This window comes from Vigna radiata, chromosome 7 (genome assembly GCF_000741045.1).
Source record: "Vigna radiata var. radiata cultivar VC1973A chromosome 7, Vradiata_ver6, whole genome shotgun sequence".
In the NCBI taxonomy this organism is placed as follows: domain Eukaryota; kingdom Viridiplantae; phylum Streptophyta; class Magnoliopsida; order Fabales; family Fabaceae; genus Vigna; species Vigna radiata.
Window position 1 is genome coordinate 44,084,964 of NC_028357.1, and position 52,692 is coordinate 44,137,655.

General features: G+C 31.5%; 7 protein-coding genes and 1 non-coding gene across 10 annotated transcripts; 4 read left to right on the forward strand and 4 right to left on the reverse strand.

Moving 5' to 3' along the window:
• The first annotated feature begins 805 nt into the window (after positions 1-805).
• LOC106766485 (serine carboxypeptidase 24) lies at positions 806-4,294 on the forward strand. The gene is made up of 10 exons (XM_014651208.2): positions 806-883; positions 974-983; positions 1,212-1,319; positions 1,491-1,586; positions 1,686-1,778; positions 1,855-1,937; positions 2,042-2,433; positions 2,573-2,668; positions 3,706-3,811; positions 3,911-4,294. The coding sequence occupies exons 1-10, from the start codon at positions 806-808 to the stop codon at positions 4,052-4,054; spliced, it is 1,206 nt and encodes a 401-aa protein (XP_014506694.2). The 3' UTR covers positions 4,055-4,294.
• Positions 4,295-4,607: 313 nt separating this feature from the next.
• TRNAK-CUU lies at positions 4,608-4,680 on the reverse strand. The gene has a single exon. It is a non-coding gene; the product is annotated as a tRNA-Lys (tRNA).
• Positions 4,681-6,398: 1,718 nt separating this feature from the next.
• LOC106769520 lies at positions 6,399-9,671 on the forward strand. Its single transcript, XM_014655170.2, has 4 exons — positions 6,399-7,317; positions 8,409-8,479; positions 8,581-8,980; positions 9,079-9,671. The coding sequence occupies exons 1-4, from the start codon at positions 6,787-6,789 to the stop codon at positions 9,271-9,273; spliced, it is 1,197 nt and encodes a 398-aa protein (XP_014510656.1). The 5' UTR covers positions 6,399-6,786; the 3' UTR covers positions 9,274-9,671.
• Positions 9,672-15,279: 5,608 nt separating this feature from the next.
• Positions 15,280-18,121, reverse strand: LOC106767960. 2 transcript variants are annotated; one of them, XM_014652928.2, is made up of 4 exons: positions 17,906-18,121; positions 17,393-17,793; positions 15,908-16,193; positions 15,280-15,823 (listed from the first exon to the last, which is right to left on the reverse strand). In XM_014652928.2, the coding sequence occupies exons 1-4, from the start codon at positions 18,015-18,017 to the stop codon at positions 15,480-15,482; spliced, it is 1,143 nt and encodes a 380-aa protein (XP_014508414.1). In that variant the 5' UTR covers positions 18,018-18,121; the 3' UTR covers positions 15,280-15,479. The 2 variants fall into 2 exon arrangements, with proteins under 2 accessions (XP_014508414.1, XP_014508415.1); XM_014652929.2 differs by having other exon boundaries at positions 15,908-16,190; positions 17,906-18,118.
• A 3,885-nt stretch (positions 18,122-22,006) lies between these two features.
• On the forward strand, positions 22,007-22,612 carry LOC106767175 (UPF0057 membrane protein At4g30660). The gene is made up of 2 exons (XM_014652015.2): positions 22,007-22,193; positions 22,275-22,612. Exons 1-2 carry the CDS (start codon positions 22,104-22,106, stop codon positions 22,410-22,412), a joined length of 228 nt encoding a protein of 75 aa, XP_014507501.1. The 5' UTR covers positions 22,007-22,103; the 3' UTR covers positions 22,413-22,612.
• A 4,795-nt stretch (positions 22,613-27,407) lies between these two features.
• LOC106766848 (F-box protein SKIP1) lies at positions 27,408-29,015 on the forward strand. Its single transcript, XM_014651617.2, has 2 exons — positions 27,408-27,824; positions 28,133-29,015. The coding sequence occupies exons 1-2, from the start codon at positions 27,478-27,480 to the stop codon at positions 28,704-28,706; spliced, it is 921 nt and encodes a 306-aa protein (XP_014507103.1). The 5' UTR covers positions 27,408-27,477; the 3' UTR covers positions 28,707-29,015.
• Positions 29,016-29,662: 647 nt separating this feature from the next.
• LOC106766486 (protein MULTIPOLAR SPINDLE 1) lies at positions 29,663-32,921 on the reverse strand. 2 transcript variants are annotated; one of them, XM_022783844.1, is made up of 10 exons: positions 32,750-32,921; positions 32,616-32,673; positions 32,393-32,539; positions 32,244-32,309; positions 31,966-32,045; positions 31,542-31,596; positions 30,968-31,081; positions 30,558-30,750; positions 30,354-30,424; positions 29,663-30,138 (listed from the first exon to the last, which is right to left on the reverse strand). In XM_022783844.1, exons 1-10 carry the CDS (start codon positions 32,900-32,902, stop codon positions 29,954-29,956), a joined length of 1,122 nt encoding a protein of 373 aa, XP_022639565.1. In that variant the 5' UTR covers positions 32,903-32,921; the 3' UTR covers positions 29,663-29,953. The 2 variants fall into 2 exon arrangements, with proteins under 2 accessions (XP_022639565.1, XP_022639566.1); XM_022783845.1 differs by having other exon boundaries at positions 32,616-32,698.
• Positions 32,922-40,362: 7,441 nt separating this feature from the next.
• On the reverse strand, positions 40,363-46,524 carry LOC106768456 (eukaryotic translation initiation factor). Its single transcript, XM_014653631.2, has 9 exons — positions 46,017-46,524; positions 44,751-44,822; positions 44,198-44,293; positions 43,690-43,881; positions 43,383-43,480; positions 42,683-42,770; positions 42,260-42,610; positions 41,921-42,166; positions 40,363-41,785 (listed from the first exon to the last, which is right to left on the reverse strand). The coding sequence occupies exons 1-9, from the start codon at positions 46,197-46,199 to the stop codon at positions 40,754-40,756; spliced, it is 2,358 nt and encodes a 785-aa protein (XP_014509117.1). The 5' UTR covers positions 46,200-46,524; the 3' UTR covers positions 40,363-40,753.
• Between the last annotated feature and the right edge of the window lie 6,168 nt (positions 46,525-52,692).

Here is a 52,692-nt window from a genome sequence, read left to right on the forward strand (position 1 = left end):
ACCTCGTGATCCAACTCTGTCTGTATCTTTTTTGTGCCATTTCTGACATATATTCCCTGTTTGGAAGAACCTATTCCATGCTTTACCCAAGAAAAAACAAAACCTTTTTGTTCCCTCTTTGTATTTTAGGTAGAAAAACAAACAGAAACAACAGCAACTCAACACGCACAGTGAACTCTAACCTTTCCATTTTGTACCTTCAAAAGATGCTTATTTTCTCATTAATTATCCCTTTTTGGGTACCTGTCTCTCTCAATTTTTTTAGGGCATTTCTTATTTTTCTTTCAATCACACTATTCAACCAGAGTTCTTTTCTTTGACTTTTTCATTCATTTTCTACGTTTCAAATTATACGTTTTCAGAATTTAATTGGAGTTCAGTTTAAACTTTACCTCAATTCACGTATAAGATTATCTCCAATTATTTAACACAGTAAAAGTATTTACCATATAAAACTATATTCATGTTTCACATTTTAATTCATTTTATATTATAAATAAATCGTTATATCTAGTATAAATTAAACTAAACTTTTTTAATATATAATTTATTATTTTAAAAAACATCTACTTAAATATTTTTAAAATTTACATTTTACTTGTGTTTGCAAACTAATATACATGTCATACCTGAATTACTAATATATATATATATGACTTATTTATTTTTTAATAGTATCTTTAAGGTGTGGTTGCAATTTTTCAAAACAAAAACCTTAAGTAATCAAAAGGTATTATTAGTATAATCATTAATAAAACCCCATCTAAAAAAGACAAAAATTTCAAAAGAAAGTCAAGACTTGGTAATGCTGCAAAATGCCACTGTGGTCCCGTCCCATCCAAATTCTGGGACCAGAAAGTGCATTAGACAACAGACCAAAAAGGTATAATGGTTGAAATGTAAGGCTGAAAACTTTATGGCTTAATTAGAGAATGTGGTAGGTATTATAAGGATTTCCACACTCCATAACTAGGATGATGCAAGTTTGTGTAGTAATTTTCTTAGTGTATGTCTGTTAAGTATTGCTGAATCATAATCTTGTAAGGATATAAAACCTTAAAGCTTCAAGTAAAACATGGCAATCAAACATCAGTTTCCTCAATACACAAAAGGGCATCTGCATATATAATTGCGTACAATATTTGAAAGAGAGATAAAACTTGCATGTGTGAAATCACAATGAACTGATAACTTTTGCATTTCTGGTTCAGGACCTGGATGCTCATCGGTAGCATACGGTGCATCAGAGGAAATTGGGCCATTCCGTGTAAACAAAACTGGATCTTCTCTATATCTCAACCCAGATGCATGGAACAAAGGTAATGGCCATTGAATCAACTCTCATTAGTAAACATAGGATTTGTAATTCACATCGTTTACCACATGTTTTTATTAAGATTTCTCTTCTCATTCATGCTAGCTACCACCTTTCAGGATGACAATATATAATGAAAACACAATTTTCTTTCTTTTTTCAAATTGGTTTTCAGAAGCAAATATTCTTTTTCTTGAATCTCCTGCGGGTGTTGGCTTCTCATACACAAATACCAGCTCTGATCTCAAAACTTCAGGGGACAAAAGAACAGGTATAAGTAAATCTGAAGTGCTGTTGAATTTAAGTGAGTTTGTCACCATTTTCATAACCACTTTTAATCTATCCTAAGAATTTCAAATTTGTAACACAGCTCAGGATGCACTGATTTTCCTAATCAGATGGATGTCAAGGTTTCCACAGTATAAATATAGGGAGTTTTACATTGCTGGGGAGAGCTATGCAGGTACTTGAACTAGCAACTTTAAATTATTGTCTGAAATTTTTTATCTGACATTTGGTGTTAATATTTTATGCTTTAGGGCACTACGTCCCCCAGTTGGCTAAGAAAATCCATGACTATAACAAAAAGAATCCCCAAATTATTAATCTCAAAGGGTTCATTGTAAGTCCGTTCTTTTTCACTCAATATACAAGCTAAGGATCAAAATTACATCTTTCGTTTAGTAATATAGACAATGCACTTTGCTTGTGATATGAAAACTGCAGGTGGGAAATGCTGTGACTGATAGCTACAATGATGGGATTGGAACCATCACATATTGGTGGAGTCATTCTATGATATCTGATCAGTCCTACAAATCCATCCTCAAGTACTGCAATTTCACTTCAGAAGAAACCTCTAAAAAATGTGATGATGCTTATAGTTATGCAGTTAACTATGAATTTGGAAAAATAGATCAGTACAGCATCTATACCCCAACGTGCCCAACATCACAGAACAATACTGTCAAACACATACGATTCAAGAATCTTCATATGATTTCAGGATATGATCCGTGTACTGAAAATTATGCAGAGAAATACTATAACCTTCCAGAAGTGCAGAAAGCAATGCATGCAAATGTTACCGACATTCCTTACAAATGGACTGCATGCAGGTTTGGTTTTTTTTACTGCGTTTTACTGTTATAGCAGAAACTAAATATTTTGCTTTTAATAAATTGAAATCAAAACTCAGTTCATCTAAATTGTATGAAATTTACAAGTTTCAAAATATGCCTTTGGTTTGTTGCACAGTGAAGTGCTCCTAAAGAATTGGAAGGATTCTGAAATTTCTGTGCTGCCTATATACAAAGAGTTAACTGCTGCAGGATTGAAAATATGGGTATTCAGGTATGGTTTTAAATCGTTTCTTTACATGCAAATATAGTCATAATCGTTAAATAAAAAATAGTTTCAATTATTTCATATATATCTTTTATGAACGCATTTATCTTCTTCTCATTCACCACCTATTCAAAGTTTGACATCCTTTGAAATTCTGTAGAAAACTTCAAATGTTTTAATACCATATTTTTTATTCGATATATATATATATATATATATATATATATATATATATATATATATATATATATATATATATATATAAAACTCATTATTATTATTTTAACTTTAAAATGGTTTATTATAAATACTTCTTTTATGACTATAGGAGGAGGACAAGTCTCCCAAACAAACTAAGGATAAATACTTTAATTATTTCCCCTTACTTTCAAATACATATATACTTTGGCCCTATATTGATTTGGAAAAACATGTTTAATTTTTTATGATAATTAAAAAAATATAACGTTTTAAGTTTATTTATTATTTCAAGTGACTGTGATTTTTAAAATGAAAAATAAAAATAATGTGATACTTTGTTTGCTCATTACAGTCTCTGATTTTAATTTTTCTTAAAAAACATCATACTAGTTCATAAAATGTACCAAAAATACCACTCTATGAAAAAATTATTGCATAAAAAATACATTATTATGTCCTTAAAATATAAAATACAATACAAAAGAAATAAGAAAATATTGAGATTTAGAATTATTCTTTGAAAAAAAATTGTGTGATAATTACAATTTAATAACCTACTTGAGAGATAAAATAGTCATAACAAAAACGAATTTTTATATTTGTAAAAAAAAAATTATATAGAAAAATTGTTGGATGTGAAAATTTCATTTTCCTTCATCTTTACTTTTTAGTATAGAAATTTGTCTGAAAACCTAGACCCTACATGCATAACCTAAACTCCTTCTTATCAGCATAATAAGAAGCAAGAAGCTTTGAAATATTGTATGACTATGCAGAAATACTTGAGATATCTGCATAATGTAGAAACTCATAAACACTGTTTTGGTTTTGCTATAACACAGCGGGGACACAGATTCTGTGGTTCCAGTGACTGCCACGAGGTTTTCTCTGAACCACCTTAACCTAAGCATCAAAACTCGTTGGTATCCATGGTACTCTGGTGGACAGGTATTACAGTTAATTAACTAAATTTGAAGACCATAAAACATGCATATTACAAGTACCATGTTTGACACTGAGGTTATAATACATGTGGTTGCTTATTAGGTTGGTGGATGGACAGAGGTGTATAATGGTCTAACATTTGCAACAGTAAGAGGAGCTGGCCATGAAGTTCCTTTGTTTCAGCCAAAACGAGCTTACACCCTTTTTAAGTCCTTTTTGGCAGGAAAAGAACTACCAAAACATTGACATGCACTGTAACACCTTCTTCATTCATGTTAAACCAATGCACCATTCATTAGTTTCTTGCTTCCACAATTACACTGATTCTACTATAATAACTTGATCCTTTTTTCACAAGATAAAATCTACTTTCCACTAGTGATTAAAGTCTCTGTTCATTCACTCAGTGAGAAATGTTGTAATAGAGAAATTAGAGATCTTGTATACAATAATGCCATCATAAGTAATTTGTTATTGTGTATACTATTTAAGAAGACTTTCATATTTATTTGAAAGGTCACACTCCATTAAAAGAGTAACTTTGTGAAAAAGAAGAAGAAGAAACTCCATAGCTAAAGATTTTTCCTTTTCAAAATGCATATCCATACATTTTGAGGAAACAATTGGCGAGTTAGTGTGATGTGTTTTTTAAAAAAAGGTAATTAGTACTAATATCAATATTGATTATAATCATTAAGTCAACTACTTATTAATTTCGTATCAAAATATCATTGACTCTAAATATTATTATCTCTGCCCATAAAATCACAGGAAAAAAAGCTTGCTCTTGCAAAAACATCGCCCACCGTGGGGCTCGAACCCACGACCACAAGGTTAAGAGCCTTGCGCTCTACCAACTGAGCTAGACGGGCTTCTGATGAGAGACTTTGTAAATGATAAGATTAGATGAATATCGTTCGTCAAACTCCATAAAATATGATAAAGTGAAAAAGGTTTGAAACTTTATTGAACTTAGGAGCAACGCGAAGGAAAATGAATGAAGGCAATGGTTTTTGCTTGGAGGGTGAAAGGTGGAAGCGAGTACATAATGGAGATGCTTTGGTTGAATGAATGAATTGGACAAAGAGACTGAAAACTCGGTTTGTACTTGTGTTTAAGATTAGTCATAGATTGGACCAATCGTAAGGTAACAAACAAGTGATCCCTTCGAATTGCTTTCGTTGTCGCATGCCATGTGTTTCTCACTTGTTACTGTCAAATTTACACCTCATCAAATAGGTCACTCTTCCTTTTCCTCTCAATGATTTCAAAGAAGGTGAATATAAATGTGCCCTTAATTTCAACTTCCGAACTTCAGTTTTACGTCACAAACCTGAATAGAAGATGCTTAGAAAGAACTGTAAAAACTGTAGATTTATGTTTCATATATCCATCCATATGAAGCCAGATATAACTAAATTTTTGTTTTTTTAACATGTTTGGTGATTTTTTTTTTTACCGACATGAATTTTTACTAATTAACCGGTTAAAAGCTCGGTACTTTTTTCATTAACATATATGTTAGATAACAGGGAATATGAGAAAGCTAAAGGGGTGATTGACGAGACTCACAGGTAGCAGTGGTGAAATATTGACCGACAAAAACGTTAACAGGTGCACTAAACGAAACCCCAACATGAACAGACACCAGCAGCTTTATTTTACCCCAAGTTCTGTTCACTGCTCACCTTTCAGAATCTTGGTGGTGTAAGGAGAGTCTCTGCAATGCGTGTGCTAGTTTTGAATTTCTTACCATGGTTTCTGTGGATGCTGAGTAGTGGGTGGGTTCACCTTTTGTACAACCAAAACTACCCCTATCAGCACACAGAATAACTACATTGCCCCCATTACAAGTTTTCCACCAAACATAACATGCACTTTAGTTGCAGTACACTTGAAAATAATTATAACCAAACTTTTGAATTTATGTGCAAAATGAGTGAAAAGAAAGGGAGGTGCGGAGATGGTGAGAAGAAGAGATGAGATCTGAAAATGTGGGAGATAAAGGAAAAGAAAGAAATGGTGATGGAGCTTTCAATGAAGAGAATTAGTGGCTATTAAGTAGGTAGGTTGGTGTGACTCACAAAAGTCTGAAAGTAGGTGCTGGTGGGATCTTCGTAATTCCATTCATGAAGATGGAGGAAACATTAAATATAAAGATAGGGATTGAGTTGGGAGTGTGTAGAAGACAAAGTACCCAATCAACCCTTCTCTCCTATGGTAAAGGTATAGAGTGAGTGATGTAATCCATGGGAAAATAATGTGGCAATTTGGCAAATGGTTCATGATGAAAAAACAAAGGATGTTGGGTTTTCTCTTTTCTCCACCCAGGACAAGGGTGAAAAGCAGAAAAAGAAGCATGAAAATGAATGAGAAGGGTAGACAGGTAAATGCAGAGCAATTGACTTTTGTTTGAATTAAAATAAAATTAAAAAAAAAATAAAAAATAGAAAAATGGTTGGAAGAGGGATGATGGATGGATCTGTATGATTCCTAAAAGCCACCATGGCACGATGAGGGAGGTGGGATTGAGAAGGGCAACAAAAACCAAACTACTGAAAGCCAAAAGAAAAGCAAAGCCTAAAAATAAGGTTGGAACCAACAACTGCTACAGCGTAGCAGAGAGAAACAGCGTCATCCCATCATCTCATTTATCTATCCCTTTGCCTTTTTTCCAGCCCCTAATCTATGTATCTATCTATCTATCCATATCTATTATCTTCAATACCCTCTTTCTCTCTCTGACCCATTCGCATTACCAATTTCTCTCTCTACACAGACACAACACAACACACAAGGAAAGAAGAAACATGGAAACTCCACGCATCCATCCTACCATCAAAACCAAAGAGTCCACACCATCCAACCCAACCCCTCTATCTGTCTTTCTCTCTCATCAATGGCCCAGCTGGACCAAAATTTATGTAGAAGAAAGAAAAACAAAAAACAAAGAATGGGAAACAAAAGAGAGAAGTTAGATGTGTTCAAATGTCCTCCAACCAAACCCACCATACATCTCTCTCTCTATTTCACTCTTTCTCTCTCATCACAACTATGTTCCCCGAATTGCCCTTCTGCAAGCCCCCAAAAAATCCCATCTTCATCACTGCTCTTTCAAAACAACAATATTTTTCACCGAGTTATGTGGGCTTTTTGGGTTTCTTTGTCTCGGTCAGAGTTTCTCACAGAGAAAACAGGAAAGCGAGAACCTTCTTACCCCTTCACCTCTTCTCTCTTTCTTGGGCCTCTCTTTTCCTATTTCTTTCACTCACGTTTTGTTCCATCACCCCACCCACCCACCCAACCACCCACCTTCTTCTTTCTCTCTTTCTGCCTTTCCCCTTTACTTTTGCTTTGCTCTTCCCTTCTCGCTTCACTTTTTTCTCTCTGATCTCATGAAGAAGATGAAAGCCGTTGTCTCCATCGACCCTCCTTATGACCTCTATCAGGATCAGAGGACTAGGCTCAGGCACCACAGTCTCTTGCAGGATTATCAAGACTTGCACAAGGTAACGCCTTCGTCTTCCCCTCTTCTCTATTTTCCTCCAAGATTCAAATTTTCGCTTCTGGGTTTCTCTGGATCTGATTTTTCACTTTATGTATTCCGGGCTTTTCCTTGATTTGGGGCTATGATGCTTCTTTGTTCTTAAAATTAAGGGTTTTCTTTTTTGGAGGAATCAATAAAGGGATCGTGTGTTTTGTTTTGTATGTATGAATATTTGTTTGCACTAACGGGTCTGTGATGGTTGATTGTTGTGAAAATTGAAGGTTTTTATTTGGGGGGAAACAATGAAGGGATCTTGTGTTTCGATTAATATGCTTGTTTGATAGTTTGTCTGGATTTGATCCGTGTTTATGTTCCGATCTGATGGATAATGGATTTGTTCTCATTTCTCTCTTTATGTTATCTGTTTTCATCTCTCATATTTCTTTCTTCGTCTGTTTATTCCCTCACATATCAATTTTTTGGACTCCAACCAAATTTTTTTTTCTTATATGCCCAATTCTTGGGTATTTAATAACACAGCACAGTAGCAAGTTGGACCTTATTTTTGTTATTGTGATGTGAGTTCCCTTATATTTGTTTTTTCTTTCTTATATACTTTTAATAAAGCTCTTCTCGGAACCTTTCCTCTGCACAGTTTTCAGCTTCAACCTCTTTGTTTTTCTGCTAATTACTTCTTTATTTTGTTGTTTCTTTTGGTTTTTGGATTTGTAAATCAAATTTGAACTAGTTATATTATGAAGAACTGAATCATACTTGATCATTACTAGGCCTTCTTTTTTCTGGTTGCTAACTTTATACATGCCATTCCCTTGGCCTTTTATCCTAATTAGCTTTCTGTGTTTGTGTTTCATGACATTTATTTTCCGCTGGGCTTTCCACTTTATCTTATCCTGAACTCAATAATTAAATAATACTTATTGTTAGACAGTCGTCTTTTTCATGGTATCTCACTTTCGTTTTGTCAAGATAATTTCGTTTAGCTAGTGTGTTTATGCGTTTATTTTCCTCACCAAGTCTTTGCTACAAAGGTTTTTTGCCAACATAATTACGCAAAAGCTGTTCTCATCAAATTTATATTTCTAACATGTTCAGGAAACAGAAGTCATGAGAAGGAAATTGCAGGATACTGAGCATAAAAGGTTGATACTGGAAGATGAAGTTAGGTAATGATTCATGCCTCAAAGTAGATTGTGGATCTTCATAGTTTGGAGTTTATTGTTATACTTAGTGCTTATCCACATCACTGTCACTCTTATGGCTGCAGATTTTTGAGGCAACGATATAAATACTTGCTAAAACATCCTATTCCAAAGCCTCAACCAAAGAAAGAAGTTGTAAAGTCCCAGAAGGTCAAAATTCAAGCTCCCATCATCTCGAAGGGAAAGAATTACAGTAGAAAGGATCATACTTCACGATCTCACTCTTCATCTCATTTGAACCCTAATGGAAAGATATCCAATGTGGCTGAAGTGCCATTGCAAAAAACTAGCCATCTGTTTGATTTAAACCAGAATGCTAGGAATTTTAGCTCTAGTAAAAAAGACAGTACTATTCACGGTTCTGCTTCACCAGCACTAGACTTGAATCACAAAGAAAGAATTCACAGCAGCAAAGAAGCCACAAAGAAGAGTGTAACTCCATTTTTTGACTTGAACCAGATATCGGTAATTAATGGCACATGCTGTTTACATCGGAAGTCATTGTTTATGTTTAGTTGAAGTAATGCTCATAGTTTTCTCCTGTTTTGGGTGGTGTAATGCAGAGAGAAGAAGAAGAGTTGCAAGGCAACAGTGAGCCCATGAGGGTTGAAGAACCAAAGAGAAGTACACCGAGAGTTGGAAGTGATGAGCAGCACAACGACATCAAGCTCTCAGCTTGTAGAAGTGTTGGCGATGGAGCAAATAGGGCAGGGAAGAGGAAGATTTCATGGCAAGACCAGGTTGCATTGAGGGTTTGATCTTTAAAAGTACAGTAGGCTGATTCCAATGCAACATATTTTTAACCTTCCATTCTAGTTTTATGTTTTCCTTTGTAAAGATAAAACATACATTATAGAATCATATGTTCAATATATATATATTATATATATACATATGTATATGAGATGAAATGGAGAATTATGTTCTCCTAATTCATCATATCTTTCTCCTCCTCATGAGTTGTTTGATTTATCTTTTTCCATGGAAAAAGTTCACCAAAATTGGTTTTAAAGTCCTTGGCTAAGTTGGGTGATCTTAGTTTCTTGTGCTTTGTGGCTGGATTTACTATGTCTTTTTGTTAGTTCACTTGGCAGAGATTTGCTTTGTTCATTTTTGTATTGAAATTACGGAACATAAGATTCTTGGTTGTGTACTACCTAACTTATCAACCATAATTAGAAATGTAAGCATAAAAGAATATTGTCTATTCTATTTTACCAGAATTTAGGCGAAGATGTTGGGACCTTGCTGCAAAAACAGAATAGTAGTTGAATGTCTACTATGCAGAAGTTGTTAAGAAATCTTGAAACATGTGTCTTTTACCAGAATTATTTATATTTTATTGTTTTGGTTGGATGTTAACGCCATCAATTACCAACCAGAACAAAGTCTCTGATTTTGTCCTTGTAATTAAGTTTATTGTAATTTAGATGAAGCTTAATTTTGGAAGAAAATGAGTGATGGCACTTTTCTCATTGAGTTCTACCATGATTCGTCTATCTTTTTCTCCTGTCTTTAATAAAGTTTTTACTTTTGTTTTAGTTTACATGTGTAATATATTTTTAATATTTTGCTAGTCTTTAATAAAGTCTCTTTTGTCATATTGGTCTTTTAAAGAACTTCTATCGTTTTGTATTTTGTAGTTCATTGACAATTGTTTCGGTAGTGTTTGTATTTTTTTAATGTTTTTAAACTTTTATCTTGTCTTAATTTGAAAATAACTTTTAAATTGAAGAAAATTGTGCTAAACAAGAAAATCAATAAATATATTGTAATATGTTTATTTATAAGAATTTATAATTCGATATCTCTGTATTGTATAAATATGATATGCTCTTTTTTATTTTTCTATTGAATATATTTTAAAATTATAACATTTTAAATTTCAAAATTATCATCCAGTTAAATGCAACACTAAAACTAGAGATAAATTATCTATGAACAACGAATAATATATTACTACATAATACAATTATGCTTTTTTATTTCTTGTTATATTGTTTCTCAAATAGTTTCATTTAAACGAGAGATTAAAAATCAAAATATAAAATAATAATAATAATTATATACTTTCATATGTAGAGATGTTATATTATATGTATTCCGTTAACACTATAAACAAAATTAAAAATAAAACGAAATGTTAGGTATAATATTGAAAAATTGACATGATTAACATTAAAGTTATGATAAATATAATCACTCTTAGTATAATAATTCAATTATTTTATAGGGTGGGATAGTTAGTTTGTGGTTGGTCCATGAAAAGTGCTATAAAAAACTTTGTTTAAAAAAAATTAAAAAAAAAAGAAAATAGAAGAAGAAAGAGAGAGGTTATAGTCCTAATCCTAAAATTTCAGTGCACTTCTTCGTGAATGTGGTGTATATTTTTGCGTTGTTCATAACCCACACATATCTAATTCCTATATATTTAACTGTATTAAAACAAGGTTTTGCTGAATGAGTTACCACATAAATTATGAAATGTAGATATGTATTCTTAAATTAAAAGAAAATTATACATGAATTATAAGTAAGAATTTAAAATTTATTTGATAAATTATGATTTTTTGCATGTATAAATTACATTATTTGGAAACATATTTTCTTATATTAAAAACGTTATTGGGCAATATATTGCAATATTCAAAATTAAAATAACTGAAGAAATAAATTTAGATATTAATTAATAAAATTTCAATGATAATTGAGAAAAAAAAATATAGATTGAGAAAAACTGAATTTTTAGTTAAAAATTATATTTGGAATAAAGGTGTTTTATTAAATTTTATTAAATAGTTGTATTAAAATAGAGATTTACATAAGTTTGAAAAATAACATACTTTTATAAATATTTTAAAAATAAATCCAATTGGGTTGAATATGCATTCTCATTTTAGATAGATATATTATTTTTATCTTATTTTTATCTTTTATCTTTAATTAGTTTGTTATTACTCCTTATTAGTATTTTGGACTTAATCCATATTTCTTCTATTATAATATAGTATTATGCATATTTAACACAAAAAAAAAGATTAATCTCATACATAGTTGTTATTATATTAGACACCTTAGATTATGTTAATATAGAAACTCTGGCCATTAAGAAAGGACACAAACTTTGAGGGTGAGAGTGAGAGTTTGGTTGAGTGAAGGTAGGAGCTCAAGGTGTTATTGAAGGGCATTGTTTATTGTAGAAAAAAGTCTTAGCGAAAAATTCAAAGGAAGCTTGCATTCTCGATTCTTGATTTTTGATTTGTTGTTTTTCTTGCTTCACTTTCTTATCTTGCCGTGGTGTTTTTATATGAAGTCGTGGTGTTGATGCATGTTGTTGGTATGTTGTCGTGCTATTTGGTATGATGTCATGTTGTTGGGTATGTTGTCGGACTATTTTGTATGATGCTATTTGGTTTGGATTTGTTGTTATGTTGTTTTTGTATGGTGCCATGTGTGTTTTGGCTGAGCTGTTTGTTGTGATTGTTGAGTTATGTGTATGTTTGGTCGAGCTGTTTATGATGATTATTGAGTTGTAGGTATTGTTGACCATGTTGTTTTGTTTTGTTGTCGAATTGTGTGGTTGCTTGTTGTGATGTTTGAATATGAATGTATTGCTTATTGTTGGTTGTATGTGTTGTTAAGATATGCTAAATATTCTATTAAAGGATATTAGACAATCAAACATTGTGTTAGTTATAATTTAGATATTATTTTAATTTGTGGAGATTTGTGCACCTGTCATTCCTTTAATAGATGAAGAATTATAGGATCCTTATATGTATATATATGGTACTCTACTCTTTGAAATAATACATTAGAATTATTCTTATGTATTTAGAGTTCATGAACTCTATTAATTCAGTTTTAAAATATTCCCCTCCATTGTCTGATCGAATAACCTTAATAGATGTGTTAAATTGTGTAACAATCATATGATAGAATGAACGAACCACATCACACACATCACTTTTATGTTTAAGCAAATATACCCAGGTTACCCGAGTACAATCATCAACAAAACTNATAAACCATTTTTTTCCATTATGTGTAGATTGCGNGNCAGGGNCCCAAACATCTGTATGAATTAATGAAAAAGGAAAATCAGTTTTGTTATTGCTTAAAGGAAACACAACACGATGATTTTTTGTCAAAACACAAGTTTCACAAAAAAAATCAGAAATATTGCATTTTTGAAATAGTGATGGAAATAATTTTTTTAAATAACCAAATGAGGGATGTCCCAACCGTTTATGCCACAACCAAATTTCTTTTTTGTTTTTATCTTATATGTGATCATTCGCAAGACAAGTCAATCCTCTTTTATGGTTTTGTCGTGAGACATTTTCCAGATAATACAGTCATTCACTCTCTCTACCACTGGCAATCTTCTCCTTGGAATGGATGTTCTGAAAAAGACAATGGGTTGGGTAAAANAAGGCAACACAAGAATGNGATTTTGTTAACTTGCTGANGGAGATAAGATTACAATTTAATGTAGGAACAAATAANACATCAGGAATTGATAAGGAGGGTGAGAGGGATATAGTACCTATACCTTCAATAGGAGATGAGACCCCATTGGCATTAATAATAACACTTTTAGAACAATTAGAGGAAAAACTAGTAAATATATGAGGATCACAAGTCATATGATTAGTAGCACCTGAATCAATTATCCAATCACTTCCTTAGTAACAACAAAAAGATTAAGAGCAGAGTTAGATAGACCTGACTTGACCACAAATCCGGCAGCAGTAGAAATATAACTCTTGAAAGCAACGGAAGTTCCAGAATTATGTTTCTCCGGTTGATTGTCATCGGAAGAAGCCATCAGAATTATTCTTTATAGGAAAATGTGTGTGAGGATAAAACATGTCATTGTGGGGTTTTTTATTGTACCTAATAAATTCAACAATGACTATTTCGGTCATGCAATGCAGGAAAGGGATCCTCTTCGATCATGTGATGGGAGAAGAGGATGGCATGAATCAATTATGATAAACAATGTGGTATGGTAGGTCTACAAGGGATTAACCACGAGTGTTTGCGATAACATATTTTTGTGTGATGTGAATGTGGTTAATTTTATGGGTTGGGGATGGATATTTGTGTATTATTGTGTGATTATTGTGTATTATATTGTATTGTTTTCTGTTAGTTCACCCTTGCATCTTGTAATTGTGGTTTCCACTTGTGATGATTGTTTTTATACGGGAGCAGATGACGTTATAGATGATGCTAGTGCCGTGTAGAGCGAGGAAACACGTGGAAAAATAGTATGAGAATTTTTGAAATGTTTTTGAGAAAATAAATAGTTTATGTTTAGATTTTTTTAACATTATAGGTTGTAATTTGATTAATTGTTATTTTCACTTTAAATTAATTGTTATTTTTACATGATTTTAATTAATTTCATAATGATGAAATAAATGTTTTGATTTTTCATTATATCATGATGGTATCAGAAGTAGTTTTTTTTAACTTAATTAATTATGTGTAGCATCCTAAAATCCTAAAATTGGGTGTTATAATTAACACAATTTTTCTCCTTTAAATCGTCTCAACAACCATAATTTTCATCATAAATAAAATTATACAATATTATAAGCATACATCATTTTCGCCACAAATCTATTTCAAACAATCGAACAAGAAAAATATAGCTAATATACAAATTAGCGCTCAATGCCAAATCATTTACAAAAAGTGGCGTTCAATGATAATTTAAATACTCAACACCATTTTTCTCACAAAAGTTGCACTCGGTGATGTCCTACCGCAGTCCAGTGTCAAGGCATTTACAAATTATGGCATTTGGCTATACAAAGTTGGGTTCAGGGGCCTAGAGCTAAAATGTTCTCAGACCTGCACAACGAGGTTGGTGTTCATCGCAAGTTTGTTACTACTTACTAGCATATCAAATTATGTGATTTAGGGGAGTCTGAACTTGTTCAATTAATCAACTTGGTATTCTCTTTTTAGTACTTTGGTTAAAAACAATTTTCAATATTAAGACACTTACCAATTGGCTTAATTGTCCAAATTCTAATCCTCTCAAAATCAACACAAAATCAACTAAAACACTCAGACAATCATGCAAAACCAAATTCTTCATAAACAATCAAATTTCATCCCTGATTACATTACAGCAACAACATGCAGATCATCCAATTTATCAAACTCGTGGATACAAAAAATAACTAGTTTCCTTTACCTGACAAAACTGCTCACAAGACCATAACCAATGAAGTTCTTTCCAACTTGCAAAATGCTCTATTTATACATAAAAAAACTAAAAGAACGATTAAAGCATATGATCACTAATTAGTAAAGACTTATATGGATGACTAAAAAGATCCATACAAGTAGAAAAAAACTCACATACATAGAAAAAAAAACACAACTTATGAATTTATTAAGACAAAATAATCAATTTCTTTAAATGATGAAATAATTCTATGAATAGTTAATATTTTTAAAACATCACATTCTATTTTTCACATTGTACTTCTCTATATTAATTTTTCACAGTACAGTTCTCTAAATTTCAAAGTTCACTCTATTATGCAATATCTTATATTTTATCTTGTTTCGAACTAAACTATGACCGTTTATAAAAATAAATGTTTAATAAGAATTTTGACAATACAATAAACATTTCCCTGAAAATATATAATCAATCTATCAAATTTAATCATTACAAAGATAAAAAATGGGTCTCAAATGAAAATTAGATAACTTAACAATAGTTTCTGAAATAGGTAAAACTTATTTTTCTCATTTGTATTCCTGCAAACAATACATTTTTAATTTAATTTCTATTTTTTCTTTTCGCTCTATTTCAGAGCAAACCAAAATGACAATGAGAATGTCTTACAACTAAAAAAGTACTAAAATAGGACATATTAATAACCCAAAGAGACAAGTCTTCATGAACCTAAGCACAAGACATGTAACATGTCTGTTACTCGGAATTTTCAGCAGCACAAACAGCATCAACAGAACTGTTTGGGTTATGTTTTTTAATATTAGCCAGATGCTTTTTTCCATTTTTATGATTCTGCATGATAATTTCTGAGTGAGTTCGAACTTGACAAAATGCACAATAAAAATTAAACTTCTTCCTTGTAGTCAATGCTTTGGTTTTCTGAACTTTTTCCTCAGTGGTCGATTCATTTTCATTATCAGTGTCACCTAAATCTTGGGTTTTCTGCACAACCAAATCCATTTTTAGGGGTTCCAGTTTACCTTTGTATGCAGGTTTCATGCCAGATTGAAGTTTTTCACCATCCTGTCGCCTTACCAATCCTGAATTCATGGTAACAATCACTTTATTAGATTTCACACAATGGTTACTTTTCTTTAACGACAAAGTTGTTATAGTGTTCTTACCTATTGTTGGAGTTCTAGATGCTTCTTTCATCTTGTGCTTTTTCCCTTGAAGATGATCATTCAAGCCTTTTTCACTTGTGGTAACAATATGACATAATGCACAACTCCAATCCTTCTTGGTTTTCTTCTCCAAGCTAGATTCAGAATGTTTGTCATCAACCCGAAAAGAAGCCTCCAGTTTTCGTTTCACAGCATTAACATCTAGCACCTCTTTGTGTTTCACACCAGAAAGAACATTCCCAAATACCTCTTTGCACTTTGGACCAGAAAGAACAAAATTTGGCTGCTACAACGTCATAAACAACATAGTATATTACAATAACTAGCCAGTTCAGAGCTTAAACTTTCATTATAAAGTTAGTGATAAAAGTACACTAGAAAGAAAAATGTAGTATGTGTGTACTACTTTGAAGATGATAGAATGCAAAGGCCAATAAACACCAGTAAAAAGAAAAGCTGAATCAGTTTATGGATAGAACACAGCAAGACTTTTTACTGTACGATGAATAAAACGAAATGAAGTCTAACGAGACCATTGCCCCGCATGGGACCTCGGAGAAGTCACTGTTGACCAACAGAAGAAAATACAAGCCACGTGACTTGGGTCACTATAAAGGATACTTTAATTATTATCTATACAAATCTGCTTTTAGTAGCTTCTTTTGGGAAAAGAATTAAAAATTATTTCCAATGCAATTGCTTTTATTACACAAAGCATTCCACCTGTGTTGAAACAAGGATGGAAACTGACAAACAAAAATATATATTCTCAAAGTAAATAAACCAGAAAAGTCCTCTTTCTTTTCATCTCCCAAACTGTTTCTAACTTATCCTGAGAAAGAAAAACCCCTTTGTACACTACTCTCCCCACTCTAAGTAATTTTGTGTTATTATTAACTTATGTGCTTGAAACAAATTTCTCTCCAACTTTCAGCATGATGATTTATATGTAGAAAATGGTAAGCAATGTCGCAAAATCAATTGTTAAGAATTTAAGAGAACTTTTCTTTGAAAGATGTAAAAATATATACTCTATACTAACATCAACTTAACTATTTTAATAAACTTTCTGACATTCAATTTCAACCCTCCATTATTCATCCAAACCTTCATGCTAAGAGAACATGCAGTGAAAAAAATAAAATAAAATAAGGTGGACTAAATTTAGTTCCTCATTATACAACCTCCACGAAGGAACTGCAGTCCAAGTTGTTAACTTTTCACTTGGATGAAGATAGATAACTCAGATTTTGAATACTTGTTTAAATCTGAACTATCAAAATAAAAAATTATTCTTCTGATATCAAGGTTTCAGAATAGATGTCACCAAATGAACCAAAAATCACAAAATATTCAAAGAAGATTCTTAAACAATGTGACAACTCCTTAAAATTATTGTTTAATATAAAAATTAAAAAAGTTTTCACAATCCAAACACCACTGTAAATATGAGATAAATCATTGAATATTAGATAAAACAGTAACCTCATTAGTCAGAGTTTCATTTGGCGTCTGCTTATAGAACTGTGTGATGTCAACTTTATGAGGAGCTAACTGGGGTTGTGGTCCACCAAATATGTTGCTGTTATGAACAGAGTTGTGCAGTCTCCTTCCTGGGATCATAGACAGCGACCCATAATTGATTCCTTCCATTCTGTGTATCGGCATTTTCAGTGCTCTTTCGGACATCAGTTCCCTCCTCACCTCCTCCTCCAATTCCATCCGCCGTGCCATTTCGTTGGCGAGAATCTCTCTCCTTATTTCATCCTTCTCCATCTCTCGCCTTATCTGCTCCCTTTCCATCTCTCGCCGGATTACTTCCTCCGGGCTGATCGGTACCGAAGTTGGGTACATTCTTGTCGTCGGGATAATACCCGGAAAACCACCTGATACAAAATGAAGAATAAGACAAGCCCATACGACAAAAAATGTTGTCTTTCAAAGAGCTAACCAAATGGGTATGGTGTAAGAAACCTGAATCATAAAGGTGAACTTTACCTCGTAATGGGTGACCGGAGACCAAAGGGACAGTGGGGAGAGCGAGAGTGCGCTGCTGCGGTAACAGTGTGCTAGTGCTTCGGTTTTCGCCATGACGAAACTTGAATTCCATTCGGAAATAAAGGAAAAGCAGAGAGAGAAATAAGGAAAGAACAGTTTCAGAGAAAAACAGACACACTATATGAGTGGGTACTAGATGTTTTGAAAGAGTGATTAAATAGAGGGAAACAGGGGTGATACACGCGCCCCTGACGCGTTTGATTCTGGCCTTTTATAAGAGAGTATGTAATCTGAGGTACAATTGATTCTGTTTATTTTTTTATTACACTGATATTCAATTTTTGATATTTCAGTTTATCAAATAATAAAAAAGATATTCTTTTATTCCAATTTTGAATGGGACCACCTTCTGCGTTACTTTTTCTCAGTCGGACTTTGATTGGAATCTCTGTCGCTCCGTAACAAATTTCACCGCATAGTTTTATTTTATGTGAATAAATATTCAATAGGTTGAAGTTTTTTATTATTCATGGTTAAAAATTATACCGTGCTGGTCAAGAAACTGTAAATAGTAAATTAAATTATTATATTTATTTTTGTAAATAATTTAAATATTTTAAAAGAGAAACATTAACTAATTAATAATATTTTATATTTTGCATTTATTTATTTTACTTATTATTGTGTTATTTATTATTTTAATTAGTTTCAGAAATTTTTTCTTTAATTAATTAACTATATTTAGGACATGTTTACTAATAAAAGACTAACGAAGAATGTTAGCATTAATTGGAAATACTGAAGTTAATTAAATTTCAATCATAAGATTGAAAAATTAAAAGGTATAAAACCTTTTGCATAATAAAAGTCACCTGGTTTTATTTATTTAATAAGGTTAGAACTTTGAAAATAGATTTAAACTCTAAAAATTCTTAAAAGTAGATCAATACAATAAAAATTGGTAACTTAAATAAATTTTAAAAAAATTTCCTTTTGTTCAAAGTCTAAATATGTATTGGTTGAATTTTAAATGTATAGGTTGGGTCACTTTTAAAAATATTATTATCTTTTACTTAAATTTAAAAAATATTATATATATATATATATATATATATATTATGTATATATTTAAAATTAAGGGTGTGTTCTTTTGAGGAAGAGGAATTGAGGGAGAGTGAGTGGATGGATTTGAGGGAATTTGAGGGTGAATTAATTGTTATTTTTTTAAGTGGATTTGGAGGTAAATGAGAGTAGATTTGAAAGTAAAGTGTGTAAGAATTAGTGTAGGATTTGATTGATTTGACAGATAAAAAAAATTTGTTTAATTGATAAAAATTGAAGATTACTAAAATACCCTTAGTAGTAAAAATAATATAAGATGATAATTATTAATGTTATATATAATTGTAAAAAATATTATAAGAAAAAAAATAAAATTTATTTTTTAAAATGTAAAAAAATTATAATTTAGTAAATAGAAATAATAATAATATCATTATTATAATTATTATTAGTTTTATTATTATTATTATTATTATTATTATTATTATATTTGCTCTTTTTCCTGTGGGCAGCACTCCTCTATTATATGTCACTGCAAAAAAGCCAACACCTTTGAACACTCACTTCGCACACACCTGAGGGCACATATGACTTTTCACTAATAATCCTTTCAAATTTCTTCCATTTCGCGAGCGATCAAAAAGCGCTCTATCCCGCAAATTCATCCTGGTAAATCGTTGCTTTTCTTTTCAAAAGAACACGAAATTCTTTTATTTCATCGCTCTGAAATCCGCTTGAACAGTATAATCTGTTAAAGCGAACACACCCTAAGATTTGTGGTGATCCACCTAAAAAATTATTTATAAAAGCTTGCATTCACATAAAACTGTATTATAATTTATTTAAATATCCTTTGCTTAAACATATTTTAATTTTTATAAATTATATTCATTTATATAAAATACATCAGTTACACTAAAAAATATATACTAATATTTTTTTGACGTAATTTATTCAATTAATTAAAATTTACATAACCAATAAAAATAAGAAAAACTGAATTTTTTATATTCAATTAGATTTCCTGATATAGTTAACTTAGAAAGTCCAAAAATAAACTTTTACTTACAACAAGTTGCACCAAACGAATATAATACAAACAATCTCACATTAGAAATTTACCAAAAAGAAAACTTCAACCTCACACTCACACAACTGATTTTTAATTTTTTTCTCAAATTCCAGTTATTATTGTGCTACAATATACCTTTTTTGGATTCCTTGATCTACATGGTGGATATTTCTTATATGATTGCTTTCATATATTATGTCATTTAGTTGATTATACATTTTCAATAAATTATATAAAAAAAATATGGTTAATTTATGTAAAATTATTAAAGTGACATAAATTTATTGCAAAACATACCCAAAAAAAAAGGCAATAAAAGGGTTTTATATCTCACAAGTATTTCTTCCCTCCAACAGAGTGGTGACAGACAAGCATTCAGTGTTCAAAAGAGTGTCCACATTATTACGAAATGGCAATTCAATTAATTTTATTCTTTGGACTATTATTTTGTTATTTTGTTAACAATTGACATTCCAACATTTATGTGCTTGGTACAAAAAGCATAACTTTACAACTTTCGTGACTGAAAATATATTCGTAAGTTTGACATTCTAGTCTTATGATAAATTTAACTAAAATAGATACCGTGATAATGAAAATTTTTCAAAATTTAAATTTAAATCTCACATAAAACTTAGACTTTAACAAAAATAATTCATGAATAATTAATAAATTTTAAAAATTAAAAGTAATTGAAATCTGTTTGATTTTGTACTGTGGTGGTTGTGTACAACAATGACACATTCATGATGCACTGATATGTGTGACGAGCAGAATTATTACTTTGGACAAATAGTAGCCAATAGAATTGTAGTCAGTGTAAGAAAAATAAATAAATAAAAGCATTACTGCTGCAAATATTATTTGAGAGGACGGGTCAAAAGTCGTGCTTCATTGATCGAGAATTCAAAATTCTTTAAATTCAAGTATCAGAATAATAATTCTATTTTTCAGTATTATTTTAACCTTGCAACAACTAAATCTCATCAAACTAATACAATGTAAAATGATATGAAACGTTAGTATAAAAATTAAATTATACTTCTCTTATTTTCAGTTTAATTTTATGTTTATTTAAAATTATATCGTCTTTCTTTATTTATATAAATGTATATTTAAAAATAAATATTTATTTTATGCATTCTGAATAATCTGATTTTAATTTATCATTTCTTGTCTCTATTTTTTATTTATTTTAGTTTCGTGTGTTTGTGTTATCTTTTATTTTGAAACTTTTATATTAAACAAAACATATTGTTGGATATGCACCATCATGGCATGATTCACCTTCTAATTCTAGAATTTGGTTATAGGTAGAAAACAAAACTCAATACCTTTGTTTAAATATTTATTAATTATCACTTTAAAATTCTTAAAATACAAGAAAATATGGTGATTTGAAAAAATAGTTAGTTGTAGTTTTATATAATTTTAAAAACATTTTGAAATTCTTGTAATATAATATCTATCACAATAAAATCAATACAAATTTATATACTCTAGTAATATAAAAATTGAAATAGTATCTCTGAAAATAAATTTGTTCGTATATTTGTTTGCATGTATGAAGAATATTGATTGATGGGCAGAGTTGGTTGGTTGGTGAGGATAAGATGGTTTAGTTGGTTCTCACAGAAGTAGTAATTAGTAGGTGTTCATTGAGATGTGTCCTAAAATGATTTTGGATATTGATTGAGTTTATGTTGGGATGGGTGATTTAAGTATCTCATCTTCCTCCTCCTTCCACCGCCGCACGTGACTGTCGGAAGCGATTTTCACCATCGTTGTTTTACTTCCACGGTGGTGCTTCGTGCTGTCGTCAACAATTTCGATAACTTGTATAGTGTCAAGAATGGAAGGACAAAGTGAAGAGTTGATGGGTGGAAGAATTGAAGGGCAAATATGGAAATGGAAGAAACAAAAAAAATCTCAACCCTCAGTTAAAGAATAATAAATATAAATCTAACGGAAGAGAATTAGTCGCCTACCAGTACACCTGTCTTGTTAATGTCAAAACTAAGATGACCACGCTGCTTCCAATCTGATACTGATTGATTTTTGAAGATGCCGTCGCGTTGTGAAATATGCTGCGAGATAATGATCGCGATCTTGCTTCCTCCAATCGGAGTTTGCTTTCGCCACGGTTGTTGCAGCGTGTGTCTCCTCTCTTTTTCTCTCTGTATTGATCTCTCTTTCTCTCTATGCGAGATCTGAGATTGTGATTTCGTTTTGCAGGTTGAATTCATCATCTGTTTGCTCCTCACAATTCTAGGTTATATTCCTGGCATCATTTATGCTCTCTATGCCATTATCTTCGTTGATCGTGACCAGTACTTTGATGAATACAGGCGTCCTCTCTATTCGCAATACTGATAGTTTAAGTTCGAATGCATTATTGATGTTCATGTCTTGCTCGTGTGCGTAACTTCTGCAAATTTAAGTTAACGTGCTTATGGTTTTGTAATCGAAATTGAATTTGCTTATGGTTTGTAGAATCTATTGTTTTCGCTCTTGAAACTTCAACAATTTTTATGCAATCAGGATTCTTGTGTGATGCCTTTTGATTTTTCGTAGATCTATGACTCAAGTAATACAGTAGCATCCACAGTCTTTAGTTTTGAGGGGTTTGGACTTTTTACATCACCACTGCGTATTTTTGGGGCCCGTGGAAGTGATTCAAACGGATAAGAGGAATATACTATTTTATTAGCTGTTTCGAACTGTGGAAGTGATAACTGATTTTGTTTGGTTCATTTCTGTTATGTCTCTCATTCTCTCTACGATTCAATTGATTGGTAGCTGTTTCAAGATCTAGTTAGCAATGAGAGAAAACCCTTCCATCTTTCATTAGTGCTTTATTTTCATCTCAGAAAAAAGGTTCTCATTCTCTGAAAGTTTCTCCTTCTCGCTTTATTTTTTTTATGGCAATAGAGCTCCTTTCCTAGGGTGCTCTGCTACTGCTGTACAAAATTCTTCATCACTGATTCTTTAGTTCTTTTTTCGCTGTTTGATTACTGGTGAATCCAAATCGGATTCTGGGACCTTCTAGCCCTTTCTACGTGGATCCAGAAGAAACCTTAGTGCATTATTGGTTTCTTCTTGGTGTGGTCATGGATAGAAAGGAAATATTTAAGCTTAAAGAAAATAAGGCAAAGGAAGAGTTCTACAAGTAGAAAACTTGCCAAGAAAAGAAATAATAGCTTTCATGTAATAGATTACTTGATTGTGTATAATACTTCCTTGTATTTGGTCACATTTATAAGAGGAGGCGTGTTTGGCTTTCTTCCCTTCCTATACGCCTCCTGAATCTACATAAGGAGTGTTTAGGCCATTTTGTAGACACTTATTATACTTTGGGTGATAAAAGTCATTTGCTTGCAAGAAGTTCACAATTTCAATCTTTTATATTTTTATATTGAAAACTAAGTCTCAATTGGCTGAGCACCTTGCTTATGGCATTGAGTTTGAGTGGGACAATCTTCTAATTCTTAGTTTCTCTTTGTCATGATCTTGGTTTACATCCGAGATAAGTTAACCTCATCTAAGTATTTACATCTTGTTCTTTTGTATTCTTTCCATTAATCTCATACACTCTTTTGCTTAATTTCTTCTTCCTATATGTTATGCATAACCACCATAGCTTTGGCCATCCATGCTCCAACCAAACACCACCTTGAAACATTCGAGAACCCATTGTGAAACTTCTTTCAATCCAAACCAAAGCATGTGCTAGAAATCTAATGCCTTAAAACAATGGATTCTCCCCTTGGAACTTGAGATAGTCGATCCACTTCTTGAAACATTAAATTCAAAGAACAAGCTGCCTTTTTGGTGATGAAAGTCTTCCTTCCAAGAGGAAGAAATTGGACCTTAGCTAGAAAATGCCAAGAGAGGCCCAATTGATTTTGAACTATTCCCAAGAGCAATTCCAATCAGTTGTCTTTTCCCGTTCCAAGGATTCGGATTGTTTTCAACCTCGATGAATTATCAAGAGAACAACTAGAAGTGATCAGTCTCAAATTAAACATTAGGCATAGAAAAGAAAAATAATTACTGAATAAAAAATTGATGAAACTAAAATGTACGCACGATTTTGGTTTGGTGATTTCCCACCTCAACAATAGGTAATTTAGTAAATCATAGTTAATCTATATTGATAATCTCATTATTTAGATATATGGCCAAAATATAATTTATAAATAATGTAAACTTTAACTTATAAAACTAGTTTTGTAAGATTGAGTTAAGTTTCAAGCTCATTTTCTAAAATGATATCAAAACTTATTAATGACATGCACGAATAAGATTAGTTAGACATATCGTATTATTCATGGTTGAGTCCATCTCTATTCCTTTTCATATTTGATTCTTTTGATTTGACATAAGAGTTTTATAAGATTGAGTTAAATTTAAAATTCATTTTTTTTATAATCTATAAATTTAAATCAATGAAGTTTGATTCATTATGATTGTCTCAAATGTCTTTGATTGTTACTTTCCTTGCTTTTAATAGTTTCTAAAACTTTTAACTTAGTTAAATTCTATTTCAGACTTATTTATATGATAATAATTTCTAGACCAATGTCATATCGTCACCTTCATCTTCGTCACCTTCATCTTTGCTCACTTAAGTAAGTATCACATCTTGCTTAAGCTATACTTTATGCTCCAAGATAAGGTGTTTTTTTGACTTCATTCATTCAAGTAGTCTTCATGTCATTCGATTAAGTGACTCTATTCACTTATTTATTACTTGCTTAGGTGTTCATTTAGCCTTGCTTAAGCATGTTATCTAGTTCCTTAAAAACCAACTTTCTTTACTTTCTCGAGTTAGTTCAATTCATTGCTTGATGTTCCCAATCATTAGACCTTTTTACTCTTCTTGCTCAACGAGCTGGAAGCCTTGCTTAAGTGAGTCTTTTATTGTTTAATAGTTGATTGTCTCCACCTACTTAAGCAAGTCATCTATCTCACTTAGAGAGATTTTTTTTTTATTTCTTAATTTGACTAGATGGGAAACACTCAAAGAAAAAAACATTAGAATGTCCAAGGATATTAATTTTTGAAATTACTATTAAAATGACTAGTTTTTCCTAACTTCTTGAGTCGTTCAAGGTCACAGGCATAAGAAATGTCTATCATATTTTCGGTACTCGTTGTATACTCTGTGATTATCAATTTGTTGCTACTAGGTATTAACATCTTTAAAATTAGTCATGTGAAGGAGTTGATGAATGTAAAACTAAGTCTTAAAGATATTGGTTAATTCAAATTTCTCCTTGGCTTTGAAATTGTCGGGTCTTAACAAGGAATCAATCTTATCAATGAGAATATGTTTTTACTAGTCTAGCCAATTTCCATATCAGCGAATTGTTTAACAAAGCTACATATATATCCAATCCAAGTGTATTTCAAAGACTACTTGAGAGAAGCTTTAATCTCACAAGTACATAGAGGTGTCAATTTGGTTCAATTCACAAAGCTTGACACTAACCCACTTTAGATGGGATCAAAAATCCCCTATTAATAAAGCCCATAAGATCAAAAGACCATAAAAGTATTGTGGGCTAAAGTATGCCCATAGGCTTTCTTTTTAAACATAAAAAATATATTATTAAACTTTCAATTTTGGTCAGTCTATTTTGACCTTCAGCAAAATTGCCTTCAACTCGGGCAGGCACATCTTTATCTTCGATCCATGCTGCTCTGTCTTAAACTTCAGCATGGTGAGCCTAAAACAACCTTCAGTCTGAGTAGGGTCAACTTAGATGAATTTGGTTGAATTTTGGTCGGGATCGACTTAGTCAAATTTGACCAAATTTTGGCAAAATTTAGCCAAGTCGGCCCTAACCAAAATTTTGAGAAATTCGTTTGAATCTACTTCGACTAAAATTCGGTCAAATTTGACCTAGTTGAATCAGACAAAAAATCGATTGAGTCTATCTCATCTCAACCTTTGGCTCATGTTGATCCGTCTCGACCTTTAGCCTGAATCAGTTAGTGTCGATCCTTAGCTTAAATCGATTCGTCTGGACAATTAACCAAGACTAGTCCAGAATATCTCATCTTAACCTTTGATCCGAGTTGGCCCATGACAATTCAACTTGATTTTTGACTCATGTTCAAAATATTATTTTAAAAATTAATTAAAGTTTGTTATTGGTGTCAAATCCATCTTAACCATTATTCTAATTCACTTTATAGGATCGAGGTTTTTTTTAGCTCTCTCATTTGAGAGCCCCTAAAGGGAAGATTTAATGAAGACTTAAATCCTTAATTGGTCCCCGTGTTAAGAGGGAATTTTCAGTTTAGTACCCGCTTTTAAAAGTGTATATATTGGATCCCCATGTTTTGCAATTTGTGTCAATTTAGTGCCTTCGAACCATCATTTTGGCTTGAAAATTGCAAGTGGACAAGTTATTTTGAGTTGCAACATGTTTATTAACTGTTTGAACTTTTGGACACCTTCCAATTGTTGTTACAAACTTGTTCGAAGTTCATTAATTCACTAAATTGGCACAAATTGCAAAACATAAGAACCTAATGTATACACTTTTAAAAGCGAGTACTAAACTGAAAATTTTCTCCTAACATAAGGATTAATTAAGGATTTAAGCCTTTAATGAAAGGTGAGCTAAACCATGCACCATTTGCCAAATAACAGCTATGCGGGTACAGGGCCAAAATATCTCATGGAGCGAATCACTTAGCCAACTTCTACAGTCTCCAACTATCCTTCATCGTCAAACAGCAATGTGGCTTCTCAGATATTGGAAGCCACTTTCCAAGCTCAGCTCCTCAACTTCAAGGATTTAGTGTTGCACTTGCAAGTATCATAGTTATTTTCTTTTTCTTGGGGTCTTCTCTTTTCTTACGGGGCTTGCTCAAGTCACTTGTGAAGCACAGTGAATTCTGTATTTACTGTGATGAGTTCAGCTGTCATCTCCTGTGACTAACCATATTTAAATAACATTTAATTATGTCTTAAAAAACAATTTATATATTACTATAACTAAAACAAACAAAAAGATATTTATATAATGTAAAGAAACTTTTAGTATATGTATACAATTGTTTTCATTTTTTTTAGTAATTATTTTTTAAAATAAAATTACTGGGAATATATGTGCTGAACGTATATGTGTTTATTTAATTTTATTCTAACAAAATTGTATTAAAATAAAAACACTATAGAGAATTTAAAAAATATACTTAGGCCAAATAAAAATAAAAATATAATTATTTTACACACACAAATAAAGCAAAACAAAACATTATAGAGAGTTAAAAAATTTACGTAGGCCAAAATTTCAGAAAAAAAAAACAAAAAAACAAAATATATCCTTTATTATATCCAGCTTAAAAACAGGGTATGAAATGGAAACACTGTAATAAACAGAGGATTGAATTGTGAGTGAAATCTGATCCCAAAGGAAGAATGAACGTGGAAACTGAACCAAAGGAATCTGAGTCAGATTGGGGCGAGTTGACTCGCGAGTTACTCATCAACATCCTCTCTCGACTCAGCGTGGAGGATCGATGGCGCGGCACCATGATGGTCTGCAAGCCATGGTTCAGCGCCTTCAAGGACCCCTCTCTTCACTCTGTTTTCGACCTCGATTCCCAATTCGACTCACCCCTCGAGTCAACTCGCTGGTGGACCCCTCAGTTCGAGGCCATGATCGATTCCATGCTTCAATCTGTCGTCAAATGGGCCCAATCCTCTCTCACCCAGATACGCATTCGCCACTGTTCCGATCGCTCTCTCGCCCTCGTCGCCCAAAGGTTCCAACTTTCTACCAAATTCCCTTACCCATTTGTTTGAGTGTTTGAATGTTAGATGAAAGTAATGAATGTTTTCTTTGTAAAATCAAATTAGGATAATTAGTATTTTTCACGTAATTTTAGATCATTTAACGTGAATCAAACATGTCATAATTCGTTATGGTAGCATTTAAGATTTCAGTAATATGTATGCTACCTTTATTCCGAAATTCCAATATTTTAATCTGTGTGTTTATATGTTCCTTCTATTTTGAATAGAACATTAGGTTGGAGCATTTAACACTTTTTAAAATATATTTGAAATTCAGATGCCCGAATATTGAGGTGCTGTCTATCAGAAGCTGCCCTCGTGTGACTGACGATTCTATGTCTAAGATAGCTTTGAGTTGTAAGAAGCTAAGGGAGTTGGATATTAGCTATTGTTATGAGATAAGCCATGAGTCATTGGTGCTGATTGGAAGAAACTGTCCCAACCTTAAGGTTCTCAAAAGAAATTTCATGAATTGGCTTGATCCTTCCCAACACCAAGGCATTGTTCCTAATGAGTATCTAAATGCTTGTCCACAAGATGGAGATGATGAGGCTGTTGCAATTGCGAATTCCATGCCTGATCTTAAGCATCTTGAGATTAGGTTCTCCAAATTATCAGCCAAGGGTCTCAATTCCATATCTCAGGGATGTCCTAACCTTGAGTTCTTGGATTTGTCTGGGTGTGCTAACCTAACTAGTCGAGACATTGCAAATGCTTCTTCTAGTTTGGTGCACTTGGAAGTAATTAAGAAGCCAAATTTCTATATCCCAAGGTCTGTCTTCCACACTGAAAGGTATGGACATTGGAGTTTATATGATGAGAGGTTTCAAACAGATATTTTCCGAATATGATCAGTGAGAGGAAGATTCATCCAAGATATAAACACTCTGAATTCATCACCTCATCTTTCTGCTGCTTTGTGATAATCTTAGTTGGATCTCTAAGGTCCTTGTCAATTTGTCACAGTCAAGTATATATTGTAGAAATTACAATCTATGTAATTATATGTTGTTTGCCTTCCATGTATTTGGAATTATTTGACTATATGTGCTGTCTTGTCTCAGGTTTCCATAATGGATTTACCTGACTATTTGGAATTATTTGACTATATGTTGTAAAAACCTGTGTTTTATATATATTGCAAAAGTTCTGTTGTCTCTCTTCATGTTAGCCAAGCTTATGTTGATCGAGCTCGAGTGGCCGAGCTTAGTTTTTAGTCGAGTCGTTGGAAGATCTTGCATTACCCAGTTATCCACATCCGCATCCACAAGAAACGCGAAGATGCTGTTTGGCTTCAGCCGCAAGATGCGGGAGATCTTCCACACGTCTTGGACTTTGGGCCAGTCTCGTTTCTTCTCCAAACTTTAGAGGTATTGTTATCAATCCAAAAGAACTTAACACACCTTGCCGAGCTCTCCCTCTCACATATCTTTGTTTTCTCTTTTCTTAATCTTTTATATTATGAGTTTATATTAACTCTTTAAAAGAGATCTTGCTAGTTCTAATATTCTCGAAAGTTTTCGAGACTTGTACCCTGAGAGATTTAGACATACACTGTGGATACATCTTTAAAGATAATGATTATTCACAACTCAGAAAATCCATTTAATGTGTTTTTATCAAATTTCCGACATGTTATGCATAGCATTATAAATTTTTAAAGTAAAGCATGAGTACAAATATAAAAATTAAAGCTGCATATGTAATGTTTTATTTTATTATATTTTTTATTATCGACTAATATAGTAAAAGACGATTTAAAAAGCTTTTAGCTCTGAAAATTAAACCGATAAAGTTTGAAGGTTGGATAATGTTTTTGGATGGCATGGTAATGGAAGCAAGATGAAGATACAGGTATAAGGAATTAGATATAGGGAACTAAAAGCGATGCCGAAACAAGATGCCCGAGTGCTGCCATGAATTGACAGCAACCTGATGAAAAAGCCGACAGCTAATGCTACTCACCATGCACTCGAGCAGGACATTTCAGCAGCGCTCGTGAGCAGGTTCTCGCTTACACAATTTCAATTACCAGCCAGCATCATATTCGCTTTTTCATTCTCATCCATAATATTTTTTTTCCAATATCCGGTCATGCTTAGCGAAAAAGGCAATTAATAATATCCGGTTTAAGCTTCAGAAACGATGAGACACCACCAAGTTGTTTTGCCAATTCACTTGCGACTCGGTCCATATAGAGCGCATATAGTCCATTTCTGCTTTCTAGAAGTTCTAATGCTTTTCTTGCCTGCACAATTGATGTCACCCAATCTTCAAGAAGCACTGAAATGTCATCGTTACCACAAGTTACAGCTCAGTTTAATTTTTTTAAACTTGGTTCATCTTTATTACAGTCAGTTAACAAGAATATACGGTATAAACGTAACAGTATAGAAAAATACTAAATGTTGGCTCACTTGTATTTGTTTTGCGTCAGAAAAATCAAGACTCGATATGTCAATTAATTAGTTAAGTTCGGTATAAAGTATGAAGCATACCGTAGTCAAAATCTTCAGCTTTTGTCCACTCTAATAAGTAATCCGCAACCAAAAACTCGATAAGCTGGATCCTGCAACGGCGTAAAAAATAGATAAGTTGTTGTCTTTAAAAACATCATTACTTTCCTCGAAACCTGTATTGAGCTATTCGTTATGATTTATGAATCTGGACATTATACTATTGCGCTTTTGCTAAGAACTTACAGTATGAACATACAATCATGCATTTCAGGAAAGTCATCGTCAAAAGGATCACAGAAAAGCAAACGTTCTGCTAGCACCATAAGTCTTTGACACACTGAAAGAATTGCCCGCTGACCAATATAAGGCTCGCTCCCAAGTTTGCGGATCAAATGCTGAACACAAAACTGAGCATTGGTGCCAGTGTATTGAGACCCTAGAAGATACGTATTTATAAGGAACGGCAAAAAAAAAAAGAGACAGTAAGTCAACAATTAGAATGATCAACAAAATAAACGGTCATAAAATGGCGAGGGCATGAAGCTACGGCTTAAAAGATCATAATGGCGACAATTTTACAGTAGTTTACCGTCTTACACATTGACCTTAAAAAGTAACCTACGATTATTCACACAATCTTAAACTATGCATACCATTTTCCGACAAGGACGTGCACATCTGCTTAATCAAACGTGTAACTAGGCTGTTGACAATTCCTTCAACAAGTTCGTGGTTCCTTCCCGTGGATAAAAGATTCTTCAACGTAACTTCAAAAAAGACATACAAATATAATCTTCAGAGTAAATAACAAGGAAATATGATCGTGGGCTACATGTGTGATGGTGATCCATAACGAAAACCTAAAAATCAAAGTTAAACTTAGTATAGCTCGAAAACTAAATTTTGAGGTAAATCGCTCATGGCTCAAATTACCACTTGATGTGAGAATGGGAAATAGGGACCGGTACTAAGTTACCTTACAGAGTTCATCATAGTCTTTAGGGGGAGAGTGGGAGATTGATCATGGTCTTGCATGTTTACAAGATAAACTACTATGAAGAGCGGTTAGTTAGAATGATAGCCAACGCCCTAAGTCTTGGGTTCACAATATTTCAATTATTTAATCAAAACCAAAAGAAGTGGAAAAGCCAAACTGTCACAAAAGCAGCATACGGAATATAAACTCAGCAGCTTGATACACCGGGTTCTCAAATAAATAGCACATACCTAATATAAAATCTACAGCTTGATGTGCTAGATTTGCAAACTTGGAATCATCCACCTGCAAACTAAATTGAATACACCACGTGAGCAAAAAAAATACATCAACAAAGCATGCCAAAAACAATTATTTGTTCATATTCTATTCAATATCACTAGTATTTATGAACTCTGCTAAGAACAGCTGATAGAGAAAGAAGAAAAAACTTAGATGGTGAATTTCTCATAAATTCATTGAACAACAAATATATAGAAAACAACAAAGATAATTATATATAGTAGCTGCAAAACAGGCTAATAGAAAAATTACTAACCGCAAAAAGATAACAAAAAACCAACAAACTGTATAATCAAAATAGCTTTATTATTCAAATGTTGTATAGATCATTTCAGTAAAATAGAATACTAAAAAACAGTGAAGCATCCTAACAGGTGATAGCGAGCTGCACAGGTCCACGAGAAAATCAACAGAGGCCCTAAGCTGTTCTGCTTCATCCTCCTTAATTAAACCTGCGGGTTTAGTTTCAAATCAGAAAACAAATTTAATACAATTCCTTAGAGTTAACATCAAATATTAGTCATGCCATCCTGAACTATTAGATAAAACACCTTTCTAATTACAAATCATGAAAGAGGCAGATAATCTGCGTGATTCACCATACAGTCTAACACTCAGTTGTTTATAACTATAAATGCCGTTCGAATTACCTAAAGAAAGCCGCTGCTTACTTGAAGAAGGAGAACCTATTTTTCTCCTCCTTTCCTTGAATCGCACTACAGAAAGCCAATTTGTCAACGGCAATTCAAAAAGCGTAGTTATGCAACAAAGTAGATAATAATGACGACTATGATTAAACCTTGTCTCAAAAATCTGCGTCGAAGGACATCACTGAATCTACTGTCGCAACCAGTTCCGTGATGCTTAGGGTTTCCTTCTCCGAAATTATCGAAGAAATAGCACTTGCAAGCTGCACTTTCCGGGAACAGATCGCAGTGCGAAGCATCTACATCCAGAAACTCGGAATGAATATGTGATTTCGAGTGAACGTGAGTTTATACGCGAGAGAAATGAGAACGAACCTTGAGCATCCTTGAGATCTTCTCTGAGCCTCAGGATTTCTTGCTTTCTTTCTTTAGCCTGAGAATCTGAAGGTGAAATAAAACTGAAGATTGGAAGGCATTAGATTGGAATGAAAACGAAGGAAGTGTCTAACCTTTCGCTTCCAACGGAGAAGAGCGTTAGATTGCGAAGGAGACAGCGCACTGGATTCGTTTGCATTTTTCAGAATCTTCGATCTGAGAAGCGATATCGCCACCGCTAGCTTTAGCGATTCATCGCTCCTTCTTGCATCTTCCTTCTCTGCCATTTACTTTAGATGATCACCAATCCAAATGAAAAAGGCGCCAAACCTGTTGGAGTTTAACATTGAAATAAATAAATTGATACGAAAAAAGTTTATATATTTGCACTCTAGTAAAAAAGAAAAAAATCAAAGACCTATGATGTATTTACACTTTTAGGTATCCTACATCTCACTAATAATTTTCTTTTTATTTTTCATCAAAATTATGTAATTTTTTCACCAAATAACCAAAATGAGTGATATATATATATATATATATATATATATATATATATATATATATATATATATATATATATAATATCGTTAGGTTGACAAATTTAGTAAAAAGGAGTGATTACTTAACTAATAAGTTTATCTTTTAAAGTGAAATGTTACTTGAATGGGCGTTTTAGCTCCTTACTTTAAAAAAAAAAAAAAAAAACTCAAGTCATAAATTAAATTTAATTTATCTAGACATATTGTTATTTATGTCATCTTTATAAAAAAAAATTATGAATTCTTTCAAGTATATTATTTTAATGAAAAAATTTTAAATTAACATCGACCCATAATATTTAATTTGTAATATTCTTAACATTGATAAAATAAAATATTATAAGATTGATAAAGAAAACAAATTGTTTGAACATATAAATATATGATATTAATATAATTATCTAAAAAAATAACCGTAATAATAATAAGGTTTAATACTATTTTTAGTCTCTATTTTTGTTGACTTTCTTTAATATAAAACTTATTTTTTTCGAATGTTCAATATGATCTCGATTTTTGTAATTTATATTTAATTTAATCATAAAAGTGTCTAAATTGTTAATAGCAAACTATATATGTGGACAATATTTAAATGAGTTGTTGGATTGTTGTTTATGTGGTCGGCTCATGGCTATGTGATGCTACTTCATTTTTTCACCACCATGAATGCAACCACCATTAGAGCCACTCTTAAAGTAGCTTTGTTCCTCCACAATTGTATATTCGTTGCCTTCGCTTCCTTATCATCATTTTCTTCCTCCTCCTCCTCCACTGTGTTACCTTTTAGGAGGAGTTGGACTAAATCGTCTTTTCCCTAGATAAAGCAATGTCCCTGCTAAAGAAACACCATTCTTATCTTCTACGTGAGGACCCCAAATCCAAACCACCCAACAAATCCCTCTCATTTGGTTCTCCTTCACACCTTTCTCCTATTCTCAAGTCCTCCTCCCTTAGGCCACCCTAGTGAGATCACCACACCTAAGACCCCTTTAATTTCTCTCAACGAGAGATTTCTACTTTGAACAAAAACCAAGATGAAAGATTTGCGTAAAATGCCATGAGAATTGCTTAAAGCTGAAATTGCAACATGGAACCAAGTCTTTTGGCAATACACCATCCTGATTTTCAAGTCTGAACAAAAAATTTATGAATCCATCTTCACCAATCGCAAACCCCAAAATCACTCTCAAAATTAGGGTTTCTATGATGGTGGTGTCGCAGTTTGTGCTTGTTATTTTCAAGTTTCTCTTTCAATTTAGGGGAATTAAGCCCACATGTATTTCTTGTTTTCATCTTTTTGGTTTTATTTGTTGGGATTTATAGGTGGCTATGTGCATGGTGAATAATATGGTGGCGCGATTTAGGTTTGATTCATCTGCAAGTTTCGCGTGAATGAAGATGGTGATGCAATTTGGGTCTTGTTTTTATGCAAGTTTTGCATGAACGAAGATGGTGATGATGGTGGCGTGATTTTGATCATATTTTCTCCAGGTTTTGCATGAACAAAGATGGTGTCGTGGTTGTTGTGTGTTAAAGAAATGGTTGAAGAAACATTCTGATTTGCGATGGTTGGTGGTGGCGCAACGACGTGAAGGAGACCATGGTAACTCCTAGTGTTTCTCGGTGTGTTGGGAAGAAGATGAGATGGCGTGGTGAACCATGTCACAAAAAATGGAACACGTCATTCATTCATTGCTCACGTGTACTCTCTCGTTAACAATTTAAACGGCGTCATGAAAAATGACTAAATTAAACATAAATTACGAAAATTGGAACCACATTGAACACTCGAAAAAATGAGTCCCACATTGAACAAAGTTGACGAAAAAAGAGACCAAAAGTGGTATTAAACCTAATAATAACATATATTTAAAGCAACTAAGAAAAACTATTAAACTACAAGAAAGAATATTCCACAATACCACCACCCTCAACCAAAGATGTTTCGACGCATACCGCTCATATGTTCATACCAATAATGTGATCATCGCAAAAAAAAAAATAAAAGCACATAAGAAACACCAATTACTCACTATAGAGACTCATACTAAACTTAATTATCAGGATAGATGATTGATATCAAACTATGGTGAGTTATTCACTTGTGGTGGCCTTTATTGCTTTGCAGAGCCATTGTCGTTAAGTTTGATCCTACCACATACAAGGTTAAATTTGTTAACATACTTGGCAAAGGTAAAGCCCCTAAACTAGGATCTTTTACTCCTCTCACCACATACCCTGTTCTTCTCTACTTGATTCTAGATAGTTATTAAAGCAACATGATAACTCTTGATATTGAATTCATATATTAATGCATACATTAATGAAACCACAACTAATCCTCTTTGGATTAGTACAAACAATTCATTCTCAGATAAACATCATAAATCAACTACCATTTTAGCATCACATAATCCTACATTAAAATAATATCAAACTCGATTAATTTTGCTCAACAAGAACATTTATTTGCTCGGCAAGTAGTACTTGAAAACCCATTCGCCCAACAACCAGATAGCTCATCCAATAAAATTATCACACATAGAAACATTACAAGAATGACCAAGACATATTGTTATGATCATTGATTTGTAAAGACTCAAATAAATGACTAAAATGACGCATACAAGTGAAAGAAATGTCACATATAACATATAATGAAAAAAAAATACTAATTAAAATTGTTGAAACTCAATTGACACAAACAAAGAAACTGACCTATCCAAAATAAAAAATTCACAATAACAATTAATCTTTACTGTTTTGATTCTTCAATCATACAAATAAAGAAAAAATTAATTTCTATATAGATAATAAATTTTAGACTAATAAAATTTCATTATAAAACTCTTTATATTAAAACATTTTAAAATTAAAATAATTGACACTATTTGTCACACCCCATTTAATACCCTCCTTAGTGGGGTACACGTGTCAGCCGTCCGGTCTTCCCTGGTAAAGTGGGAGACCAACTCTGCTAAGTTTTAATTCCCTTCCTTCGTGATCCGTGCAGTATCAGCAGAGCAGTGAAACCCCCAGAAAGTGGAAGTCAGGTGGCACGCTGGGAATGGTCCGGACGTTCTAAGTGGAGGCAGTATATAAGGTGAGAAGGGAACCTGACGCCACTTTTCCCATGCAATCTTCTTCTTCTTCCTCAAACTCAAACTTTCTGGAAACTCAAATTCTCCTCCTTCTCTCTAAAATCTTCCAACCTTCTCTCTAAATTCCTAACCAATCTACTGTTCTGATCACCATTCAGATCACACCTGAAGACTTCTGGTGGTCTCCTCTTCCATTAGAACCGTTCGGTTTCGGGTTATACCTGGTAAGTGTTCTGACCTTTGAAATCTATTTGTTCTCTTGCATGCATGCGCCTTTAAAGCTTGCATGTACTTGTGAAACCGTTCCTCTGAACCTACTTTGGTATTTGATTCTAGACTTTGGGAACCTTAGAAGAGATAGATTGCTACCAACCTACCTTAGACGTACTAGCTGGAATTAGAGGTAAGGGAAGCTTATAAAGTTTAATTATAATTTCTTTGTATGATTTGAATGTATGAATCTTTGTTGTATGATGTATGATTTAATGGTTGATAATATGTAAAATGCTGTCGTATGAATTGTATGATTTTAAAGTATGTACTTGGTATGAATGTATGAAACTTAGAGAAATCATGAATCTGAGATCGAAGGTCATTAGGACCATTCAGTCCTCCCATTACCGTTCAGTCCATTCGGACTGTTTGGTATAATAAGTTTCTCAATTTAGTTTACATCATTTAATATTATTGTTAATAATTATTTAAGGACGCTGGTCATAAACCAGGCGTTCGGCCTTACAAGTGTTCGACCTTAGGTTGACACTTAAATTATAAAATCTACAAACTTGATATTCTTTCTTTTGGAACCATTCGGTCACTTAATGATTGCATGGTCTAGTGAGCCTTTATTCATTGAAACGTCCGTTTTACTTGACTAAAGTCCTTTTTCTCCTTTAAAGAATTCCTCTTTTCTTAGTTCGTTCGGTTTGAGAAGTGTTCGGTCATAGACCAGCCTTCGAACATGATTAGTACTTGTTTATAACATTCTTTGCAAAACCGTCCGGATGACTATTACTTATAGTAAATCCTTTGGGGTACGATCTTATTTCTTGTCGGACCATTCGACCAACCATTTGATATTCTTCTGTTATTCAGTCTCACCCTTGATCAGACCGTCCGGACATCACTTGTGTTAAATCTTTGGTAGTTAGTTCTATTCGTTGTCGGGTCAGCCGGTCAACTATTGCAAATGTTCCAGGGCATCCAGTTTTAGTTCTTGTTGGACCATTCGGCCATGTATCCTTGTCTCATTCCATCTTTTATTCCATCGTTGATAATCTGATCGTTCTATTGGCACCCTTATAGGATGAAAGTAACAATGAATAGATATTGAATTTGGTTGAGTAAGGGAATTCCAATGGAGGAATGTCTCATGAATTGGTAATGATTGGTAAAATATGAACATGGTCAGACCCTGGTTTGGTCGTCCTGATCCTGATATTCCGTGAGGACGCTTTCTCAGGTAGAGAAAGGTCACTCATGTGTGGGAATGGCAGGAGGTCCGCGGTTATACGAACAGATAACCGTTTGAGGACTAACCTCGGGTGGCAGCTGATAAGTAAAGGCAGCTATTACACCACACCGGGTGCTAGGGACGTCGGGCTACATGGTTCATACCGTCCGGACAGTGTCTTAGTGGTCGGTCATAAGTTGATGAACTTAGTATGCACGTGTAGTAATTGTGTGTATAACATGTTGATTTGATTCTGTTTAATTGCTTACCTGTTGAAACGATTAATTAAATTTACATAAGCTTACCCTTATCTGTTCTGTCTTTATGTATGTTGTCGTTCGGTGTTTGACCGTTCGGTTATTCTCTTCGTGGCAATGATCATCCTTTTGGGTGTGAGCAGAGGGTACTTTGGAGGATACCTTAGAAGCTGCTTTGGAGGACACTCTGGAGGATGCCGTGGAAGCCGTGCCTGAGAGCTGTGCAGGACCTTCCGGTCTTTAGTATAGTTATTTTTGTTAGGTGGCTAGTTAACTGTTCGGTTAATAGTTTGTAAAAATCCTTCAGAATGAGGAACCTTTTGATGATTGGTCGTTAGTTCAATGAACTCTATTTAAGACCGTTCGGTCTATTTTGTAAATATTGTATTCAGTATGACTGTTGTACAGTTTTAAATTTTAATGATATATTTTCCTATCTCTTTCACCTCTATGCTTATTCACTACTGTTCTCCTTTATTATTCATGTTAACTCCTAAAATGAATTATAGCTTTGGGTTATATTTATTGGGATGTTACACTATTTACAAACAACATCACTTTTAAAATCTCATTTTCTAAATATATAATTTATTTAATTTAATATAAAGAACAATATATATATATATATATATATATATATATATATATATATATATATATATATATATATATATATATAAAATCTTATCCTAATTTCAATAATCGTTCCCGTCTTAAATTACTAAAAACATCTCCAATAATTTAATAATTTTGAATTAATTTTTCTTTAGTTATTAATTTCATAACTTATTTCTAAAATACACATTTAACGTTTTTCTAATATTATCTATATTTGATATTTATATAATTATAATTCCGTTATTAATATTTAGCATTGAAAAAAAATGTCTATTTTGTCACTAAATTTGATAATATCATATTTTTTAGCTGTGATTTTTTTAATTATTTAATTGATTTTTTACTTGACACTATGGATGGAATAATAAAATACGTACTGCACCCATCATCATCCCTGTCATGAATTAAAAAGTTAAGATAGTTATTTAGAACTAACCTACAAATAATTTAAACCTTAAAAATAATTGTCAAATTTAGAATACAAACTTATTTAAGCTAATTTATTATTTATAAAGATAAAATGCGTATTGATTTATGATATGATTATATTTGTTTTTTTATTACTAAACGATTATATATATGTTGCACCTTTTTATGGGCAACACATATTAGATACAATATTAAATTAATGGTTTTGTACAAATTTTCAGTTATGGTCTAAATCTTTTATTTTTTATATATACATTACGATTAAAATTGTAATTATTAGATAAACAATAACTTTTCTAGTATATAAGTTCGTGATCGAACATAAATTGAATGTGTTTTACAAAGTATTAAAATTTTGGACTCCGACTATTAATTTTTTATTTTTTTTCTAAAATATTCTTTATTAAAATTAGTTCTTTAATATTAAAATTAAAAAAATATAATAACAATGTATAATAAGAGATAAAAGAATCAAATTAAACCAATAAACATATCAATGTTAGAATATTAATACGAAATTTAGAGAATAAATTAAAAAGTATAATAATTTTATAACTTTCTAAGTTAATAAGTAGGAATAATATGGCAATTTCGTAAATAAAACTTAAATACATTAATGTGATTTAAATTTTTTAATCAGTCAAAAAAATCGAAGTTAACGCAATAAAATAAGTTATATCGATTATTGGTATATTTAATTTTAATTTATTTTCAGATCGATCTTATAGATCGATTGAATTGGATCACTTTATGAACAATTCCATGTCTTGAAAATATTGAATTTTTCAAAAAGCAAAAACAAGTACCAACATTTTAAGTGAGATGCCATTTTAGGTTCGAAAGGAGAATAAGCCTTAACTTTTTTTCATAAAATAATTTCATACTGAATATAATTTAATTTTGAGAGAACAAAAACTGTTTCTATTGTTTTACACAGTAAACGTCAAAGATAGAGTACCAATCTGCATCCGTCAGAACTCATACAATACACAAGACTCAAATCTGTGCCAAGTACACAACATAAATAAGCATGATATTTTTAAGATACCCTAAGTTGACAACCAAACAAAAAATATAAATTATTACCTCTTTCCACTGCAAATTATTCCTAAATGTCACTAACAAACGTATATTTCAATAAAACATTTAAATATTAATCACTTCGCTTCAAATTTAATTTCAATAAAAATCATTTTAAGATAAGATAGTTCAGATGAAAAGATGGGATTTGGCATATCGAAATTAAATATAATAATCCCCAGCGATACTGTTCCTCACTCTAAAGGAAGGAAAAAAGTGATAGCTGGACATGCACCCACACAAAGTTGAATTCAAACCTTCAAAAAATACATGCCAAAGTAACGACAATGATATTTATGAACTGACCAGTTTAACAATTACTCTGTCAAGAAAATAAAGGGAAAAAAAATGAAACTAATGAAGTACAAAAACATTTGGACCCCCGGATGGATGGGCCACTCTCTTGGCACATGATTAGCCAACTGGAAAACAAAATCCGTAGCTTTATGGTTTAACTTTTCCCTCAAAAAACACCTCTACGACATGAAAACAAAAAAAAAAAATTATACAACTCGAGAAAATACCTGATACTGGAAGCTCCCACTTTTATAACATACTGTAATACAAAGTGCTCTAAAAAGTGAGAGCTTTTATAGGGAAGGGAATTTGATGTTCGTTCAGTTACAGGGATCAATATTCTCATGCAGACTCATCTGATTCAGTTGAACAGACTCTGACAGGCCTCAATATCAGATGCTTGGGAATCCAACACGGCTTGCCCAGATGCAGAGCTAATTACCTGCAATGCAGCAGAAAATATTGCTTTCTGGAACCGGTCATCATCCACCTTCTTCAGGACGTCTCTCACCACCTTAAAATCCAAAGCCCCAGCCAAAACTAGTTTCCCTACTATCTCACCAAAATTATTTGGTGCTTTAGGTAAGTCTATGCCGATATCATCCAGCAGAGAAGCAAATAACATGCACCCAGTCCCTATGTCTCTGGCTGAAAGAATCTTCTTCACGAACAGATACTCAAGAAGTTTGCCAACAGGTTCAACACATGGCGGACTTTTATCAAGTCCAATGGAAATGGCTTCCTTCACAACCTCGGGATGATAAGCAGGAGCTTTTAGTTCCTCCACACACTGCAATGCCTCGTCCAAAAGCCGGACACTGAAATATTCTTCCAGAAGAGAACTAGTTTTACGCTGAAGTTCGTCAACATTCAATTTTGGAGCTGAAGCTTGTGGCTTCTCAGAGGGTATGGCAGAAACAGCTTTAACAGGTGAAGGCATTTGAGGTGTGGGCTCGGTACTCAAACCAACATTTGATGGACGAGCAGAAGGAGCACCACCACCTCCATGCACCAGGGCACTGCTTCTCCCACTTATAGTACCACCACTACCTTGAGGTAGTAACCTTGAGCTAACAGTTGGCGTCTTAGAAATGAAAGGAGACTGACCACGTCCTCCAGCTTGCATGCCTGACATGTCTCCTCCTCTCGGCATTGATCTTGTCCTGGGAACCTCCCAGTTGTCATTATCAATTCCAGGGATCCTCCTTGTCCCCGGCATCCCAGGCATCATACCACCCGTACCAGGTCGGGCAATTGGAAATCCTCCCTGACTAATGTTTCCTTGAACACCAGAAGTTACACGGCTATTTCTCATACTTGCAGTGGCACCTGGACGCAATCCAAGATTTTTCTCTGCCTCTGAATGAATTTCAGTGATGGTTTTGGCTTTCACCTAATTAGTAAAGAAGCAGTAGCAATTAAAAGAAAAAAAAAAAAAAAAAAAAAAAAAAAAAAAAAAAAAAAAGCAACATAAGTGCCTTCAAACTGAGTCGTAGCATATTTTCAAGAGTAAATTGAGTAAACTTACCTCTTCACGTCTAGGAATCCAGTTATTAGAACGCAAATCTAGAACATCACGAACCATAAACCGCAGCCGTGGAACAAGTTGGGGATTGGTGCTCAATTCTTTCAAACGACTGAAGTACATATCATTAATACGCCTCGATTTTTGGCTTTCATCCAGCTGCTTACCAATAGTGTTGAAAAATTGACATATTGCTTCAACATTTTCCTCAGCTGGACAGACCTTGCTGTCAGGTGGACCTAAAAGCTCCTGTATCAAGCATCAGTCAACCACAAAGGTAAGTGCAAACTCCAAAACCGACAATAAATTATATAACAATCGAGTCTCAAGTCCTGATAGAACCTGAACAATGTGATGAACAATCTTTTCGGGAACCATTTTTTGCTTCAATAGCTCACCAATTAAACGAATGTTTCCAAGGGTTCGAATCTTGACAAGTCTGTCCTTATCCCTTCGCTCCATCTCCTGCTCAGGAGCTGTCATCTGTCTCACTTCTTCCCTCAGGTTATCTGCACCTTCAAAAGCCTCCTGGCAGTTATTCAAGAGCACTCTCTTAAAAGTGATTTCCTTCCCACCAGGCTCATCAGATGGGAATGGAGGCAGCTTTTCATTAAGATCAGAACATAGCTGGGCATACATTGGGCAAAATGTTGGTTCTAGCACTGCCTTATCAAATATTAGTGAAATAACTCCCTGCATTACCAAGCAAATCAATTAAAAACGAGAATGTGATAGAAAAATACTTATTAACAGAATAAAATTAACCTTCAATATGTCGGCAGATGTAATGCCAGAATCAATCAACTGACCCTTCAAGAGATCAAATTTCTCAGGAGTCAACTTATTTAGTATTCTGCATAGAAATGATTCACAGTACTGATTATCAGTATCAGAGGGCATGTAATTCTGAAGAATCATACTAGTCACATGGGTGAAGAAGCAAATACAAAATGTTAAAAAGGAAAGTTAACTTTCATTAGTTACAATGAAAATATATAAATAAAATAATGTAGTCAAAACTCAAAAATATTGACTTGAGATTACTTTTCACAGATTCAGCTTATCTAATGTGAGTAAATATGTAAAGTGAGAAAGAAAGAACGCATCCGCTCTTGATTTAAGCCAGTTAAGTAACAAAGTTCTTCAACTCAATCAAAAAAACCCTCACCTTATCCCATACTTTATTTACCAATTAAGAGAAGCCAAGTCCATTTTTCACATATAGTATGATGCGATCCCACAAAATGATCTATATTGTTATTTTGTTGTTTTTACTAGTCGACATACCGTCTTTAATACACTCTTTAATATTTGGAGAAATCCATTCGACCACTACCTATATCAAATGGACATCACTCTCTATTAAGTGGGACACATGTGAAACTCACCAAATAATAAAGGGCACGTTGAAATACAAAATCCCCATTAACTTATTAACAAGTATTAAAAGGTAGAAATATATTACCCTTTAACTGTCTTTAAGACACGATCTTTTTCAGAGAGAGTTCCCCTTCTAGCTGACCATGGCACCTCAGCCTTGACTAGTGTTGGAGTAGGTCCACCCTGATTTAATAGAGATAAAAGAATTGAAAATAAGATAAAACAATTCATTACACATTGCATAAAGAGAGAACTACTCAATGCCACCATATTAAAAGCTCAAAAAAGCTTTCACTTTTCACTTTCTTGTTTAATTATAATGTAAAGAGCATTAAATGACACTAGATCAAACTTAAATACAAAACATTAACATTTCTGCCAGTTATCAGTACCCCTTGGTTAGAAGTTATTTGTGCCCTTGAAAACTGAGAATTCAGTTGCTCTTGACGATTGTTTCCAAACTCCCTATTCTCCTTGAGATTATCCCAAGACCTCTCATCTGCATTACCAAAAGGTTGGCCAGATCGTCCACGCCAGTCACGATTATCTGGCTCAGAATATCGATTTTGAAATTGATGTGAGGGCTGCAGAAGATATTATATACATCATTGCACAATTTGAATAGTTGAATTTATAATTGTAACAATTTCACAAATTAAATTCATTAAAATGATACGAATGAATTGAACTAATAAAAAAAAATAGAAATATCAGAACAATTAAACTCAATTAGACATTTTACCATTCCTTGATCACTGATGAATCACTCTAAGATACTATTATGTTCACCCCCGAAAATAAATCAGCGTTAATCAAGTGCATTAATAAATTTACCAAAAAGATGGAGGAAGAATAGGGTCTTAGTTAACAACACAAATAGGGGACAGAAAACAAACTCACGTTACTTTCTGGGCGGGCCCAACTTTGATCTTCACCAAAAAGTTCAGCTACAATTTCTTGTCTGATCTTCAAAACATCATCAAGGATCTCAACACCCTTAGAACAAAAAGGTTCAACAATTAGCCAAGTGATGAATCATTAGGCACAAAAACTGGAGCACAAGGTTGAAAAAAAGGATGTGTGGAGAGAAGAGACAAGATATTTAAGAAAACAAAAGATCATACGTAAAAATTTATCCAGAGGCATAGGGAACAATGTAGGTTGCTTTTCAAGGAACAAGAGAGTTCGGTAGAAAATCTGGCAGCCTCTGTTTAAGTTTAATTAATACAAGTAAACTTAAAACATAAAAGTAGACACACAAGGCAAGCAATACACACAGGTTATTAGAAAGAAAAATCCAATCACTAGACATCAAAGAATTTTAATTAGCCACAATTTTCAAATTAAAAGGAAAAGAATAACATCTAGGCAGCAGATGCAATAAACAAATTTCCTCAGGAAAAAGTATAATTAATTAACCATGACATTAAAGCAGCGATAACATAAAAATTACCTCTCTGAGTTGCAAGAGCTGCTCCCTGGTATATCGCACACGCTCACGACCTTCAAACCGGGAATCTCCAGCCTGTAAATTCAGAAACTTTTAGATACAAATCACGAGACATATACACAGTTTAACTATCACAATTCAAAAAGACAACTTCAAAAAGTACATGATAAGTCAGAGATAGATGTCTTTAGATCATAAGCGGTGCTACAACAAATGCAGTATTCAATTAAACCATGTTCAACGGACAAACAATCGCAACCAGTATGTAAATACAATATTGGTTATCGTTCTGTCAACAATTTTTGTAACACAGCAAACAGTTCAACAGATTCATTTAAAGTCTTTGCAAGCACTTCCTTCAGAAAAAAAGTATAAGATTTATAACAATCTCCCAAACACTGAATCTGAGTGGGGGGCCAATAACATCCAGGCAAAATGTAGATAAATGACCTCATTAAGAAAAACAGTATAACAGAGAAACGATGTCATATCCTGTGCCACATAGAAGTTGTCACATCCACTATAATTGTGAAATTAGTTCAATGTATGTGGGACCTTTATGGGTAACTTGAAATTTAGTCAATCCCACCTAAAGCCCACATATTGCTTTTTGTCCATATTTACAGCAGGTACACATACTTAGTGCCCAACCAAGAATTAGGACATTCAAATTCAGTTTGCCCCTTGTCTCATGGGCATTAGGTTAAATCCCTGTAAAAACTGGAAAAAAAAACATTACAAGAAAGATATTCTCTTTTTACTTCCAGTTAGTTGATTTTTTTTCATTTTTCCCAATAGTTTTCTTTATGCTTCAGCACCAACACAGCCCTAAATAAATTGGCTTAAGTACTTAAATTCCAAAACACACCACCATCAAATCAAATCCACACACATCCAAATCTAAGCATTGGACAAAACAAGCAAAAAAAACGAGTGTCAATTACTATTTCCAAATTCAAAGTTTTGCCAAATAATTCATCGCAAAGGTATAAACTTTACAGGGGAAAACAAGCCCGATGATTGAGCCTTGATATTATTCATCACGCTGATACGAGATCCAGATATACCCACCAGAAAACATTTAGGAAAGACACACCCAGCTTTTAAAAATTAATAAAAAACAACGATAAAAAAACAAAAAATGGACAGAATCCTTCATGATATTAATTTCAAGAGAAAGAGAAATAGAGAGAGATAAAGCAAGTTCTGGTGAGAAAAAAGGTAAATTGAAGCGGCAAAAAGGCAGATCCAGGGAAAGGGGATTGATACCTTAATGGAGAAGGGAGAGGGAGAGCCGCCATGAGGACGCAGGAGAGGAAGATCAGCAGAAAAGGAGCCAAAAGCAGGGGAAGCAGAAGACGAGGAGGATGAGTCGAATCGAGGGCCGAGGAGCCTGCTGCCTTTTCCACCGCCGGGCCTCAAACTCAACACCGTCTGATCACTCTGCTGCATGCCTCGCGATGCAATCTTGGCCGTCCGATTCGACAGAGCGGTAATGGATTCAGCAACGCCGAAGCACAGCGAAGCCCAGCGAATAAGAGAAGAGAAGGGTAAAGGGAGAAAAGGGGGAAGAAGAGAAGGGATAAATAGATGATAGATTGAAAGGATTGGATTGTGAGTACGCTAGGTATTGGATATTTCTCTCTCTTCTGCCGAGTGAGAAGAGAAGAGAGAACTGCGTGCGTGAGTGAGAACGGAGGGGTCACAAAAAACCCTTCTTAGAGTTGTGTTCACCCTTGCGTACCGTATCTATACGTATCTCCAATCGCCCCCACTCTTTCTTCCCAAAATTAGGTTTACCAAATTACACCCCCTCCATAACCCTAAATTCACATTCGCCCACCCAAAATATACACTCATTTACGCACATCCTAACGTAAATCTATGTGGGCTTGCTTCTAGGTTACGGCCCATGTTTCAAAATAATGACAACAACATTCATCCTTTTACTAACAGGTTTGTTTTCTACTTCTGTAACTTCAAAAAATACTAACTCAATCAAATATTACAGATTTAAATTCTTTTTTACTGAATAAATCATTGCTATCTTGTATCTCTATCAATTATTTATGGTTCAATACATATACGAATTTTTTTTATTTGATACTGGTTTTCAATTTTATTTTTAAAATATTTTTTTAAAACTAAAATAATTATTTTATCAATGTTATATTTTTACGTGACTCTTTATTTAAATTTAATCGTTTTTTTAGTTTAAGCATTTTTAATTAAAAAAAAAACTTTAATAAAATTACTTACAATAAATTTGTAAAGATTATTTATATTTTATTTAATAATTATAATAATATAAAGTAAACACATACATGTTTTTATTAGTATATAAATAAATAAATATACATACATACATATATATATATATATGTATATGATCTTTTATTTTTGTTTTTTAAGTATTAGAAAATGAAACGAAAACAAATAAATTTATATATTAATGTAAACAAATGCATTATGATATGTGTATTGCTTTTTTATAATAATTAAAAATAAAAAATATTTATTAAAATATTTCATTTAAATAAACTAAATAAATAAAAATGAGGTTATAAACGCTTCATTAAATCAATTAAATAAATATAAAATAAAAATAAGATTATGAAACACTAATTAAATAAAATAATGATAAATATAAATAAAAATAAGGTTATGAAAGTATTTTTATAAATAAATTAAATAAATAAAATAATAATATAAAAAATTATAAATATCTCAATGAATAAATAAAATAATAAATAAAAATAAAAAAACATTGTACTAAATAAATTAAAAAAATAAAAAAAATTATGGACACTTTACTAAATAAATTAAATAAACATAATAACAAATATAAATAAATTGAAATAAGGTTACAAATACCCCCATTCCATAAATAAAAATAATTACAATAAATAATTAAAAAATATTATTAACATTTCACTAATAAAATAATAATAACAAATAAAAAAAACTGATAAAATAAAAATAATAACAATAAAAAAATTATAAACACATCATCTAATAAAATAATAATAATTTTATAAAGGTTTCACTAATTAAATAAAATAATAACAATGAATAAATAGAAATAAAATTATCACGTAGATAATAATAATAAACAAAGAAATAAATAATGATGTCATAAATATTTCATTAATAACAATAAATAGATAAATAAGAAAAATAAAGAGGCTAAAGTAAAATAAACAAATCAATAAATATAAATTAATAAAATATATAAAATGATAAATATTGTGTTTTTTTTGTCTCATAATACTTTGATTAAGTAAAACTGTATTAAATAATTTCTTCAAATTACTTTAAAATTTTGCTCATTAGATATTTTTTTTAATGAAAAACAAAATGGAAATGGAAATGAATGAAAAAGAAATATTAAAGATATCATTACTAAAACCCTCTTGTTTGACTTTTTCTTTTCACATTATATAAAAAAATTATACTATTATTATATTACTATTTCATTATTAAGTAAAATCATCACTTACCATTTAAATATTATAATAGCATTTTAAATGTGGCAATTCATGGTAATTGGAAAAAAATATATTGACTTTCTATAAGAGTTGTTGCTTACCCTAAATGGAAAAATTATATTTCTTATTGCAAACCTCTAATCGCGAATAAAACTAGAATTCAATTTTTACTAAAGTGATTTGAAACAAATGTTACGCTAGTTCAGATTACTCTAATTTTTTTTTCTCTAACACAAAAGAGATGGTCTTTCAATTATATGTAAAAAATTATTTCTGTTGTACAAATTTAGATATTACAAATATAAATTATTTTCTTATAAGACAGTCAATTAATTATATAATATAATTCATTAATTAAAATGAAAATAAAATATACTTCTATTCAAGTATTTTTAAAAAATTAAATTTATTTTGTAATAAATATTTAACCACAAAATTTAAATATGATTGAAAATAAAACATGTTACACTAACACAAATGTATTGGGAAAAACATCGAAAAGGTTAAAAAAAACATTGAAAAAACTCACAACATCGGTGTGTCCAAAAAAAGGGTTAGGAATAACCCATGATTTTTTTTCTGAAACATGAAAAGGTATTACTTTCTTTATATACAATTATTAGAACAATTTGTTTTCACTTTTTATCATTGGAATAACTTGTCTTGTTTTTTTTTTCTATATTGACCCGTCTTTATTTTTGATTTATATGAACCCAACTTAATTTTTGAACTCTGTCGACCTTTCTTTACTTACAACTTGAATCGATTCTATTTGATTTTTGAGTCAGTCTAAAATTATTATTTTTAAGAGTTAATTAAATTATTTTTAATCAGATCAAATTATATTGATCATAATCCTAACTTACTTAAAAGGAGTTTTGAGACCCAAATGTTTTTTCCTAGTTTAAGAATCTCTTAAAGGAAATTCAAAAAGTGGATTTAAAGTGATTATAAACTACATGTTAAACTCACAGTTTTACTTATATTAACCATCTTTTGAAACAAATTTTAATCATTTTAAGTTTTATTTAGTAGTTCCATGATTCACATAACTTTTTTAAACGTATAAACTAATTTATTCAACATATTTTTGATAAATCTAAAATAAAGAAACCAAAGGGTGTTTTTACATTGAAAAATGGATTTTGAAGAAGACGAAGTAGATAGATTGAGATGATTTGAGAGTAAATTAATTTTTTTAAAGAATTTAAAAGTAAGTGAGAGTGGATATAAAAATAAAATTTGTAAAAATTATTATAAAATTATTTGATCAATATGATAGATAAAAAAAATTGTTTAATTGATAAAAGTTTAAAATTACCAAAATATCTTTTGTAGTAAAAATGATATTTTAAGTAATGTATTTTTTGACAGAAAATATTAGAAATAAAAACAATAATAAACGATTAATACAATATTTTTTTCATATATAATGCAGTCATATTTGATATTATTTTATATAATAAATTTAAATGTCTTTCTTTTTTTATTGTAATAAACTTTAATAATAATAATAATAATAATAAAGTTTGTTATTATTATTATAAAAAGAAACACATAATAAAACAATAAAAGAAGGTAAAAAAAGTTAATTATTATTATTTATATTGTCTTTATTATTTATTATTATAACTTTTATTATTATTATTAAAACTAATAAAGTTTCGCAGTGTGAATCGAATCTCACATTCACTGAAATCGATTACAGTATTTCACCTTACAACATGTTTTTTTTCATATGCTCAAAAGTTCATTGGATGCATTTTTATTGACAAAATCTTGCTACATATTTATTATGAGGGGTAAAAATGATTTTTCAAGATAAATACTTTCAAATCTCACCTATTAAGGAAGAACGAAGAAATCATACATCTCACAAAACATTACCTCCCATAATTTTGAAATTTCTAAAATTAAATAATAAAAAAATTTCTTTTAACAACACTTTTTTAATAATTTTTTGACAACGTATACGTGACAATTTATGATTGGTTCATTTTAAATACTATAAATTCAAATAAACCAATAAAATGATAACACGTGTCCCGTTGTCAAAAGAATTATCAAAAAATATTATCAAAATATCATCTTCTTTGAACAAAATATAATACATTAAATAACTATGATCAATACATCATTTCCAAATGATCACAGTGTAAGTCTTTTAGTACACATAAACAAGAACGTTGTGATAAATTGAAATGAGATATATATCATATAAGGCTGATTAAAATATAAAAAAGAAAAACGTAATTTTAAAGGAATTTGTGTCAAATTAAGCGAGTAATGTAATCTAGATTAAACTGGACATTTTTTTGGATAACTTACTTTTCAAGTAATAATTGTTTATTTTAAAAAAAAGTTATATCATCTTATTAAAACATGTGCTTTAATTATAATCGGGTATTAAACAAAATTAGATTCATTTACTTGACTTAAATTTTAATTTATCTATTTATTTTTTATTCCTCGAAATTGCTTAAAACAATTCGTTTAGTTGACGTATTATTTGGTTGAATCTAAAAATCATAACCTTTTTTTTTTTAAATAATAGCAATCTGAATCTGGTTAAGAGAAATAACTCATATAATAGTTTCAAATTTGCATTTTGTCCTATCATGTCTTTTGAGTGAAACAGTTAAAATTAACATGTCTTATAAATTAACGTGAAATAGTGAAAATTAACTTGGTTTAATAAAATTACATGTTTTCAAGGAATAATAAAATTACATAGAGCATAATTTTATTCATATTTTTTTTTCTAACAAAATGTTATTTAATGTTTACAATTATTTTAGGTTTATATAAATTAAGTTTAATTTCTAATTGTTTTTTCTCGAAATATTTAAATAATTTTGAACATAATTTTATTGTTTGTTATATAATATTATTTTACCTTTTATATTTTTATATTTTAAATTAATGAATTCTAATTTATGTTATTAGTAAAATATGATGGAAAAATAGAGGTAATTTGAGTTATAAAATATTTAGATATTCCAGATAAAATATCTTTGTCTTTTAAAAATACTTTTTAAATTTTCCTCCGATCTCTTTCTGATCTATTTCCATAGTCAAATAAGTGGTTGCATATAATCAATTATATTCAAAAAATTATTTTAGCGTGATAATAAAAATATAATGATATTTAGATAACATTTTTTTATAACATTTGAACATTTTGATTACGTGTTAATATGTGATAGGTTAAAAATTACTCTACAATCAATAATAATAATCATAAACATTTAGAGTAAACACATAATCAATGTTATGAAAAAAAGTTGTCTAAATATAACTAGTTTCTTGTTGATTTATTCAAATACATAAATACTTATTACATTCATAAACATGTAACTCGTTAAAAAATGTAAACTATATACAACAATTCGTACCATGATAAACAATATTAAATAAAGGTAATAATTTACTGTTAGCAATTTCACATTCTTTTTAAAAAATAATAATGCGTACATAATATTTACATATATTTATTAAAAATTGCAAACTACCCACTCCTTTATTGAAAAAAAAACTATAAATGTAAGCATAATTTATTATAGATTAAAATGTTAAGACTTAATTAGAAAAATAATTTATATATTTTGCTATTTGATTTCTTTTTCTCTATGTAATTATGCTTCATTTTGTAAATAAATTTAATGTGTTCATTTTCAATAGACAGACGTTAATTGTTTGAGTCTAATAAAATGTTGAATTAGTAATTTAGTTTTTATATACTTTTTTTTTACTTATTTGAGTCTTTGTATTTTTTACGTGAAGACAATATGATCTATTTTTGTATTAGCATTGAAAACAAACTTAAAAGTCATAATTAGGTTTACGTGTTTATTTTCAATCATGCAATAGACAAAATCAAATATTTTAGATTTGTGATATAGAATTTGAAGGAAAGCATATTGGACTTGAAAGAAACTATTATGTTCAAGAAGAGGGATCAGAAAAAGGTCTGAGTGATCATCTTCTAACTATGTTAATGTTTATTTCACGAAAGAGACTACATTATTATTATTATTATTATTATTTAAATAAGGGTTAACTATTTTTTTTTTCTTAAATTATAACAAAATTTTTATTTTGTTGCTGTCTCAAATTTTGATAATGTTAGATCTTTATACATAAAAAATGCATTAGTGCAAACCTCATCTATCGTTGATTGTTTTTTGGTATTATTGTAAAAAAAATACCGTATTAATGTATTTTTAAGTATAAAAACTTAACATGATTAAAGTTTGAGATAGAAAAAAATAATAAAATCATGATATAATTTAGAGATCAAAAACTTAGTTAATCCTTTAAATAATATAAATACTCAAGATTCAGTTGAGTTAAAAAAAAAAATGTAAACATGCCTAAACAAATATAAAAATCAAATTAATAACGTCACTTTGTAAAGTAAAATTTAAACTTGATCAAAAATTTCCAACACTCTACCA

Excerpts from the sequence above, each read along its gene's own strand:
- LOC106766485 (XM_014651208.2), top strand. The coding sequence starts at position 806 with ATGCTGCAAAATGCCACTGTGGTCCCGTCCCATCCAAATTCTGGGACC. Across the intron at positions 1,587-1,685 it reads TTCAGGGGACAAAAGAACAG|CTCAGGATGCACTGATTTTC; the intron begins GTATAAGTAAAT and ends TTTGTAACACAG. Across the intron at positions 2,669-3,705 it reads TTGAAAATATGGGTATTCAG|CGGGGACACAGATTCTGTGG; the intron begins GTATGGTTTTAA and ends GCTATAACACAG.
- LOC106769520 (XM_014655170.2), top strand. The coding sequence starts at position 6,787 with ATGTGTTCAAATGTCCTCCAACCAAACCCACCATACATCTCTCTCTCT. Across the intron at positions 7,318-8,408 it reads ATTATCAAGACTTGCACAAG|GAAACAGAAGTCATGAGAAG; the intron begins GTAACGCCTTCG and ends TAACATGTTCAG. Across the intron at positions 8,480-8,580 it reads ATACTGGAAGATGAAGTTAG|ATTTTTGAGGCAACGATATA; the intron begins GTAATGATTCAT and ends TTATGGCTGCAG.
- LOC106767960 (XM_014652928.2), bottom strand. The coding sequence starts at position 18,017 with ATGGAATTCAAGTTTCGTCATGGCGAAAACCGAAGCACTAGCACACTG. Across the intron at positions 17,794-17,905 it reads CTCCGGTCACCCATTACGAG|GTGGTTTTCCGGGTATTATC; the intron begins GTAAAGTTCACC and ends ATTTTGTATCAG. Across the intron at positions 16,194-17,392 it reads ATGAAACTCTGACTAATGAG|CAGCCAAATTTTGTTCTTTC; the intron begins GTTACTGTTTTA and ends ATGACGTTGTAG.
- LOC106767175 (XM_014652015.2), top strand. The coding sequence starts at position 22,104 with ATGCCGTCGCGTTGTGAAATATGCTGCGAGATAATGATCGCGATCTTG. Across the intron at positions 22,194-22,274 it reads TTCGCCACGGTTGTTGCAGC|GTTGAATTCATCATCTGTTT; the intron begins GTGTGTCTCCTC and ends TTCGTTTTGCAG.
- LOC106766848 (XM_014651617.2), top strand. The coding sequence starts at position 27,478 with ATGAACGTGGAAACTGAACCAAAGGAATCTGAGTCAGATTGGGGCGAG. Across the intron at positions 27,825-28,132 it reads CTCGCCCTCGTCGCCCAAAG|ATGCCCGAATATTGAGGTGC; the intron begins GTTCCAACTTTC and ends TTTGAAATTCAG.
- LOC106766486 (XM_022783844.1), bottom strand. The coding sequence starts at position 32,902 with ATGGCAGAGAAGGAAGATGCAAGAAGGAGCGATGAATCGCTAAAGCTA. Across the intron at positions 30,751-30,967 it reads CACGTCCTTGTCGGAAAATG|GGTCTCAATACACTGGCACC; the intron begins GTATGCATAGTT and ends CGTATCTTCTAG. Across the intron at positions 30,139-30,353 it reads AGCTGAAGATTTTGACTACG|TGCTTCTTGAAGATTGGGTG; the intron begins GTATGCTTCATA and ends ATGACATTTCAG.
- LOC106768456 (XM_014653631.2), bottom strand. The coding sequence starts at position 46,199 with ATGCAGCAGAGTGATCAGACGGTGTTGAGTTTGAGGCCCGGCGGTGGA. Across the intron at positions 43,481-43,689 it reads AAATAACTTCTAACCAAGGG|GGTGGACCTACTCCAACACT; the intron begins GTACTGATAACT and ends CTATTAAATCAG. Across the intron at positions 42,611-42,682 it reads CATCTGCCGACATATTGAAG|GGAGTTATTTCACTAATATT; the intron begins GTTAATTTTATT and ends TTGGTAATGCAG.